The 72,089-nt window shown below is 45.5% G+C and overlaps 1 protein-coding gene across 1 annotated transcript; it reads right to left on the reverse strand.

The window, feature by feature from the left end:
* Positions 1-16,138: 16,138 nt before the first annotated feature.
* On the reverse strand, positions 16,139-31,188 carry LOC106587587 (sal-like protein 1). The gene is made up of 3 exons (XM_014176113.2): positions 30,296-31,188; positions 19,465-23,207; positions 16,139-18,119 (listed from the first exon to the last, which is right to left on the reverse strand). The coding sequence occupies exons 1-3, from the start codon at positions 30,366-30,368 to the stop codon at positions 17,679-17,681; spliced, it is 4,257 nt and encodes a 1,418-aa protein (XP_014031588.1). The 5' UTR covers positions 30,369-31,188; the 3' UTR covers positions 16,139-17,678.
* Between the last annotated feature and the right edge of the window lie 40,901 nt (positions 31,189-72,089).

Genomic DNA, 72,089 nt, shown 5'->3' on the forward strand with positions numbered 1-72,089 from the left:
GAGAGGGGAGACATACTGGAGCTGAAGAGGAGAAGAGAGGGGAGACATACTGGAGCTGAAGAGGAGAAGAGAGGGGAGACATACTGGAGCTGAAGAGGAGAAGAGAGGAGGAGACATACTGGAGCTGAAGAGGAGAAGAGAGGAGGAGACATACTGGAGCTGAAGAGGAGAAGAGAGGGGGAGACATACTGGAGCTGAAGAGGAGAAGAGAGGGGGAGACATACTGGAGCTGAAGAGGAGAAGAGAGGAGGAGACATACTGGAGCTGAAGAGGAGAAGAGAGGAGGAGACATACTGGAGCTGAAGAGGAGAAGAGAGGGGGAGACATACTGGAGCTGAAGAGGAGAAGAGAGGAGGAGACATACTGGAGCTGAAGAGGAGAAGAGAGGGGGAGACATACTGGAGCTGAAGAGGAGAAGAGAGGAGGAGACATACTGGAGCTGAAGAGGAGAAGAGAGGGGGAGACATACTGGAGCTGAAGAGGAGAAGAGAGGAGGAGACATACTGGAGCTGAAGAGGAGAAGAGAGGGGAGACATACTGGAGCTGAAGAGGAGAAGAGAGGGGGAGACATACTGGAGCTGAAGAGGAGAAGAGAGGAGGAGACATACTGGAGCTGAAGAGGAGAAGAGAGGGGGAGACATACTGGAGCTGAAGAGGAGAAGAGAGGAGGAGACATACTGGAGCTGAAGAGGAGAAGAGAGGAGGAGACATACTGGAGCTGAAGAGGAGAAGAGAGGAGGAGACATACTGGAGCTGAAGAGGAGAAGAGAGGGGGAGACATACTGGAGCTGAAGAGGAGAAGAGAGGGGGGAGACATACTGGAGCTGAAGAGGAGAAGAGAGGGGGAGACATACTGGAGCTGAAGAGGAGAAGAGAGGAGGAGACATACTGGAGCTGAAGAGGAGAAGAGAGGAGGAGACATACTGGAGCTGAAGAGGAGAAGAGAGGAGGAGACATACTGGAGCTGAAGAGGAGAAGAGAGGGGGAGACATACTGGAGCTGAAGAGGAGAAGAGAGGGGGAGACATACTGGAGCTGAAGAGGAGAAGAGAGGGGGAGACATACTGGAGCTGAAGAGGAGAAGAGAGGGGGAGACATACTGGAGCTGAAGAGGAGAAGAGAGGAGGAGACATACTGGAGCTGAAGAGGAGAAGAGAGGAGGAGACATACTGGAGCTGAAGAGGAGAAGAGAGGAGGAGACATACTGGAGCTGAAGAGGAGAAGAGAGGGGGAGACATACTGGAGCTGAAGAGGAGAAGAGAGGGGAGACATACTGGAGCTGAAGAGGAGAAGAGAGGGGGAGACATACTGGAGCTGAAGAGGAGAAGAGAGGGGGAGACATACTGGAGCTGAAGAGGAGAAGAGAGGAGGAGACATACTGGAGCTGAAGAGGAGAAGAGAGGAGGAGACATACTGGAGCTGAAGAGGAGAAGAGAGGGGAGACATACTGGAGCTGAAGAGGAGAAGAGAGGGGGAGACATACTGGAGCTGAAGAGGAGAAGAGAGGGGGAGACATACTGGAGCTGAAGAGGAGAAGAGAGGGGGAGACATACTGGAGCTGAAGAGGAGAAGAGAGGAGGAGACATACTGGAGCTGAAGAGGAGAAGAGAGGGGGGAGACATACTGGAGCTGAAGAGGAGAAGAGAGGGGGGAGACATACTGGAGCTGAAGAGGAGAAGAGAGGAGGAGACATACTGGAGCTGAAGAGGAGAAGAGAGGGGGAGACATACTGGAGCTGAAGAGGAGAAGAGAGGGGGGAGACATACTGGAGCTGAAGAGGAGAAGAGAGGGGGAGACATACTGGAGCTGAAGAGGAGAAGAGAGGAGGAGACATACTGGAGCTGAAGAGGAGAAGAGAGGAGGAGACATACTGGAGCTGAAGAGGAGAAGAGAGGAGGAGACATACTGGAGCTGAAGAGGAGAAGAGAGGAGGAGACATACTGGAGCTGAAGAGGAGAAGAGAGGAGGAGACATACTGGAGCTGAAGAGGAGAAGAGAGGAGGAGACATACTGGAGCTGAAGAGGAGAAGAGAGGGGGAGACATACTGGAGCTGAAGAGGAGAAGAGAGGGGGAGACATACTGGAGCTGAAGAGGAGAAGAGAGGGGGAGACATACTGGAGCTGAAGAGGAGAAGAGAGGAGGAGACATACTGGAGCTGAAGAGGAGAAGAGAGGAGGAGACATACTGGAGCTGAAGAGGAGAAGAGAGGGGGAGACATACTGGAGCTGAAGAGGAGAAGAGAGAAGGAGACATACTGGAGCTGAAGAGGAGAAGAGAGGAGGAGACATACTGGAGCTGAAGAGGAGAAGAGAGGAGGAGACATACTGGAGCTGAAGAGGAGAAGAGAGGGGAGACATACTGGAGCTGAAGAGGAGAAGAGAGGGGGAGACATACTGGAGCTGAAGAGGAGAAGAGAGGGGGAGACATACTGGAGCTGAAGAGGAGAAGAGAGGGGAGACATACTGGAGCTGAAGAGGAGAAGAGAGGGGAGACATACTGGAGCTGAAGAGGAGAAGAGAGGAGGAGACATACTGGAGCTGAAGAGGAGAAGAGAGGAGGAGACATACTGGAGCTGAAGAGGAGAAGAGAGGAGGAGACATACTGGAGCTGAAGAGGAGAAGAGAGGAGGAGACATACTGGAGCTGAAGAGGAGAAGAGAGGGGGAGACATACTGGAGCTGAAGAGGAGAAGAGAGGAGGAGACATACTGGAGCTGAAGAGGAGAAGAGAGGGGGAGACATACTGAGCTGAAGAGAGAAGAGAGAGGAGACATACTGGAGCTGAAGAGGAGAAGAGAGGGGGAGACATACTGGAGCTGAAGAGGAGAAGAGAGGGGGAGACATACTGGAGCTGAAGAGGAGAAGAGAGAGGAGACATACTGGAGCTGAAGAGGAGAAGAGAGGGGGAGACATACTGGAGCTGAAGAGGAGAAGAGAGGGGGAGACATACTGGAGCTGAAGAGGAGAAGAGAGGAGGAGACATACTGGAGCTGAAGAGGAGAAGAGAGGAGGAGACATACTGGAGCTGAAGAGGAGAAGAGAGGGGAGACATACTGGAGCTGAAGAGGAGAAGAGAGGGGGGAGACATACTGGAGCTGAAGAGGAGAAGAGAGGAGGAGACATACTGGAGCTGAAGAGGAGAAGAGAGGGGGAGACATACTGGAGCTGAAGAGGAGAAGAGAGGGGGAGACATACTGGAGCTGAAGAGGAGAAGAGAGGGGGAGACATACTGGAGCTGAAGAGGAGAAGAGAGGGGGAGACATACTGGAGCTGAAGAGGAGAAGAGAGGAGGAGACATACTGGAGCTGAAGAGGAGAAGAGAGGAGGAGACATACTGGAGCTGAAGAGGAGAAGAGAGGGGGAGACATACTGGAGCTGAAGAGGAGAAGAGAGGGGGAGACATACTGGAGCTGAAGAGGAGAAGAGAGGGGGAGACATACTGGAGCTGAAGAGGAGAAGAGAGGGGGAGACATACTGGAGCTGAAGAGGAGAAGAGAGGAGGAGACATACTGGAGCTGAAGAGGAGAAGAGAGGGGGAGACATACTGGAGCTGAAGAGGAGAAGAGAGGAGGAGACATACTGGAGCTGAAGAGGAGAAGAGAGGAGGAGACATACTGGAGCTGAAGAGGAGAAGAGAGGAGGAGACATACTGGAGCTGAAGAGGAGAAGAGAGGAGGAGACATACTGGAGCTGAAGAGGAGAAGAGAGGGGGAGACATACTGGAGCTGAAGAGGAGAAGAGAGGGGGAGACATACTGGAGCTGAAGAGGAGAAGAGAGGGGAGACATACTGGAGCTGAAGAGGAGTCGGGGGGAGACATACTGGAGGAGAAGAGAGAAGGAGACATACTGGAGCTGAAGAGGAGAAGAGAGGGGGAGACATACTGGAGCTGAAGAGGAGAAGAGAGGGAGAGACATACTGGAGCTGAAGAGGAGAAGAGAGGGGGAGACATACTGGAGCTGAAGAGGAGAAGAGAGGGGAGACATACTGGAGCTGAAGAGGAGAAGAGAGGGGGAGACATACTGGAGCTGAAGAGGAGAAGAGAGGGGGAGACATACTGGAGCTGAAGAGGAGAAGAGAGGGGGAGACATACTGGAGCTGAAGAGGAGAAGAGAGGGGGAGACATACTGGAGCTGAAGAGGAGAAGAGAGGGGAGACATACTGGAGCTGAAGAGGAGAAGAGAGGGGGAGACATACTGGAGCTGAAGAGGAGAAGAGAGGAGGAGACATACTGGAGCTGAAGAGGAGAAGAGAGGAGGAGACATACTGGAGCTGAAGAGGAGAAGAGAGGGGGAGACATACTGGAGCTGAAGAGGAGAAGAGAGGGGGAGACATACTGGAGCTGAAGAGGAGAAGAGAGGGGGAGACATACTGGAGCTGAAGAGGAGAAGAGAGGGGAGACATACTGGAGCTGAAGAGGAGAAGAGAGGAGGAGACATACTGGAGCTGAAGAGGAGAAGAGAGGGGGAGACATACTGGAGCTGAAGAGGAGAAGAGAGGGGGAGACATACTGGAGCTGAAGAGGAGAAGAGAGGGGGAGACATACTGGAGCTGAAGAGGAGAAGAGAGGGGAGACATACTGGAGCTGAAGAGGAGAAGAGAGGGGGAGACATACTGGAGCTGAAGAGGAGAAGAGAGGGGGAGACATACTGGAGCTGAAGAGGAGAAGAGAGGGGGAGACATACTGGAGCTGAAGAGGAGAAGAGAGGAGGAGACATACTGGAGCTGAAGAGGAGAAGAGAGGGGAGACATACTGGAGCTGAAGAGGAGAAGAGAGGGGGAGACATACTGGAGCTGAAGAGGAGAAGAGAGGGGGAGACATACTGGAGCTGAAGAGGAGAAGAGAGGGGGAGACATACTGGAGCTGAAGAGGAGAAGAGAGGAGGAGACATACTGGAGCTGAAGAGGAGAAGAGAGGAGGAGACATACTGGAGCTGAAGAGGAGAAGAGAGGAGGAGACATACTGGAGCTGAAGAGGAGAAGAGAGGAGGAGACATACTGGAGCTGAAGAGGAGAAGAGAGGGGGAGACATACTGGAGCTGAAGAGGAGAAGAGAGGGGGGAGACATACTGGAGCTGAAGAGGAGAAGAGAGGGGGAGACATACTGGAGCTGAAGAGGAGAAGAGAGGAGGAGACATACTGGAGCTGAAGAGGAGAAGAGAGGGGGAGACATACTGGAGCTGAAGAGGAGAAGAGAGGGGGAGACATACTGGAGCTGAAGAGGAGAAGAGAGGGGGAGACATACTGGAGCTGAAGAGGAGAAGAGAGGAGGAGACATACTGGAGCTGAAGAGGAGAAGAGAGGGGGGAGACATACTGGAGCTGAAGAGGAGAAGAGAGGGGAGACATACTGGAGCTGAAGAGGAGAAGAGAGGGGGAGACATACTGGAGCTGAAGAGGAGAAGAGAGAAGGAGACATACTGGAGCTGAAGAGGAGAAGAGAGGAGGAGACATACTGGAGCTGAAGAGGAGAAGAGAGGGGAGACATACTGGAGCTGAAGAGGAGAAGAGAGAAGGAGACATACTGGAGCTGAAGAGGAGAAGAGAGGAGGAGACATACTGGAGCTGAAGAGGAGAAGAGAGGGGGAGACATACTGGAGCTGAAGAGGAGAAGAGAGGGAGACATACTGGAGCTGAAGAGGAGAAGAGAGGAGGAGACATACTGGAGCTGAAGAGGAGAAGAGAGGAGGAGACATACTGGAGCTGAAGAGGAGAAGAGAGGGGGAGACATACTGGAGCTGAAGAGGAGAAGAGAGGGGAGACATACTGGAGCTGAAGAGGAGAAGAGAGGGGAGACATACTGGAGCTGAAGAGGAGAAGAGAGGGGGAGACATACTGGAGCTGAAGAGGAGAAGAGAGGGAGGAGACATACTGGAGCTGAAGAGGAGAAGAGAGGAGGAGACATACTGGAGCTGAAGAGGAGAAGAGAGGAGGAGACATACTGGAGCTGAAGAGGAGAAGAGAGGAGGAGACATACTGGAGCTGAAGAGGAGAAGAGAGGAGGGAGACATACTGGAGCTGAAGAGGAGAAGAGAGGGGGAGACATACTGGAGCTGAAGAGGAGAAGAGAGGGGGAGACATACTGGAGCTGAAGAGGAGAAGAGAGGGGGAGACATACTGGAGCTGAAGAGGAGAAGAGAGGGGGAGACATACTGGAGCTGAAGAGGAGAAGAGAGGAGGAGACATACTGGAGCTGAAGAGGAGAAGAGAGGAGGAGACATACTGGAGCTGAAGAGGAGAAGAGAGGAGGAGACATACTGGAGCTGAAGAGGAGAAGAGAGGAGGAGACATACTGGAGCTGAAGAGGAGAAGAGAGGGGGAGACATACTGGAGCTGAAGAGGAGAAGAGAGGGGGAGACATACTGGAGCTGAAGAGGAGAAGAGAGGGGGAGACATACTGGAGCTGAAGAGGAGAAGAGAGGGGAGACATACTGGAGCTGAAGAGGAGAAGAGAGGGGGAGACATACTGGAGCTGAAGAGGAGAAGAGAGGGGGAGACATACTGGAGCTGAAGAGGAGAAGAGAGGGGGAGACATACTGGAGCTGAAGAGGAGAAGAGAGGGGGAGACATACTGGAGCTGAAGAGGAGAAGAGAGGAGGAGACATACTGGAGCTGAAGAGGAGAAGAGAGGGGAGACATACTGGAGCTGAAGAGGAGAAGAGAGGGGGAGACATACTGGAGCTGAAGAGGAGAAGAGAGGAGGAGACATACTGGAGCTGAAGAGGAGAAGAGAGGGGGAGACATACTGGAGCTGAAGAGGAGAAGAGAGGGGGAGACATACTGGAGCTGAAGAGGAGAAGAGAGGGGGAGACATACTGGAGCTGAAGAGGAGAAGAGAGGGGGAGACATACTGGAGCTGAAGAGGAGAAGAGAGGAGGAGACATACTGGAGCTGAAGAGGAGAAGAGAGGAGGAGACATACTGGAGCTGAAGAGGAGAAGAGAGGGGGAGACATACTGGAGCTGAAGAGGAGAAGAGAGGGGGAGACATACTGGAGCTGAAGAGGAGAAGAGAGGAGGAGACATACTGGAGCTGAAGAGGAGAAGAGAGGGGGAGACATACTGGAGCTGAAGAGGAGAAGAGAGGGGAGACATACTGGAGCTGAAGAGGAGAAGAGAGGGGGAGACATACTGGAGCTGAAGAGGAGAAGAGAGGAGGAGACATACTGGAGCTGAAGAGGAGAAGAGAGGGGGAGACATACTGGAGCTGAAGAGGAGAAGAGAGGAGGAGACATACTGGAGCTGAAGAGGAGAAGAGAGGGGGAGACATACTGGAGCTGAAGAGGAGAAGAGAGGGGGAGACATACTGGAGCTGAAGAGGAGAAGAGAGGGGGAGACATACTGGAGCTGAAGAGGAGAAGAGAGGGGGAGACATACTGGAGCTGAAGAGGAGAAGAGAGGGGGAGACATACTGGAGCTGAAGAGGAGAAGAGAGGGGGAGACATACTGGAGCTGAAGAGGAGAAGAGAGGGGGAGACATACTGGAGCTGAAGAGGAGAAGAGAGGGGGAGACATACTGGAGCTGAAGAGGAGAAGAGAGGGGGAGACATACTGGAGCTGAAGAGGAGAAGAGAGGGGAGACATACTGGAGCTGAAGAGGAGAAGAGAGGGGGAGACATACTGGAGCTGAAGAGGAGAAGAGAGGGGGAGACATACTGGAGCTGAAGAGGAGAAGAGAGGGGGAGACATACTGGAGCTGAAGAGGAGAAGAGAGGGGGAGACATACTGGAGCTGAAGAGGAGAAGAGAGGGGAGACATACTGGAGCTGAAGAGGAGAAGAGAGGGGGAGACATACTGGAGCTGAAGAGGAGAAGAGAGGGGGAGACATACTGGAGCTGAAGAGGAGAAGAGAGGGGGAGACATACTGGAGCTGAAGAGGAGAAGAGAGGGGAGACATACTGGAGCTGAAGAGGAGAAGAGAGGAGGAGACATACTGGAGCTGAAGAGGAGAAGAGAGGGGGAGACATACTGGAGCTGAAGAGGAGAAGAGAGGGGGAGACATACTGGAGCTGAAGAGGAGAAGAGAGGGGGAGACATACTGGAGCTGAAGAGGAGAAGAGAGGGGGAGACATACTGGAGCTGAAGAGGAGAAGAGAGGGGGAGACATACTGGAGCTGAAGAGGAGAAGAGAGGGGGAGACATACTGGAGCTGAAGAGGAGAAGAGAGGGGGAGACATACTGGAGCTGAAGAGGAGAAGAGAGGAGGAGACATACTGGAGCTGAAGAGGAGAAGAGAGGGGGAGACATACTGGAGCTGAAGAGGAGAAGAGAGGGGGAGACATACTGGAGCTGAAGAGGAGAAGAGAGGGGGAGACATACTGGAGCTGAAGAGGAGAAGAGAGGGGGGAGACATACTGGAGCTGAAGAGGAGAAGAGAGGGGGAGACATACTGGAGCTGAAGAGGAGAAGAGAGGGGGAGACATACTGGAGCTGAAGAGGAGAAGAGAGGGGGAGACATACTGGAGCTGAAGAGGAGAAGAGAGGAGGAGACATACTGGAGCTGAAGAGGAGAAGAGAGGAGGAGACATACTGGAGCTGAAGAGGAGAAGAGAGGGGGAGACATACTGGAGCTGAAGAGGAGAAGAGAGGGGGAGACATACTGGAGCTGAAGAGGAGAAGAGAGGGGGAGACATACTGGAGCTGAAGAGGAGAAGAGAGGGGGGAGACATACTGGAGCTGAAGAGGAGAAGAGAGGGGGAGACATACTGGAGCTGAAGAGGAGAAGAGAGGGGGAGACATACTGGAGCTGAAGAGGAGAAGAGAGGGGGAGACATACTGGAGCTGAAGAGGAGAAGAGAGGGGGAGACATACTGGAGCTGAAGAGGAGAAGAGAGGGGGAGACATACTGGAGCTGAAGAGGAGAAGAGAGGGGGAGACATACTGGAGCTGAAGAGGAGAAGAGAGGAGGAGACATACTGGAGCTGAAGAGGAGAAGAGAGGGGGAGACATACTGGAGCTGAAGAGGAGAAGAGAGGGGAGACATACTGGAGCTGAAGAGGAGAAGAGAGGGGGAGACATACTGGAGCTGAAGAGGAGAAGAGAGGGGGAGACATACTGGAGCTGAAGAGGAGAAGAGAGGGGGAGACATACTGGAGCTGAAGAGGAGAAGAGAGGGGGAGACATACTGGAGCTGAAGAGGAGAAGAGAGGAGGAGACATACTGGAGCTGAAGAGGAGAAGAGAGGGGGAGACATACTGGAGCTGAAGAGGAGAAGAGAGGGGGAGACATACTGGAGCTGAAGAGGAGAAGAGAGGGGGAGACATACTGGAGCTGAAGAGGAGAAGAGAGGGGGAGACATACTGGAGCTGAAGAGGAGAAGAGAGGGGGAGACATACTGGAGCTGAAGAGGAGAAGAGAGGGGGAGACATACTGGAGCTGAAGAGGAGAAGAGAGGGGGAGACATACTGGAGCTGAAGAGGAGAAGAGAGGGGGAGACATACTGGAGCTGAAGAGGAGAAGAGAGGGGAGACATACTGGAGCTGAAGAGGAGAAGAGAGGGGGAGACATACTGGAGCTGAAGAGGAGAAGAGAGGGGGAGACATACTGGAGCTGAAGAGGAGAAGAGAGGGGGAGACATACTGGAGCTGAAGAGGAGAAGAGAGGAGGAGACATACTGGAGCTGAAGAGGAGAAGAGAGGGGGAGACATACTGGAGCTGAAGAGGAGAAGAGAGGGGGAGACATACTGGAGCTGAAGAGGAGAAGAGAGGGGGAGACATACTGGAGCTGAAGAGGAGAAGAGAGGGGGAGACATACTGGAGCTGAAGAGGAGAAGAGAGGGGGAGACATACTGGAGCTGAAGAGGAGAAGAGAGGGGAGACATACTGGAGCTGAAGAGGAGAAGAGAGGGGGAGACATACTGGAGCTGAAGAGGAGAAGAGAGGGGAGACATACTGGAGCTGAAGAGGAGAAGAGAGGGGGAGACATACTGGAGCTGAAGAGGAGAAGAGAGGGGGAGACATACTGGAGCTGAAGAGGAGAAGAGAGGAGGAGACATACTGGAGCTGAAGAGGAGAAGAGAGGGGGAGACATACTGGAGCTGAAGAGGAGAAGAGAGGGGGAGACATACTGGAGCTGAAGAGGAGAAGAGAGGGGGAGACATACTGGAGCTGAAGAGGAGAAGAGAGGGGGAGACATACTGGAGCTGAAGAGGAGAAGAGAGGGGGAGACATACTGGAGCTGAAGAGGAGAAGAGAGGAGGAGACATACTGGAGCTGAAGAGGAGAAGAGAGGGGGAGACATACTGGAGCTGAAGAGGAGAAGAGAGGGGGAGACATACTGGAGCTGAAGAGGAGAAGAGAGGGGAGACATACTGGAGCTGAAGAGGAGAAGAGAGGGGGAGACATACTGGAGCTGAAGAGGAGAAGAGAGGAGGAGACATACTGGAGCTGAAGAGGAGAAGAGAGGGGGAGACATACTGGAGCTGAAGAGGAGAAGAGAGGGGGAGACATACTGGAGCTGAAGAGGAGAAGAGAGGGGGAGACATACTGGAGCTGAAGAGGAGAAGAGAGGAGGAGACATACTGGAGCTGAAGAGGAGAAGAGAGGGGAGACATACTGGAGCTGAAGAGGAGAAGAGAGGGGGAGACATACTGGAGCTGAAGAGGAGAAGAGAGGGGAGACATACTGGAGCTGAAGAGGAGAAGAGAGGAGGAGACATACTGGAGCTGAAGAGGAGAAGAGAGGGGGAGACATACTGGAGCTGAAGAGGAGAAGAGAGGGGGAGACATACTGGAGCTGAAGAGGAGAAGAGAGGAGGAGACATACTGGAGCTGAAGAGGAGAAGAGAGGGGGAGACATACTGGAGCTGAAGAGGAGAAGAGAGGGGGAGACATACTGGAGCTGAAGAGGAGAAGAGAGGAGGAGACATACTGGAGCTGAAGAGGAGAAGAGAGGAGGAGACATACTGGAGCTGAAGAGGAGAAGAGAGGAGGAGACATACTGGAGCTGAAGAGGAGAAGAGAGGGGGAGACATACTGGAGCTGAAGAGGAGAAGAGAGGGGGAGACATACTGGAGCTGAAGAGGAGAAGAGAGGGGGAGACATACTGGAGCTGAAGAGGAGAAGAGAGGGGGAGACATACTGGAGCTGAAGAGGAGAAGAGAGGGGGAGACATACTGGAGCTGAAGAGGAGAAGAGAGGGGGAGACATACTGGAGCTGAAGAGGAGAAGAGAGGGGGAGACATACTGGAGCTGAAGAGGAGAAGAGAGGAGGAGACATACTGGAGCTGAAGAGGAGAAGAGAGGGGGAGACATACTGGAGCTGAAGAGGAGAAGAGAGGGGAGACATACTGGAGCTGAAGAGGAGAAGAGAGGAGGAGACATACTGGAGCTGAAGAGGAGAAGAGAGGAGGAGACATACTGGAGCTGAAGAGGAGAAGAGAGGAGGAGACATACTGGAGCTGAAGAGGAGAAGAGAGGGGGAGACATACTGGAGCTGAAGAGGAGAAGAGAGGGGGAGACATACTGGAGCTGAAGAGGAGAAGAGAGGAGGAGACATACTGGAGCTGAAGAGGAGAAGAGAGGGAGACATACTGGAGCTGAAGAGGAGAAGAGAGGGGAGACATACTGGAGCTGAAGAGGAGAAGAGAGGAGGAGACATACTGGAGCTGAAGAGGAGAAGAGAGGAGGAGACATACTGGAGCTGAAGAGGAGAAGAGAGGGGGAGACATACTGGAGCTGAAGAGGAGAAGAGAGGGGGAGACATACTGGAGCTGAAGAGGAGAAGAGAGGGGGAGACATACTGGAGCTGAAGAGGAGAAGAGAGGGGGAGACATACTGGAGCTGAAGAGGAGAAGAGAGGGGGAGACATACTGGAGCTGAAGAGGAGAAGAGAGGGGGGAGACATACTGGAGCTGAAGAGGAGAAGAGAGGGGAGACATACTGGAGCTGAAGAGGAGAAGAGAGGGGGAGACATACTGGAGCTGAAGAGGAGAAGAGAGGAGGAGACATACTGGAGCTGAAGAGGAGAAGAGAGGAGGAGACATACTGGAGCTGAAGAGGAGAAGAGAGGAGGAGACATACTGGAGCTGAAGAGGAGAAGAGAGGGGGAGACATACTGGAGCTGAAGAGGAGAAGAGAGGGGGGAGACATACTGGAGCTGAAGAGGAGAAGAGAGGGTGGGAGACATACTGGAGCTGAAGAGGAGAAGAGAGGGGGAGACATACTGGAGCTGAAGAGGAGAAGAGAGGGGGAGACATACTGGAGCTGAAGAGGAGAAGAGAGGGGGAGACATACTGGAGCTGAAGAGGAGAAGAGAGGGGGAGACATACTGGAGCTGAAGAGGAGAAGAGAGGGGGAGACATACTGGAGCTGAAGAGGAGAAGAGAGGAGGAGACATACTGGAGCTGAAGAGGAGAAGAGAGGGGGGAGACATACTGGAGCTGAAGAGGAGAAGAGAGGGGGAGACATACTGGAGCTGAAGAGGAGAAGAGAGGGGGAGACATACTGGAGCTGAAGAGGAGAAGAGAGGGGGAGACATACTGGAGCTGAAGAGGAGAAGAGAGGGGGAGACATACTGGAGCTGAAGTGGACAATAGAAGAGATGTGAAAGCATGCTCTAATGAGCTGATAGTCATAGAGAATATGACTTTTTTTTTTATTCACTAATCTGTTCACTCAATGATGAGTATGATTTACAATGAATTTTTTAAGTGTATATTACATATGATAAAAAAGACCTGAAACTTGACACTCACTTGAGAATCACTCTAGGAAGCTCCTTTTAGAGCCCCTTAGCTGCAGGCCTGTCACCTGGCTGGTATTGATTGACAGGTGTAGGCTGCGATGCAGGTGTGGCTCTGTGGTCGTGTGTCTTGGGGCCGTGGAGCGTGGCTCAGCGTGGCCACCATTGTTCTCAGCAGGTCTTAGATCACCCAGAGCCAGGCCAGAGACTCAGTGGGGAGTCCCGGGTCCCCACCATACCAGGCTCTCCACACCACCAGGCCCCAGGCTACAGTTTGTATCGACTCGGCAGGCCTGACAGCCCAGGACGGGACAGTGAAGAAGGGGGGCTTTGCAGTACACAGGTCTGTGGAGCATAATCCAGATTTCACTGGGAGGTTGGGCTAGGGACTGTATGGAAGGTACACTGCATGAGTTCAAGTCCATAAAATATATCTGATTGATTATAGAATTAAAGAAGTGTTTGCTCCCTTGCTGTTTATTCTTTCATAACTGAAATTGCAAAAACCAAAAAAATAGCAAATGACAAGTTATACATTTGCTAATTGTAGAGCACAGACTTTACTGTAGAGACACTAAAACTAAAGGGACAATAAAGTTACTTTGCTAATGTGTCCCATCCTCCCCTTCAGACATTACCACCTTAAACCAGTTAGGTCCATTAGACAACAACACTAAAACAGCATGTTATAAAGGCTGCAAAACAAACATCAATACCCGTAGTGGTGGAAACGAGACAGATCTACATCTTCCATAAGAACGTTATGGAAGATGCACATGTGCATGAGTGTGAATTAAAAAGTGTGTATTCATCTTATTCTAACACACTGGACAGTGGCATGGAGACACACTCCAAAAGCCTGTCTGTCAGAGAGCCACATGGGCAGACTAGGGGCAGCCCCACTCAGCCTGTAGAGATTGTGTTTCACCATGTTTCACCCCAGTCTTCCTGTGGTGCTGTGTTGTGAAGCAGAAAGCCACTACTGGGAGGCACAGTGGAAGAGATCAATTCTACACATTCCTGCCACCTGAGATTCAAGTGTTTCTGTAATGCTGCACAGCTCAATCAATACTTAACCAAACCTAGTAGGGCTGTTGCCTGCTGCACGCCTGGGGAAAAAGCCCCTCCTCCACCACACATCACTAGGACCACTCACTGAGGGTTTGTTACACAACTAAAAGCATGTGACTATTTCAATATTTTTCCTCATTGCATCCTTTTTCTCTCCTTTGATTACACAAGGGGAGCTGCTCCATATGCTTATCCCACCATTTTTCATTCTCCTAAATCCCTGTCCAGGCTCTCGAGTTAAGGCTGGGTTCTTTTTTATGATTATGTAATTAGCAATCATTGATGGTTTGCTCCCTAGTATCTGGGCTCTCAAGCCTCTCTGAAGATTTGATCTTTCTTTAAATAGCTGAATTAAAATGATACATACATTAAAAGGAGATATTCCTCAAATTCAAAAAAACATTTTCAACACATTTCCCTTGGTGCATTGCAGCATTTCAGAGCTTTGGACTGTCATCAAGGACATAGACTATACCCTACTGCAATCAGAGTCGTTTATCCACCTTGAGACTGAGTGAAAACAAGCACACTGTATCACATCAAACACTTCATTACCGCTACATGCACAACAGTGATATAGTGAACTATAGCCACACATTGTATATAGGCATTTAACTCGTGTTTGAAGCTCCACCAGTTCAAAGTTTGATTGAATTGAAGTAATTCCAGCTCTTAAAATAAAAACCATATTATCCATCCCTATTACATGCATTTGAAAATTGTATCTATTATTTTTAATGAAGAATTATGAATGATTTAATATGGTTGAAATAAACTAATTAAACAAAAAAAACATTTATCTTTGTTGTGGCAATTTTACCATTATTATTATTGCTATTATTATTATTAGTTCATTATAGTTTATTATAATGACTATTGTAATTTTTTTAATATGGTACTTCTGGGTGGAGATTGAACCAACTATAGTTATAGTATAAAATATATTATCAAATTCGTGTTAATAAATCTGAAGAAAAACTTTTTTCCTGCATAGTTTTACAGGCCCACTTAAGGTTACAAACTAAATATTAAATAACTTCCATTCTACATCAAAGTGTATGGAGCTAAATCGACGACTGATTAAATGGGCATATCAAGTATCATTAGTCAAACTATAATCATAAACTGCTATATCAATAACTGCCACATTTAAAAGACAAAAACATCCGATATTATCCTGCACTTAATTTTCCTTGTTTTCTTTTCACTAACCAAATCACGGAGCACCGAGATCAGAGCACATTTGTATTATTTTGAGTCAATAAACAGAGGACGGAGTCAGGTATTCCGACTCTGTAATAAAATAATCCGGAAATTGATGCACTGTACAAACAACGCTCTGTCAGGGGACCAGATGTGACTGTCAAAGGGAAAAAAGGGACGGGGGGCGGGGATCTCATCGTCGGTCCCGCACCGGGCTCTCTGCAAGGATCATTTAGCATCGAGATCATGTAAATATTGGGGAATTTAGCCAGCTATAAAATCCCGAAGAGGAGGGGGAGAGAGAGCGGCGAGGGAGAGAGGATGCGGATCTCAAATGAACAGGTCCTGTATTGCAGGATGTGCAATGGTGTGTTAAATTAAATGCAGCTGTTGAAAAGCAAAAGGGGAAAATATGCCTCCAATGTCATCCACCGTTCCATCAACTGTCCACGTGGTCTTTCTGGCGATATGTCCCCTGCTCTAGTTTTGTGAAGCGTTACACAGAAATTAACAATGCAGCCTGTTTTAGCACACTAGCTCAAAACAAAAGTTAATATTTTCTATCATCAAATATTAAAATACTATGCGTCATGACACATTGTAGGCTAAATTGGCCAATTTAGCGACACTTTTAGAATGTTGTTCACTTTGATGTCATTTATCAGGCCTATTCTGGCCATCATCAAGAATATAATGATGAATTCTTTTTCATTTCGAACGAAATGTGGTCTGCAATTTGCATAGGCATACAGCCCGGACATCCCAATTCTTCCCATTCACTTCGTATCTAATTTCACACTGGTGAAACATGGATTAAAATGTAAAATGAGTGACAGAGAGAGTAGAGTTACCCCGGCCTAGACAGTGACGATGAGTCTTCTAAATCCATCACATCAAGCCTTTGAAAGACAGGGGGTTTCGGACCGGTCGATTCTTTAATTAAAGATTCAAAGGACTGACAACAGCAGGAATGATGAACTAAGAAATGTGACTTCTGCTATCGCATAATTTTTTATGACCGATCAACACAACCCAGGTGTCCTCATTGATTACGTCTACATCCGAACTCAGATTGTTTGACACAATCATGCAAATCACTTTTAAATTACTTTAGAAAGAATAGGCTACTTCACAACAAGTGCCAGACGAAAATGAGAGGGGAGATAAATTAATTGACCATTGACCAGTGTTATAGATCCAAGATACAGTATTATTTAATAAGTGCATGTATGCCTATTTAAACTCAAATTTAAAAGTTCAATCCACAAAAAAAATCTGTTCCTTCAAATAACATGAAAAGACCACATTTCAAAAGTGAAAACCCTCCAATTATTCCAACCCCCCATTATCTCCAATCATAAAGCATACAAAATGGAGAAAAAAAACTAAAGAGAATGAAGAGACACAAACACTCATAATTTTCTTTTGGAAAACGGATGTATTTGAATAATAGAGTAAAGAATGACAGTATCTTAGTTGTTAGTAGGTATTAAAGTGTAGAGAAACTGGACCCATAAAGATCTTCCAACTTTCCAAGAAAGTGCATGTAACAGTCCAAAGGTTGTCAAACCTAATATATATTTATATTTATAAAAACACTATCATTTGTCCCCTAGCCAAGATGGACTTTGTCTTACGAGCTTTATATGTACATTTTGTTGTGATGGAATTTCTAGTTCCCACGTCTCACATTATTTACATAGACGTCAACACATATGTTGCACTTGATGCCAATGAGGATGCTGAGGACATAGCAGCAATGTGGAAATCCAGCAGATGACCTATAGGAGAATCCCACCCACATGATTGGCTCTCTTCTCAGTTCAAACCCGGAAGCGGACCTCTCTGAATTCATCATCTCCTCTAACAACACAACTGTTTTGTGTTAAACTTTACACCAAAAAGCAACAAAACAAAAAATATCAAGAAGAAAAAAATTGAACTATGGAAGAAAGAAAAAAAGTACAATACATAGAATAACATTAAGGAACAAAACAGGTCAGGCCTACTGTAACTCTAAATAAACACTTGAAATGCTCCAATGCTTTCTTTTTCCTTAAATAGAAGATCAACAGCGGTTGATAAGGAAAGGACTACAGCGTAATCATAGTCCCTTGCCTGAAGTCTCAATGATTCTTTTCATGGGGGAACGTTAATACACATCTGTTAGACCATCTAGAGTAGATCAGTGTACATTATTTACAGCCATTCTGTTTCACTTATTACAGATCTAATGCATCACATGAACATCAACAGTTGTGTTATATCTATATACTACAGACCAAAAATAACTTAATGCCAAGGTAAAGATATGCTAAAGTTTCAAAAGCTCACTTTCAGCTCATACCCATTCTGGCTGTAGAACAGAAAAAAACTAACTGTTAATGCTTCCACTTGTTTCCGAGCAAGGTTATAATCACTAATAAATAAGCTCCTTAAAACTATAGCATGTTGTACATTGTACAAAAAGGCAAGTTCTCTTCACACTCATGTTGGTAAAGTTTCAAAGGCAAGCCAAAGCCAAGTCATTCTTTGTCTTTGTCTTGTTCTCTTTCTCTTTTCTCTCACTATGTGTGTGTGTGTGTGTGTGTGTGTGTGTGTGTGTGTGTGTGTGTGTGTGTGTGTGTGTGTGTGTGTGTGTGTGTGTGTGTGTGTGTGTGTGTGTGTGTGTGTGTGTGTGTGTGTGTGTGTGTGTGTGTGTCTGTGTACATATGAGAGGGAAAAAGTCTCTAGTTGGTGGCAATCTCTTTGTTGTCCTCCATGAAGCGTGTGAATCGGAAGTGGGTCCCGTTCTCGGCGTTGGCCATTTTCTCCAGGCCAGCCAGAGCGGCATTGGATTCTGTACTGTGCAGCTTCTCCAGGTTGCCTGTGAGGCCGCCCACGGGCGAGCTGCACCCGTTCCCCATGCTCCCCGACAGAGACGGCAGGCCTCCGTTCTGGATGACAGAGATCTCGTTGGTCTTCATGGCCAGGCCGTTGGAGAAGGCTGCAGCGTACTGGTTCCAGAAGCTAGCCGGGTCTCCGTTGCCCACCCTAGACGCCATGTCCTTCTGGAAGATCTCTGGGAACTTGACAGGGTTGGTGCCCAGGAAGGCCATAGAGCCGTCTACAGAGAGCCGGCGGCCGCGTCTGGCAGGGGCGCTGTTCCACATGTGTGTGCCCATATGAACCTGGAGAGAGAAACAGAGATACAGAGAGAGGAGAGAGAGAGAGAGAGACACAAATTTGAAATATTTAAAACTTGGCCACGACAAAGGCACATAGTAACAGATGATGCAGTGGAAAAAACTAAAATAATAAAACAGCAAGTTAGCATTAAAATAGTTCAGCACCCTGGGTGCAGCAGGAGGATTGGTGCAGTGAGCTGTGAATGGCGTGGGGACGTGGGCATGGTGTAACCATTTTATTATGGCTAGGATGAAATACTGCATTTAATCTGAAACCTTCATTCAAACATCTCATGAGGGAGACCCTTGTGCTTTGGTTAAAATTGCAGTGCCCACTCTCATTGCCCTGGCCAGTATTACATCTGACGTTTACCCCTGCTATGCCCTTTCCCAACGAGGACAATGTATTTTTCCTCCTCTTTTGATTCTGGAAGGATGAGTGTTACAGATAATTATGTTTTTTTTTTAATCAATGTAGAAACATGGAGGTGTCAGATACACAACTGATTGTGTTGTCTAGAGTGTGTTTTTATTCAAATAATGTATAATTTATAGCAAGTGATATTTTAAAATACATTGTTAGATGTGTGCTCTAGATAACACATTTTAAAATATCACTTGCTAGAAAGTATACATTATATTAATAAAAACACACTACAAAATCATAGCATCAGAAAAATGTGAAATCTTGCTACAAATAATAACAGTATTGTTTTTTTATATCAACAATGGTGTAAACTATAACTAGTGCTGATTACCCGGTAATTGAAATCTGGTTATACATTTGACAGTGCTTCCTAAATATTACGCCTCTCTACGTTTCGCCCCCTTGATTTCTCACAGTTGAGTGGTGTGATCACATTTGGCCCTTCATTTCCTGTTTATCTTTTAGGGGCCTTTTCCTACTGATCAAAGGGAAACTCTGGGATTTTCAAGGGGTAAACTCTGGAAAACTGAGGATGGTTTCCTCTGGTTGCCTCTGGTAACTGTAGTTAATGCTGTTAACTGAACCATTCCCAGCTGTGCTCTGCTGATCACATTCTCAGGTTTCTACCCAATAATCATATTAATGGGGTGATTCAACCTTTCCGCTGAGCTGGTTCTTTCATCAATTATAGAACATTACTGCCTCCGAATGGCACTGACATAACACACTTCAATTTGTTGCTCAAAGTTATGGACCAAAATTCTGGTGATTTTTATACTCCTCCTAAAGATATTCATGAATAAATATGTGGACATTTTCCAATTCCATTCATGTTTTTAAATATACATATATTGCCCTGAGATTTTGAATATGTGTGTATTTTAACCATTGCAATCATAATGTTTATAATCTTACAATTACCTTGAGATTTCCTTTGGTGGTGAAAGCCCGACCACAGATGTGGCAGGCGAAGGGCTTCTCCCCAGTGTGGGTCCTCTCGTGTATCTGCAGAGCGCTGGAGGAGGAGAAGGTCTTCCCACAAGTGTTGCAGTAGTGCTGCTTGGGTGTCCGGCGTGGAGGGGCAGAGGCCGAGAGCACTGGGGATGTAGAGGCCGAGGTGGTCACCAGGCCGTGGGGTACGTTGCTGGACATGTCCTTATGGTGATCTCGGTCCTGGTGGTCCCTGTGGTGGTCCCTGTGGTGGTCCCTGTGGTGGTCCCTGTGGTGGTCCCTGTGGTGGTCCTGATGGTGGTGGAGGCCGTGGAGGAAGCCGTTGACCTCTGATTTGATCATGGAGGACAGGGAGTTCACAGAGAGGAGGGAGGGGGTCGGACTGGAGGAGAGGCTGGTGTTAGAGGGTTCGAAGAGCTGCGAGGGCAAGTCCCTCATCTGGTGGGTGAGCATGTGCTGCTTCAGGTTGCCCTTGGTCGAGAAGCCCCGGTTACAGGCTGTGCAAATGAACGGTCTCTCTTTGGTATGGCTTCGGTAGTGGATGTCCAAGGCACTCTGACATGCAAACGTTTTCCCACAGATGTCACAGGCCGTGTTCTTGAACGTGCCGCGCTCACGGAATGGGAAGAGCATACCCAGTGGGTCTTTAGATGGGTTGCAGGATGTCAGGTCCAGGGCCCCAATGCTAGAAGGGTGATGCTGCATGAGGCTGGCACTGATGTGATCCAGGGACATAGCCCTCTGGTGCCTCTCCTGTCTCTCCTGCCTCTCCTCCAAGCTGGGGGATTTACGTTGATGTTGGGGGTGCCCATTGGTGGGGGATGGGGGCTGCATGGAAGAGGTAGATTCTGATACCGCTGGACTCCCGGGACTCGGGCTCTCGATGTCCCCACCCAGGGATGAGGAGTCATTAGTGAGGCAGTCCCCTTCCATTGAACCTCCGTTCCCCATGGCCTTCATTCTGCTGGCCTGCAGCTCCTCTACCAGCCTCTGGTGGGGGTTATGTTGGCTGTGATGCTGATTGTCATGGTGGCTGTGATGCTGATTGTCATGGTGGTTTCTATAGTCAATATCATGGTGGGTATTGTGGTAGGCATTGTGATGGGCATGATGAATTTTCTCCTGCCCGTCCTGGACGACCATCTCAGGTTGAGAGGGGGAATTGCACAGGCTGTCTTGGGAGGCGTCAGCTGACTTAGGGGTGTCTGGGACGCTGCTGTCAGGGCCGTCTTCCATCCCTTCCACTCCCTCCATCCCCTCCATATCATCATCAGAGAAGTTGTCCAGGTCATCGAAGTTCTCATCGAAGTTCCTCTCATCGAAGGAGCCTGTGTCGGAGCCCATGGACTCAGGGTAGCTGTCTGGCAGTGGGGTGTTTGAGATCTGCCCTCCCATGTGCATGCGGATGTGCTGCTGCAGGACCACCGCATTGGTGAACTTCTTCTGGCAGATGGGGCAGGAGTGATGGACCCTGAGTGGAGGCATGGCCCGGTGGACGGTGTAGTGGGTCTTCAGGTTCCCTTTGGTGGTGAAGGCTCTGCCACACACTTTACACTTGAAGGGCCTCTCTCCAGTGTGAGTACGGTAGTGCATTTTCAGAGCGCTTTGACAGCTGAGCACACGGTGGCAGATGACACACTCATTGGGGTCCGTCAACTTCCTGTCGATGTTCTCCACCAGCTGCTGCAGCTTGGAGGTCTCCGACCCCTGGAGCGGGTCCAAGAGGCCCCCGAACGGGAACTTAGCCTTGAACTGCTCAGACATGAGGGGCATGAGAGGGTTGGTCATCATAGGTGGGCTGTTGGAGGTTGTGTATTCTGTGTTGCGCTCAGACTCAGAGCTCACACTCGCCATGAAGCTCGACGAGTGACTGCCCTCTTCAGTTTTCCCATTTGACGTAGGCAGGGCCGCAGCTTCTTCAGACAACCCGTCGTTGCTTTTCATTGATGGCTCAGCAGCGTCACGACCGGAGTCAGTCTTTGTAGAAATGGAGGGGCTGGTTATGGCTACCGAATTATCCTCTTTTTTAATGAATGGTGGCAGGCTGGGCATGGTTGGTGGGAGCAGCATGCCCACTGACGAGGTCAGAGTGGAGAGAACAGGCTTGCTGTCCAGCCAGCTGGTCACAGGCTTCTCTGGAGGCATTGACATACCATATGGAATGCCGGTGCTCGTTGGAATATTGTCTAAATGCTCGGGGACAGGGTATGGGTTCATCTGAACATGTGGATACTTCTCTTTATGACGCTGGAAGTGGACCTTCAAATTACCGCGGGTGGAGAAGCGATTGCCACAGATGTTACACTTGTATGGCCTCTCACCTGTGTGAGATCGCAGGTGGATCTGCAAGGCACTGTCACTCCCGAACACCTTGGCACAAAATCTGCACTTATGCTTGAAGAACGCCTCCTCTGAGCTGCTCTTGGGTTCAAATGAAGTTACGTTCGGTGGCTTGCCTTTCCTCTGGGCCAGCGCAGCCAGAGAGTTGAGGTCCTCCACTGTGGTGCCAATACTGGGCAGGGAGCTAGAAAATAGGTGGTTTCCAGATGGGGGCTGAGGTAGATGTGGATTAGTTACAGGGTTCAGCAGGCTACCTATCCCAAAGGCTGGCATGGATGACTTAGTGTGTGATGGGTTACTGAGCTGAGAGTGGAGGTTGCTGCTGATCGCATGTATTGGCCTCTTGTCAGAGGACGACTGGGCGTTGTTGACTGTGGACGACCCCAGTGAGCTGATGCTCTGAGATGATTCACCGCTGCTGGGGTTGTTGCTCTGAGGTAGCTGCACCCTTTCAGCCAGCTGCTTCAGGCTGCTGATGCTGGCAGACTGGCTGGCCAGGCTCTGTGCTAAGCCCGCAGCTGCAGCCAGCTGCTGTGAGAGATGTGAGCTGAGCGTGGTCAGTGGGTTGGCTGACGGCCCCAACGAGCCTCCTGGTGTGGAGATGCTGGGGGGCACCTGCATTTCAGGGGACTGGGAGGCCAGTAGCAGGATCTGGTGACGGATCTGTTCAATGAGTTGCAGCTGGTGGATCTGTTGCTGCTGCAGGCCCAGGAGTTGCTCCATCAGGGCCGGCACTGCCACCCTGGGGCCCCCGGACCCGGACCCAGAGGAGCGCTGCGTCTCCTGGGTGAACTGGGCCACAGCCACTTTGGTGCTCTGCAGGTTTTCAATGATGACGTTGCTGTTGATCATAGAGATGCTCCCCAGGTCAGTCAGGTTGCCAAGCGGAGGTAGCTGAGGGGCAGAGACGGTCGAGGTGCCCGGTGCTGGTCCGGAGCTGTTCCTGCTGGAGCTGTGGCCATTTCCCTCGCCTGTGTTCGTGTTGATGTTACTGCCTCCCTCCATGTGGCTGCTGCCTCCATCATTGTCGTGACCAGGATGAACGTTGATTCCAGAAACGTCGACGTCCATGGATTCTTCTTTGTCGAGAGCGTTATGCTCCAAAAGGTCACTGCACTCCGCTTGATCAGTGTTATTAACCGTGTCATTCATCTGCTCATCAGGATTATGTGGAGGGGAGCCAGGCGAGAAGGTTCCGGAAGGGGAGGCAGGATTCTCATTCACTATCAGAACTAATTGATTCTTAGTGCAATTCTTCTGGTGTTGTTCAAGATCTGATAGTTCAAAGAACTCAGCACAACATCTGCTACAGACATGGGCGTCTGACCCCTTGCAGGGGGGGTCTTCCTCCGAGCAGGGCTCTTCTGTGTCCCCTGAAAAACACAGGAGGGGGAAACAGAGGATTAGTGATTAGAAATGTTTTGCAGCTGAAGAAGCATCTTTATCTATTCAAATTATTTTGTTGTTCATCATCTTAAATGAATCAGTTTTACACTTATCCGCTTGATACGTTCACAAAAAACAAACATCAAAAAAGCAACAATAAACAAAAAAAAGAGTGAAAAAGACCCCTTTTAATGTGGTGGCTCTGAGAAACAGGATAAGAAAAGAATGGAAATCAATAATAAGTGATCTTTGAAGATGTACATCTGGTTTCATCAATCCAACCATCTTTTAAGTAATCATTTCTATTGATAATCCATCAACATATAAAATACTATGAAGTGAGGACATTGGGGCTTAATGACATTTCATAGAAAAGCATTGATTTCCAATATTTCATACTCCTCAATGTCTACATGTCCACTGAGCGCAAATCAACCATTTGAAGGACTTATTAGACTTTCAATTTGCTGTCAACTTTGCTCATTTTCAACTCGACTACAGGCATCTTGGACAGGTTATCCCTGTCACTAAGCTAATTTGTATCCAGTCAGGCTGCAATCGGAATCTGACAGCCACAAAAAACAGAGCCTTTGGATTCCAGATTGTTCTCTCTAGCCACTTGGACACTCAACAAAGACAGTGCAAAATGATATATGCCATTATTGTACTGATATCACTAAGAATAATACATTTTGTTATTACTAAAATATCTGTAATGTTTACATAACACATCTTTTTATAAATATGTTATGTATATTTAATAAATTACATAACATAAAATAAATAAAACACATTATAGTACCTAATATAAAATGAAGAGTAAAACATAACGTATAAAACTTTGTATAAAAAACTGTTAATTTGTAGTGATGTAAATGTGTAAGTATCACAGCGCTATATATATATATACTTTTTATGGAAAAATAAAATAAAAACATAACAACAAATGGCTCAAGAAAATGAGTCAAGAACTATGAGTGGAGTTGCTGTCATTAGAATGAACGGCTTGCTGCCCAAAACCAAGCAACTGGCCACACCAGTTTAAGCAACAGGCAATTCAATACCAGCCAATAAGAATACGCAAAATGAATAATTGTCTTTTAAATGTGCATAGAAACTGGTCTTGGTTATGCAATTTCCATTCAACAAACACAGGGGTCAGTGTGAAAAGAACAAAAGGCGAGACAACACCCCTGTGCCACTGCTGTGCTCCAGACTTTCCTCGTTCTATCTTCTTTTTGTCAAACCCAAATCTCACTGTTTAACATACAAGTTGATTTACAAATTGCAATTCTCTATGAATCCCTTTCATTGTGGGCCCCGGCGATCTACATTTTCATCACGGGTGGAAAGGGAGGAGGGTTAATTTGAAAATGAAACCCAGAGAGAGAGCAAGAAAGAGAGAGAGAGAGAGAGAGAGAGAGAGAGAGAGAGAGAGAGATGAGTGCGGCCCTGCCCCACTGAGACAGGATGGCTTCCCATTGTTCACACAGCATGGGAGCGGCGGGCTCGTCGGCACGGCCTGGCCTGGCCTGGCCTGCTCATCTTGGCCAACTCAAAGCAGATCCTGTTTAATTCAGGGATTATCTCCCTCAATGTTTCTCTGCTCTGGGACATCAGATAACGCAAAGTTGCCATGACAGTAAAACCCAGACTCACACCACTCTAACCATGCAAACAGAGAAGACTCGCTCCAACATTAATGGTAACTTTTTAATATCAACCATGCAGCCTCCCCTGAAAGCGTCAGTAATGAAAAATGTGTTTGATTTACCTCGTGGGAAGGAAGAGTAGCTTTGTTTGGTATTGGTTGACCATGTGAACAAATGAAAGTGGATTTTATGTAAGAGGAAATACATCAACTTACACAATGTCCTGAATACACTGCTGTAGAAAACACTAATGTAGCTAAACAAAAATGTGAGAAAACTATCCAAAGCCCTTCAAGAACTTAAAAAAGTTACCTAGAGGTTACAGGAACAAACTTTTACAAACGTACAAAAGTGCACTATCAAAGCAAAAATGTAAACAAGTTCATAGTGGTAATTCTTATTCTCTTACTAGATTAAAGTGCACTGGAGTGTAGTGATGACACACATGTTGAAGCCGCAAGCTACTATTTCCACATATCATTAATAAAAAATGTAAAAAGGATCTAAGATTCCATACATCCAAAGGTTTGTTTAAACTGTCCAATGTAATCTGTAGGAAAACACTAAGAACAAGTGACTAGCTCAAGTTTCTTCAGAGACCTGTGGATAACTTATTTAGTTAGGCAGTCAGTAATAACTATCTTTCAATGTAACAATCTCTCATTCCTTGAGTGAATGGAAACTGGACATTGTGGATTGTATCACATTGTGGATTCTATCTAAACATTATCATGTTAGCGACCAAAATAACTATATCCAAAACCACAGAGAAAAATAAAACAAAGAGCATCTGCCCAAATGTAACTCTGTTATCAACTTCTCATAACATTCACTGAAACCACAAAATATATATATGTCCCTAATAATAACGTACTTGTAACAGGCTAGGATTTGACCAACCAAGGGGTAAATTCACTTTCTAAATCTCAAAGTGTGTTACTCTCAACACCCAGCACACCTCACCCCACCCCACCCCACCCCATTCCTTCGTAAATACTCAGTGATTGTAAAGCAAATAGTGGTCCAATTAAAACAATCAAATTATTCCATCTCAAATGTGCTCTTTCACAAGAAGCTATTTACATACCACCACCTTGACTATTAAAAAGGTAAAACATCTCAGAAGCATGGAGTATTTGAAAGTAAATCTATAATCATGTACTGACATGTAATCATGTCTGTTTACATAAGTAGACGTGCACTTAAAAAGAGATGGTATTGAATATTTTGTTAATCTGATGTCTTTATGAATAAAAAAAAACAAATACTATGAAAATAACGCCAACAAATGCGCAGCCTAAATGAGAACAGCCACAATACACACAACACCCAAATGTCTTCAGCAACAGTGCATAAATTAGTCAATGTTTAAAAAATAGCTTGACGATTATCTCTGAATAGAAATAATGCGTTACTCTGTATAAAAACGTTGTCCTAAAACAGCTAAATCTCAACATCATCACCATGCTACAAGGAGTCACCAGAGCACAGGCCTTCAGGGAGGCAGAAGAGACACATGCCAAAACAGAGAGCCTCTGATACAAAGGACAGAAGAGAGTAAATAATAAGTGATATAGAAATGTGGATTAGTAGAAAATATGACAGAGTAGCTTTTTGAGAGTTCCTACGTTACTTTGTAGGGACGCTGGCTTCAAACCTCTTGACACTTGTGAATTCAGTAGGATGTCTGATGCCTGATGTCTGATGCCTGCCTGAGCTAACCCACCTCTTCTCCAGCCCTCACACTGCTGGCCTCACTGGAAACATCCCAGTGAACACTAGATGGGGTTCCACTATAGCTGCCGTTTCCCGGATGGACAAGCCCCAGCCTTAGCAGCTCTGCCCTGGTGACATGATTAAAGCTTAAAGGGGAGGAGAAGGGAGAAAAGCAAGCAAGTCCTTCAGCCGGGATACATCTCAGCCTTCCACTATATAAACATTGGCAAAATGACAAGTAACTGAATCCCTGTTGTTTGCGGGGTACAACAGTGCGAAGGGCCAGGGACCGCCCTGCCGATCTCCCTCTGGGGGGGCTACTCTTGCAGGAGTGGAAGTGGATGGCGGTCACATTGATAAGACCCCCCCATCACAAATAGAGGACAGAGTCCCTGCTAGGCCCCTGTGGCTCTGATCAGCGGGGTCAATGACGAGGTACAGAGAACACACTGCGACCTGAACTCTCATCAACTTCACACAGGGAGACACAGGGGGATGCTGGCAAAGGTTAAAACAGCTGAACATCCCACCCGAGAACTCTCTCTCTTGGAGAGACGAGATGAGAGACAGACAGACAGACAGCCTTGACTCTCAGCCTCATACACTAACTATCCAGCTGCAAAATGCCCTCAGCGTCTCCTTAAAATTGGGAATGTTAGCCTCCCTCTTTTTATTTTGCATACAGAGACTCATGAGGACTTTCCAGTTCCACACAAACAGGAGATCTCTCAGTCATGAGCACTCATTCTAGAATTATCAACCCATTACCAGAAATGCAAGTATTCCATGTCCCTAACCCATAATTACAGGTATTGCATTTTCAGCTTGTTTAATGCATGATGCATTTGGGTTATGTATTGTGAAACTCAGTAGGCAGCAGTCTGCTGACAGAGAATGACTAAAGTTACTATTCACTACTTTATTACATTTTAGGGAAAATGCAGCAGCCAAGGAAAAACAAGTATGATTCTAGGTATAGACTATGTTTTGCATTGATCCTTAGTTCCAACCAAATCATGCAACCTTAGGTAGCAGCAAATGCTTCTTATGCAAGGTTTTAGTTGGGTGAAACAGAGATTTATTTCCAGGAAGCATTTTGTAAAGGATACTGCAAACAACATAGCTGTACACACACAGAAAGAGCTTAAAGCATGATTAGTTATATAGGAAAAATAAGTCAAACTAAATTGACTGTCTCGAGAAAAATATATTTCCATACTACTCCTCAGAAGGAAAATGCATAGACAATATGTATGGTAAAAACAGCCATATAGGGTCAATTAAAGAGCCTCTAGAGTTTCCTTTCTGTAGGCTATGTCATGGCAAACACTTCTAATAAACAGATATTAATACTAATAATAGTAATACTAGTGTAATATGGGTTACGATAGAGCAGTAACTACAAACAAGTCCCGTGTGGCTCAGTTGGTAGAGCATGGTGTTTGCAACGCCAGGGTTGTGGGTTCGATTCCCACGGGGGACCAGTACAGAGAAAATATGTATGAAATGTATGCATTCACTACTGTAAGTCGCTCTGGATAAGAGAGTCTGCTAAATGACTAAAACGTAAATGTGAAATGTAATCTGTATCAGAGACAGGAGTTTATAGTTTCCTTTGAAAATACCAGTGCAATGACAATATAGTCTGCAAAAAGACAGAGCCTAATCTAACTTTCAGTTAAACTAATGAATAGAGAAAACGCAACATTAAACATGTGAGACTTTTAAAATACATCCACAATTCTAAAATGTTAGATCGAAACTACCGTCGTTTCACTATGACCGTTCAACCATTTTGAAAATAATTATTTCAGTAAATTGTACGTTTGAGGCAATATAGAATATACAAACTTTAATAATCTTGAAATTGCTTGATATTTTTAAGATAGTGAAACTTAAACTTTGCCGCATCAAACTACCTTACAAACACTATAGGGTGAAAGTTATGGCTATGGGTGTTGTAGGCCTATAAAAAATACTTCCATAACCTGGTTTTCACAGCAGGTCTAAAGCACATCTTTAGCAATAGAAAATTAAAGCCCAGCTTGTTGTAAGTCTCTTTGGAAAACATAATTTTATCAAATTTATCATCATAAGAGGAAACGTAACTGTTGGGTGGACTTAAAAGAGATGGTCAGTTGGTCACTCCGTGGAAACTCGCAAGGGTGACAAAGCGTTCCAAAAGCAACCAAGGTAGTTGCATAATAAAATGAATTCAACCACTGTCGCCATCTTTCTGATGGTCTCAACCACAACTTGACATATTTCTTTATACTAGCTAATTTTCATGATATGAGGTAATTTGGTGCTGAGCTTTTGTTAAAGTAAATTAACATAAATCCTTTACATATTTTAGAAAATTTTAGGGATACGTTAACTTGTTTATCTCGTAAAAGAACAGGCCTCTGTCCCTCACTATTTATTTCTCTCTCTTTCTCTCTCTGTGTGTGTGTGTGTTTGTGTGTTTGTGAGAGAGCGAGAGAGAGAAGGGGGAGGGGGTGCGAAAGAGAGAGAATCGGAAGCAGTATGTCATCTATACTAACATTTCACCTTTGAAATATCTTGAAAATTATGGTTAAGGAATAAGGAATATACACAAGGGAAATGTGGGAAGTAAACAAAAAGTGTGCATGCGGCTAAGCCTAAAACTATTATAATGTATTAACATTAAATAATGATATACATAATAACTATAAGGCCATTATAGCTTCAGTGTTCTGTTGCATCGTGCACCACATTGAGATAGTGGTTTAAAAGTCATATCATTTGTAAACGAATGATTACCATCCGCCATTAAGACCACAACATGTCCACAAACGGAAAATCGATAAGCTATTCATTGTAAAGCAAATAATGTTTATATTTTCTTATCATTTGATTTGAATCCAGCCAAGGCTTGGCAGAGAAATACCGACTTTGTAGACTAGCCTATGTACGGGACAGTGAGAAACAGTAGAAACTTTAGGCGAGTACGCAAATTATTATTTATATTCTATATAGGCCTAAACCCAAAATAGAGGGAAAACATTTAAGAAAATGCTGGTTATTTTGAAGCACAAGTACTTGTCCGTGCATAGAGTACAGTTAGGCAACGATTGGAGTGAAACTAAGTCGACTACAAAAGCAGAAACTTAAACGAGCCTTTCGCTGCAGCAACTTTGGTTGCAGCAGCAATATAGGAAAGTTGCTTCAAAGTGTGTAAGACAAAAATGTTGATTAAAAATCAATCTTTGTAGCCTACCACACAAAGTGTTCTAAAAAGTGAATTCTAAAAGTGTATGCTACATAGAAGCCTATGTCGAGATAAAAGTAGGCTAAGCAGCCTAATAACAAGACTATAACGCATGCACTTTTAAACGTTATATACGTTATATATTGTAACAAAGTTTAATGAACAACAAAACGCAATAATATGATATTTTCAAGAATAAAAGTATTTGACTGTGTCTTAGAGCGATATATAGAAAAGGCACGGGCCATAGTTTGATCATAAAGTAGACAGCCTATACACATAGCAAATGTGTCTAGTTATGATAAAATGATTTTGAGACAGTAAATTGCATGGATTCATAAAAAAATTGTCTAACTTAGAAAAGGGGGAAGAGTTCCTATCCAAAAAGAAACAATCCTAAAAAGACAAAAACATCTGAAAAGCGGATACTAAAAGATAGTAGCGTGGATAAGAGCGATCCATTGCCAGAACTTACCATTGTGTTCGGATAAAGCCAGCTGAGGGTCCGATTGGAAATGTTGCGGCTTTGCTTGTTTCCTCCGCGACATGCTGGCTCACACATCAGCCAAGAAAGAATAAAAAATTACTAAAAAATCTGCTCAAAATTACGAAAATCGAGTCCATCCACCGCGCATGTGTACTGTTATGATTATCAATAATGCTTTGCGATTAATCATTCGGGGGTTCCTTGAAAGGCTATTGGCACCTCGCCAGCCCCCTATTCAAATTAAGTCTCTTTAATCAATTAGGTCCTGATTTGCTGGGGACTCTTGTCTCTCTCTCAGCTCCCACCCAATGAGTTGATCCGTGTGGAAGAAAAGGCTGGGTTTTCCAACTCCCTTTAGATACAGTTTAACCCTTCTTAGCAACCAGCTGGTAGCTACGTAAAGCTTATCTTGGCTACTAGTGGAATGTCAGTTTTCAGTCCATGCGCGGAACGGTATCTTTCCTATTGACCAAGCAGCGATCAAACCCAGCAGAGTTAGGTCGATTTGAACTGACGAGACGCTCACGGCGAAACCTCCGTGATCTCACATACAAATACTTTCCACAACTCTGGTCGCTGTTGCTGTGCATATCCTCCTTTCAGATTTGCATTGAGGTCGCTGTAATTCAGATCTTGTATGTTGAAACACCGATACCTAATCGTTGGTTAGTGGTGCCTCAAGGCATCAAGAAAAATGTAGATCGACTATAGGAGTCTCGTGCGTAATGGCACTGTAGGTGTCTTGGAAGTCAAAGATATGTATCGAATATCCCAATCAGATTCATTTGATTATCGCCGAACGGGGTTAGTAACACGTTTTCATCACACACCGCATTCCGCGAACAAACAAACTTTAAGGGCCCATGTAGGACTGAGAAATGTGGAGCCCAGCCCATCTATGATGTGATTGGTCACTGGGCTACTCTATCATAAGCCGTTGGAGGTGCAATCTCTCTCTCCTCTCTCTCGCTCTCTCTCATACGCATGGTTCGCGAGCGAGTGTGTGTGTGTGTGTGAGAGCGTGAGCGAGTGACTGACCAGTAGAGGGAACAGTAAATAGTGTATGATTCTGTTTCGAAGGCATGAACATGTTTGTGTTGTTTATAGATGTTTACTATACATAGGCTACTTCAGCACATCATGCATACATTTCACAAACTTGCGCGTCATTGAAGCATTGAGTTGTTTTCATTTCATACGTTGATTGGATTGTTTAGCGAAACTCGCTACAATCAGCGTCGTGTCCAAATTGTAGCCTACAGTAGCCCAGCATGTCACCGGTAGCCTATGTATGTTTCTTTTACTGTACGTCAAGTTTATATTTTCATCAGTTCTGTAACAAAAATGAGAGCCTTATTGTGCAGTTGTAATGCAAGACAAAAGCAGTTGCTATTCAATAAGTGGATTTAAAGAGAATAATAATAGTAGAATAGTAGAAATGTAAAACTATAGAGGAATTACACTGAATAGACGTTGATCTTTGCTCCAAACACAACGATAATTGTATACTTTTTCAACATAGAGAACTAATAAGTGTTGATTAATATAATTTAATTGTAACACATTGTTTTGAATATGTGAAGCCAAAAGTTAACTCCATTGTATAACCTACTGTATGTACGTTAGTAATTGTATTATAATAATAATACAAATAATAATATAAAAATTCTAAGAATCATAGTTCTAAAATGATACACTATTCGTGATGACTCCTGGAGTCATCCCTGGGAATGTTTGAAGAGAGCAGGAGTTCCCATAGGAGCGGCTCTGTGTCTAGTAGATTTATTGTGTGGAAAAGATAAAACGAAGCTATCAGTCGGGCTGATTTTGAGAAATGAAGATAATAATGTTACTATAGGTGATGTCTTGGATGCCATTATTTTTCACTGAATATTTAAAGAGCTGCTGCAGGCTAGATGGATCTAGTCCTCTCTTGTTTCAGCTATCTTTTAGGACGAGTCCTATTTACTTATTAATGGCCGAGGAAGGGACAGGGAAAAAATATTGGTGATAGCTACTTTTGTTTGGCGGACAATACAGAATATCAATACAGGATATCAATAAGTAATATATATTTTTCACATTTTTATAAAATTGAAATATTGTTTTATATATTTTCATATTGGAAGTGCCATTTACAGTATAGTCTATAGAATAAAGTTTTATGTTTACAATCCCTCAATATCTCAAAAGGTAGAAATAAGACAACAAGGAATAAAATAATGCAACAAAAATAAAGCCTATTCATACAGAGATGATAAGGAAACTGGAATACAATTACATACCTATATGTCATACAGGGTAATAATAGACCTACTCGTATTGATACCAATGGGCAAGAAACTTTGCTGAAAATTATATCGGCGATAAAACTAAGAGGCGCAAGAAAATAGGTCTGCAATATTGTAATGTCCCGGGCTGAAAAATCAATGGGCAGTTAATTGATGTGAGTGTTGGTGTGAGATTGTAAACAGGGTGATTTGCAGCCCAGCCGAGCGAGAGACATTTTAAATGAGATTCACCCCAGACGGTCGGACTATACTGTGTTAACAATCACGGGGTGAATGACACAATCAACAAGAATTTTGGGGTCTGAATTGAAATAAGTGGAAGAATGAAAGCGAGGGATGGGGGTATGGGTTAAATAAAAGCAGTCCGAAACTCACTCCCACCCACATTGAGAGGGGCAATTAATTGGCAGCACCGGAAACAAATGTTTAGGTGGACATCTCTCGCTTATAATGAAAATATGACAAAGTTATTAACAATTATATCATATTCATAAAGCGGGTACTACTAGAGTAAGACATAACCTATACATTAAGATTGAGACAATTAAAAATAAAATGTTAGTTGTTTGACTCAAGAAAAAAGTATGTATTCTCTTGAGTTTGGGAGAATATTTTTGCAATGCAGGAAAAGTGACTGACGCTGTATTTTGCGCACACATACTCAGTGCGCGCTCACTCTCTCTGTCACGCGCAATCGATACGCAGCATATAAGAGTGGGGGGTGCGTGGGACCATCATTCACTATTATCACTGACATCCGATAATTGATCATTGCTCAGAAAACACAGAGCGTTTGACCGCATAATTGAATATCATAAGCAAAATGGGCATTTCCACCGCACCCCGAGACCTGTGTTGCTGGTGGATCCCATAGATCAGTCTCTTGCGAATATCCCCCCCCCCCGCGCGCGCTCTCTGTAATAGAGGGCTTTTGTGTAACACCGCATTCAGCGCATTCAACATGTAGTATTCACACACAGTTCTGTCGGTTTCTAAACACGATGCCCAAAGAATTACAACTAGTTGGATCACACTTTGAACTAGGTCAGATGCATTAGTGGGCTGGAGGCTAAGACAGAATAATAGAAGCTCTAAACAGCTCGAAATTATTTAATTAATGTAAAGAAACTAGACAAGTTGTTTCACGGATACATTTATGAGGGTTTTCAATCTGTAAAAAACGGATAACGCTCTGTCGTCTTCCGGGTATAGGCTACCGCCCATTACACTCCTCAAGGCATTTACTTACCCAGTAGGCCTACGTTGTATCGGCCTAATTTACATGCGAACAGTTGAAGAACACCGGACCATTTTAAGATCCGGTATTTATTCGGAGGTACTTGTGCGCCTCATGAGGATAAAGAGGCTTTCAATAGGAGATAAACGATCAAATAACACATCATCAACTGACATGGGACAAGACAATACTCAGCTGAAAGCATGAATATTGCTTTACTATAATGTTTACATTTCAGTTGAGTTTCTGTGCTTTACATGACATGCACGCCATGGTAGGCCTACTTCTAAACACGATATAATCAATTAGTCAGTGTTTTAATTTCAAACGCAAGCATTTCACAATAATCATGATCAAGATGAATACTGGACAAGTAGAGCATGGCCTCATTCATGACACTGCCGTCCTTAATGCGGATTAAAGTCTTGATTAAAGGGATTTCATGCAGAGACCAGCCTGCTACACAAAGCCATAGTCATTTATTTTCCATGTGCTAACTTGCTAGAATTAAAAGTAGGCCTATGTTACTTCTAAAGGTTTAGAGTATTATACAACTATAACTATTCGATACAAAAACCCCAAGATAACATAACTGTGGATATTACATATTATATTATGTCCTTAGCTGTTAAAATTATTTTGACAAAATAATAATCTGACAACATTTATTCATAAGTAAGTTAACATCCTGTCAATCATCTTGCTTTTTGTGATGTATCAAGTTTCCATCAGCAATAACAGCAAGAGAACTGACAACCCACTTAAAAATAAAAATACAATCATATTTTCTGTCGAATTCTCCCGTGTTTAAAACTCTAAATAACACAACACAATGTGCCATTTTGCAAGGAAACCTTTGAAAAATTGTCTGCATTAAAATTCAGTACCTGCCTCATGCTGCAGAGAATGATGTCCATTAATTAAGAGATCAGACCTCTTCTATTGTCCTCTAGCAGCCCTGCTACACTTGTCCCACAGATTGTGTCTCCCCATTGTTGCCCTCCACAACTTCCTGGGGCATTACTCCATATCAATAGGAACTTGTTTGTATTTACATGATCTTAGTTGGAGTTACAGCCTCTCCTTTCAGGTCTGGCTTGTTTTAGAAAAACAAGCAAACATTCACAAGTATCACAGTGGTGCCAGAGGTCATCACTCTCCAGCACTCTGTTTCTCCATTTTGTGTGTGTGTGTTGTCAGGTTAGCTGTTGTCCAGGTACTAGTGCTGAGAGCTGTGGGTAGATTAATAAGTATCTGACCTAAAGGCTTACTACCAATCAGAAGGAGTGAGGTGTGAGAGCAGAGAGCCAACAGGTGATCTTGTATTTACGGCCATAAGACACTTAGCTAGAGTATACATACAGGCTTCAGGATGTTAGTGGGGGAGTGAGAGCTCCTTTCAGCACCAACAAACAGGACACTGTGGGTTGGGGTTTGTAAAATTGTTCATACATGCTCAAATCCCAGGTCAGGTTTAATAACACATATGTATAAGGCTATTTGAATGGAATTATTTACCTCTTTTGATTGAAGTAAGATTTAGAGTATTATTGCACACACAGGGTGTTGTGTGTTATTTTGCAGGAAGTGGTATTTGTGTGCTCAACACTTGATAAGTGGGTTTTGCTCTATTTAACAATCTTATGTGATAAATACATTTAGGATAGTAGATATTTGATTTTTAAAAGTATTTGTGTAAAATCCATACACTGGACCTCAATGTCTGTTTCTCATTAGTTCAACCAAACCCCAAGAGACCCAGAGTGTTTTCTCAATAGATAAACAGTCATTCCCAGAGATGCAATCATCAAATACTCTCCATAGTTATGATACAAATTCACTTGATTGTATTTGATGAAACCCACTCGCTTGAGTTGGAATAATGATAAACACCTTGGCACTCTGAATACCACCAAGATTCTAATTCTGGAATCCTTCATATTCTTTTAAAACAGATTCTGCTTTCATATGACTTTGACAAATTATATTTGGAAACAGAGATGCTTAGTTTGTTAAATGTTTCACTGGAGTCAGAATTACACTGACACACATCCCTTCAGACATGGGAGTTAGAGGAGCACAAAACACTTTAAACATCTTGAAGAAATCACAGACATCACCAAAAAAGCTGAGTGTTTATGTATTTTTAAGACCCTGGAAGAAAAAATCTAAATTACACTTGAAATGATCCCTACAACACCACATACACTCGCAAACATTAAACATGACGTTTCTTCGGGTGAACCAACCAAACAGGCAGTGTAATTTACTACCCCACAAAAGGCCATGCATGCAGGTAACAAAATGGAGGGAGAGCAAGCAAGTCAGTGAACACCACAAAAACCATACGTCCTCGCAATAAATAACCCTGAAAAGTTCAAACATATCAAGTGGTTTATTTGTAGCAGTCCTGGTCACAAGATGTTTATCAGCCACCGTCAGACAGCCATGCTGGTTGGCCAGCGCTTTAACTCTGTCTCAGACAGACCCTTATTGCTATTGATAGTTAGCATCAGTGTCCCGGCTGAGAAATGGAGTTGCTGCGGGCAAACAGGGGCTATTGATCTCACGCTTGTCCCTGACTTGCCTGGAGCCAAAGGAGAGGGATGGGAGGGGAGGTCGGGTGTACCAGACCCCCCCCTCCCCGCCTGGCACTCCTGGGGAAGTAGAGCTGGTGTAGTGGTATACCCGGGGACTACCGTATATCTGTGACAGATAGCTGCCTTCAGTATATTTACTCTAGACACCTTGAGGAGTTATGAGGTTTGAGGGTCCTATGAGGTATGAGGCTTTAACATTACCGTAAGTACATCACAAAACAATAGCAACAAAGAGATCTGCAAATCTCTCGTCACATAATTTTGCCCTGTCTTCAATTGTGTTCTTATTCTAGTTCAAATGGTGTCATCTTATAGCTGCACTGTAATTTGTTGGCCATTGTAATAACGTTTAACAGTATTAAAGTATTACAGTATTTCAGGTTCAGAGTGTTCTTCCTCGTGGTTGGCATAATGATTCCAATTTACTTGGGTGGACAACAGTTGCCATGCTATCTCCATGCTGGGCCAAAGTGGCATGAGATATATCAGATGAGTATTTCAAGATGTTCTCTACATCATTCATGTTTCTCCCTCTGCCCCATAAAGAAAATAATGCCTTATTTTGAACGCCTTTCCATTTTAATTGTTCTTTAAAACAAGCACAAACACACATTATACTGAACTGAGGTTATGGTGGTTGAAATGTGTCACTGTCTGGAAAAGTAAAGTGAGGAGTAGTAGAGGTCCTTCTTTGTAAAGCTGTCTGTTATTTTATTTCATAGGGACCACACCGTAAAGCACTGAGTGTAGACTACACTAAGGAAATGTCTGCAGAGCAATAACAACTAGCAGACAAGGTTGGGGTCAATTCCATTTCAATTCAGTCAATTCATTAAATAAACAAAAAATTACAACTGAAATGGAACTGACCCCAACCTTGCTGGCAGATCATCTCTGACAAGCGCATTCAGGAAAATGTGTTATGATTAGAATTGAGCATTTCATTCCTCATCGTGTCTACAGTATTACTGTATTTGGCACTGTGAGAGAAGGAGACGATGGCCAGGGGTTAATGTGTCCTACTCATTTAGCCCACTAGCTGAAGCACAGTCGGATGTGGGACTTCAGAGAGCTCCCTCTCTTTCCCAATGACTACCACACTCACTACCTAGAGGGATGTGTGAGTTTATTCAGTGACGCTACAGCAGTGCCATCTCTCTCACCCACTCTCTCTCTCTCCATCTCTCTTCCTCACTCTCTCCCAGTGTCTCTCTCTCTCCCCCAACTTTTTCTGCCTCTCTCGTTCTCTCTCTCTCTCTCTCCTCAGCCCTACTCAGGCAGTGTGTCAGACAGAGCAGAGCTGCAGTCTGCAGACTCTCTCTCTCTGCCCTCTAATCTGAGTCACCTCCCAGCTTTTTGGCCTGGCTGTCTTGTCTGTCTGTGTTGCTTTCGATTCCCCTCAGTGTCTGGCAAAGAGCATAGCGTGGATCTCCTTACCTTTTCATGACCAGGGTGATTCACCCTCCCCTTTTATGATGTCATAGCTAGCTCCGTTAATTCTGTCTCACTCTAATGTCTGAAAACCGAAAACGTTCTCTTACAACAACAACGACATACGCACATGCACACAAGTACACTCACACAGGTCTCTTTTCAAAGAAGTTTGCTTTTTTTTATGACTTCCTCTCCCATTCAGTGTCTCTCCCCTCTCTCCCAGAGTGCCCTGGGTTCTGCTGTGAAAGAGTCTGGGCTATTATCCCACTAAAACTCAAAACCCAGCTTTGTTTTGTCCAGATAGTTCTGCTTTTCTCTACTCTACTCTCTCGTTAATATTCACAGAAAGAGCCCTGGCTTTCACAAGACGGCTGCTCTCACAGTTTAGCTTCCCCCCAGCCAGCCCAGTAACAGCCCTGTGAGTGTAAACATGCTGGAGGGAGGGACATCTCCTGACAAACATCTCCCAGGACGTGCCAGCCTGGCATCCCCTCGGATCCCCCTGGCCCCCCTCGGATCCCCCTGGCCCCGTCATTCACAGCATCCAGCCTGGCACTGGAGCTAAACCGGGAACGTGAGAGTACCTACTAGACATCACTGCCAGAGGGTAGAGGGCACATGCGCGGACACACACACACACGCACGCACGCACGCACACAGGCCTCCATCTCCTGACTAGTCACACTCTCAAGTTTGCTTTCTGCAGTCGAAAATTGGGGGTGGATGCGTACATTTATGCTAATTATCATAAGCAAATTCATATTTCATAGAATAATTTAAGAATGTTAAATAATAAATAGTACCATTTCAAATGATCATTTAACTAAGCATAGCTAACATGGAAAGCAACATAACACTACAATTGTATTTAATTCGATTTTATAATGTAGCCTTTAATTCAACCAGGTGGCTCAGCTGAGAACCGACTGACTATCAAGGTACTATCTTAACCTTGCAGCCTTACACTCCCTCCATCCCACCACGGTAAAAAACACACACCATGTATTAAGTACAGGCCCTATATTTAAGAGTCAAGCGCATCACTCCACTCCAAACATTGATAATGCAGCAGACCGTGTGGCAGTCAGACCCCTGGTGATGTTAACAGCACACTGCTATTATCGCAGGTGTGATGGCTAGCTCCACACTGTCTCCCTCACCAGCCACCATCCAGCCCACAGTCACATTTACATCTTAATTACCTGCACAATCAATGGGGCTGCACTTTGGCTTCATTTGTGACATTCATGAAACCTCATTTAAGGTGTAAGAATAGCCTCCATAAGTATTGGTGGCGAAATAAAAATACTATTCTTCAACATTGTGTAAAAGGTAGTAAAGGGACAAAACAGTGAATTCTTATAGGTGTAGATAACACATGGCACTGAACAACAGTCATAGTGAGGTTAGGTATTTATGATGATAGCTGGGACTAGCAGCCTCCTCCCCAAAATTACAAAGCAAATTGTTGGAACATGTGCAATGTATGACAGAAAACAGATGGCTCATTGGGGGTGATGCGGGTGATTTAAATGGCAAGTGATTGAACAACAAACTCGCATTAAGACTGTATTGATCAGTTCACTGTTTCATTTGTGATCAATAAGACAATAGGTAGGGGCAGAATCCAATACAGGCAGGGCCAGGGAACAGACTGGACTGGAAGTGTATCGAACCCTCTTTACTGAGGTATAGAGGAGAGAATAGCCCGGGACTAGATAACAGGGGAAGTAGTAGAGGACCGTTTCTATATGGCAGACGGTCTGAAATAAATATCTTGAAAGCTTATCCAACTTTATCCAAAACCTTCACCTATTTGTAGGAGAGGAGGGAAAAGAGATGATGCCAGAATCCATGAAAGTGTACTGAGATCCACCCGTTGAATCAGAGGGTTTTATACAGAGCTTTACACTCCTGAGTCTGACATTCAGCCCAGTGCTAATAAAGGCCACAGTGCAGACTGAGCCACTGGCACCAAACAGCTCTACTTCTGCTGTAAACCAAGTGAACATGACTATCCCCTGTGTCATCACTATCCCCCTACAGGGTGATTGATGTGAAATACGCACATTTAATTTTCATCCACAGTGAGACACGCTGCTCTTCTGACAGAGATGAACGGAGGACTGCATGATGAATTATAGCACTTTGATGTATCACGACAGGCCGATCTGAATAATACAAATGAACAATTAGCAAATGTCGTCTTAATTAGCTGTTTCCAGACATTACAAAGAGCTTGTACAATAATGTACATGAACATGTCTCATGTCTAATCTTTAGGTAGTTACATGAATATTACTGTGACTTAATTAGGGTTAATTGTATAATTTCCTTCCAGTTATCACTGATCATGGACGTCAAATACGAAAGGAAAAGCTACACGTATCTTAATTAATTCTTAATGAATTAATCACCAAGCGTACCAAATAGATGCTGCATCACTTGGTGAAAACAAAATCTGGCCTCAATTGGTTGATCTATTCAAAATAGACTGAAATAGAAGGAGATACAGAAGGAGTACAGGAAACAGTTTGGGACCAGGGTTTGTTAGGGTGTACTAGGTTGGGACCAGGGTTTGTTAGGGTGTACTAGGTTGGGACCAGGGTTTGTTAGGGTGTACTAGGTTGGGACCAGGGTTTGTTATGGTGTACTAGGTTGGGACCAGGGTTTGTTAGGGTGTACTAGGTTGGGACCAGGGTTTGTTAGGGTGTACTAGGTTGGGACCAGGGTTTGTTATGGTGTACTAGGTTGGGACCAGGGTTTGTTAGGGTGTACTAGGTTGGGACCAGGGTTTGTTAGGGTGTACTAGGTTGGGACCAGGGTTTGTTAGGGTGTACTAGGTTGGGACCAGGGTTTGTTAGGGTGTACTAGGTTGGGACCAGGGTTTGTTAGGGTGTACTAGGTTGGGACCAGGGTTTGTTAGGGTGTACTAGGTTGGGACCAGGGTTTGTTAGGGTGTACTAGGTTGGGACCAGGGTTTGTTATGGTGTACTAGGTTGGGACCAGGGTTTGTTAGGGTGTACTAGGTTGGGACCAGGGTTTGTTAGGGTGTACTAGGTTGGGACCAGGGTTTGTTAGGGTGTACTAGGTTGGGACCAGGGTTTGTTAGGGTGTACTAGGTTGGGACCGTTGGGACCAGGGTTTGTTAGGGTGTACTAGGTTGGAGACTAGGAGCTTGTTACACTTCATACTCCCACACCTCAACACTGGTGTTACTCACACCCTTCAATTGCCATCAGGAAAATTCAATTTGTCCAACCCTCCACCCCAAATAATAAGTTGATTAGAGTAGACTCTCTAAAAATATCAATGGTAGGCCTAAACTTATGTAAACAATGCATTTTTCTGTTTAGGACAAGGTACAAATCAACCGAATAACAATGAATTAGCAAATTAAGGAAGGCATCCTAATGCCTTACATAATGCAGGTACAGAAATAGCATTTGGATTATACCAACATAACAGACAGGATAATTGGATTGACAGTGAATGGTTTCTAACTTCACATGAAGTAAACCCATTTTTTTATTTGAAAACCTCTCATGGTGAAATGTGCCTACATACAGTAATGTGCTTAACCGTTATCGTGGGAGCATTCTGTTTATTTGTCAAATTGTGTTGAGAAGATTCATTCTTTAATTGAATGATGAAAGGCGTAAACACAAACACAATATGTGAACATACAGTGGTGAATGAGGTACGTTTCCCCCTACTACTGTAAAGCTCTTTGAGTACCTCAGTTGATAGAATAGTGCTATATAAATCCAATCAATTATTCTGAAATGACATACATGTAGTATAGTAGTACATACTTAACAAGATCAGAGGATCACCTCAGATTTGTCAATTTGGGAAAAATAAAGAAGGATCAAAAGTTGACACGTGTAAACGTCGGGGAAGCACAGTTCTGTATCAAATGAAATCTGTGTAAAGAGAAATCAGGCCCTCAGCTAGAGAGCTGGCAGTAAATATCAGCCGTATAAATGATCATGTGAATACATGGGGCTCATAAGCTCATAAATCAGACTCCTCCTCTGCAAAATAATGTAGTTCACAGCTGACATGGGGAAGGCACAAATCATAAATACTGTGTGGCATATTAATATTACATCAAAAGTCAAGAGGATTGTGTTATAACATACTCACGCTGAAACTATGGTCCCTGGAGCCAGATCCCGGACTTCCAGCTCTCTGGGGAGAGAAAGCGTTAAATGGTTTGGCTGCTACATTGTATTGTATCATGGTTAACACTTGTCAATCATTGCTCAGTAGATAATGCTATCAGAAGGGCTAGTGTGCGGACATACACTATATAATAAAAAGTATGTGGATGCACCTTCAAATTAGTTGATTTGGTTATTTCAGCCACACCCGCTGCTGACAGGTGTATAATCCAGCACACAGCCATGCAATCTCCATAGACAAACATTGGCAGTAAAATGGCCTTACTGAAGAACTCAGTGTCATTCAATGTGGCATGGTCATAGGATGCCAACTTTACAAGAAGTCAGTTCGTCAAATTTCTGCCCTGCTAGAGCTGCCCCGATCAACTGTAAGTGCTGATATGGGGAAGTGGAAGCATCTAGGAGCAACAACGGCTCAGCCGCGAAGTGGTAGGAGATTGACAAAAGGTTGACAAAAAAGATGGAGCGAAAGTGAGAGAAAGAGGGAGAGAAAGGGAAATAAAGAGAAAGAGCAAAAGACAGTCAGGGGAGAGAGAGAAAGAGCTATACAGAGAGAGACCAGAGAATGTGTTAGGGAGCCAGAGACTGTGAATGTGGAGGCTAATGGTAGTGGGGGGTGGTGGAGGCGGAGGGGGGTAACTGAGGTTGCAAGGCAATTTCTCTTTGTTATCAAGTGAAATGACTCTGCAAATATGACAATAAATCACGTCGGAAATCAATCTGAGAGGAGCCGACTGCGAGCCACTGATAATGCATCAATCAATATTTAATGTTTGGGCCTTAATTAATCCACAGACGCCAAGCATTCTTTAAGTGACAAAGAGGAGAGAGGAAAAACGAGCAGAGAGTGCTTTAGCATAGAACAGCTCTTATATTAAACAGGGGACATTGAACTGAGAGGCCTCATCAGTCGATTCCCTTTTTTGTGGTTTATTAGTCTTCCCTACATAATTTACAGAACCAAGATGAGCATAAGACACGCTGTGTGGCATGGGATCTATCAAAATCATGCATTGTGAGACTGGTGATGAAAAAGATACTGAACTGAATGTGCTAATTTACAAAAATTAAAAAAGACTAAAATTAAGTAAAACCTTCCTCTATACATCCTACACTAACATAGTCAAATTATTTACAAGTGGCATCACAGTAATTTCATTAAAAAAGTTTTAAAACTATCAGCTAATTCTCTATTCTGTACCAAGGCGTGTGAATGTACATTTAGAGCAGTCTCTATTTCCAGGTTGTGAGAACACTGAGACCCTCCCTAATGCATCACCTGCCCCTGCCTCCATACCTGTGCACCGATGACACCTCCATGTTTGATCCATGCGAGGTGAATGCAAGGCCTCTCTCACAGTCGCACAGAAGATCCAAGCCTGAACGCTGCAACTGCAGAGCCGTAATGGAGGCCATGCTTACCCTGAGCCCTCTGATCACACAGACAACGTCCCACAGGTACTAATTACTGCATCCACAATGCAGATACAGTAGCACAAAGAAATAACACAGGGGATGGCTGACATTTGGATACCTGCAGTGAGATTCAGCCGGATAATTGGGCCACAATCTCCCACAGAGAGGGAGTGTTTAAAGGAGCTGATGGATAAAATGGTCTCTGGATGAATATAGAAACAGTTGAACTAGGCCAGGTCACCAGAAACATCCCCTCAGTAGAGTCACAGACCAAGTTAGAGAAGCTGTAGAGAAACACAGCAGTAGTACTTCAAGTTACTAAAGACTCCTTAATAAAGAATCACTTAAAGATCTTCTTGAGATGTGGATAATGTGGTTATCTATAAGGGCTTGGGTATTGTTGACTGAACATATTGATAGTGATAGCAGCATTTTATCTGTTGTGTTATTGTCCTCAGATTTACAGCTCTTCTTTCATCTTCAAAGAGACAAAAATATGCATCTGGAGCAAGCTTGAATTATGCTCACATCAAATAAAATGCAACACTTCATGCATGAAATTTTAAACATTCTTGAAAAGTCTTTGTCTAAACGTAGAGCTAAACCCCTGCTTCATTTTCACATTTCACCACAAACCTTAATACAGGTCAAACACAACTGTCTCAAACAAAGGAAAACATTTCTTTACTCAGTGACATTTTTGTCACCTCAAAAATACAGTAGCTTTCTATTCCTGATGCCTATCTCAGATACTGAAAATGCTCTTCGGCACTAACAGAAATAGCTTGGCAAGTTCACTATTAAGCCAGAGGGTAGCCCCAACACATTTCACATCAATATTACATGTTCATCCTCAACATTTCAAAAACCAGAGAGAATAACAAACATAATATTCCACTGAAATGAATGACAGTTCTTATGCCATTTCCTGCTGGTGGTGTGTCTGATTGCAATAACCTTCATGGGTGATGTAACGAGACTGTATAGGATACTTCCTCCCTGGTGAACTGTAACATAAAACGTATTCTACATTCACTTGGCTGTGTAAGCACACATACACACTGACACCTTATGCACATATAATCACATACACAGTAAAGAACATAGAGTACACATGACATAGGGCTAGATATAACGCCACATGCTGATAGGGAGCCACATGAACCATATTTACAGAACGTCACACGTACTAAAAACTAGAAATCCGGAGACAGCCCATGCAGCCATCCCTTTCCTGGTCCCCTGCTACTCTAATGCACAATGGCTCGCTGTACTGGAGGAGCTATGCAGTTTCCAATAGCACATATCCAATTGGTCATGCTCATTAAAAGCGAGAGGGCTAAAACAAGCAGGACTGAAAGTGAGTTGTTGGGCAGACAGAGGAGCCATTTGGTGATTTATTGGGATGTGCTGCTGCGAAACGCAAAGTGAGAAATGAAATAAGCCAAAGTGTGAAGCAGCAACACTGAGCTGCAGACAGACAGAGTTAAGTCGTAAATACCATGAGGTTAAATAAGACATCGGCCCAAATGGCAGTAAAGTGTCTTAATTCCCCCAGACATATGTGAACATGTGTAACTAAATCATCAAATCCCCAAATGCCATGGGCGGACATGTTCCCCGCCATGCAGGCTGTGTCTGGGTGATGTAAGAGTAGCCTCCTGTCAGGACCTATCAGAACAGAATACATGAACATGTCTGGGGAGAAGACAGGCTCATATGAACTGACTGGCTGGAGAGATACTGTACTTCCTACTGAAGTGTACTATAGGATGGACAATGGTGGTGTCTAAAATATGAAAAAAGCTAAAAGAGTTATTATATAAATATGTAATCTTAATTATTCATAACACATTTTGAAACATACTTTGATGAAACAAATAAATATGATTTTAGGAAACTAAGATATACATATACTTTGTGGAAAATAAGAAATACTATTTTAGGGAAGTTAGAAATACACTTTGAGGAAACTGAGAAATATGATTTGTGGCATCTAACAGCAAATAAAAAACAACGGTTTTACCATGAATAAATAAACACCAAACAAAGAAGTATCACTCCACTGATGCCCTTCTAAATGGACTTCTCAAAGTCTCTCGTGACTCTCCCTCCCTCCAACCTCCGCCTTGGCCCTAGAGTAGACCACTCTCCCCGACTGCCCCCACACTCCTCCCAGTCCCATCTTTAGTGTTTATTACAGGTGACCTGCATCTTCAGTCAGAGGCTAAGTGGTGGCAGGCTGGAGGCTGGAAACGGGCCAGACGCACAGAATTTAATGAATCTCCTGACGTGACCAACCTCATCCACAAGATGTCTTTAATGCAGCTGTCTGCCACTAGAGCTGGATTCAAATTCTATTTGAAATGTAGAATACATTATCTGAGCAATGAGACCAATGGAATAGCCACAAAGATGCAAACCCTGACTACTTGGCACTCCAGACAGAATGAATCAAACATTTTAAGTATTTGAAACAAAACAAATACTATTTGAACCCAGGCATGGTGTCGGAAGCCTCTAATGTAAGCTCTCAAAACATCTCTTTCCCCTGATGAGGACCACTGCCACAAGATGCCAAGAGACAAAGGGGTCCAGAGGGGCACCTGCCATTCCATTCCTGCCTCGTAAAAAAACTAACAACGGTACGAAAAAACCCAGGCAAGGAGGGGATCCATCTCCTATGTCCCCGACCGACGAACGAAGGAAGGCTTTCCAGCTGGATCAAGGCTACGTCTGATGATGTCACCCCTTTTATCATCCCTTTGATTAATTCCTCTGTCAATTTGAGACCCAAATTTGTTGCTGTGGTTTTTAGAATGCATCCAAGCAATATACAAGCTGATTGCATATAAAGTCATAGGCTCGGGTAATGGAAATGGGGGTGGCGGGGGTGGGAAGGTGAAGGGAGGAGGCGTCTGGGTCAAGGAACTTTAGGAATGTAGTGTTGTTCTGTCCTTTTGTGTAACCATGCTCCTGTGCCAGGGTGGGGGCTTTCTTTCTGATCCACGCTGATTTGGTAAACACTCGTGCTAATACCGCGGCCAGGGCCCTAATTCTGTTGTTTTCTCCCTACTAAAGAAAATGTGTATTTCTTGGGTGATGTCTTGAAGCAGATGGATGGATGGAAAATGTGGGGATAGATTTAATCTCACTAAGGCTCATGCTCAGATTGGACCCACAGATTAGGATTGCAGCCAAGTATTTTCAATAATTATTCTCTGGTTGAATTAAACATATCCTCTTAACACGAAAACATACGCTTGCCATGCATGTCTGACTGATGGAACATCTGTAAGGATCACTGCTGTTATTGAGTGGAGAAAATGTATCCACACAATATGCCATTGGCTTTAGTTTTCTCCATTTGCAGTAGAAATGTACAGATTTGATATAGAATTTTGATTAATTCTAAATGTAAATATAATGTACAAATATGTACATGAAGTTATTATATTGTATAAACAGCAGAAATCAGACTTTTTATTAAACAATCACATACACTGAGCATGTTGGCAAGGAACATCCATTTGAACACTGACTATCTCCTATGACACAGGGGACAGCATAATCGCACAACAGCATCATTTGAAACAGCATCAATTGATTGAATTCACCCAGAGTCCGACCTGTCCCTTCCTCCCTCTTGTCGCCTGAACAATGACCTGGAAACTTATCTCTCTGCTCACCTGCTCCTCTGATTGTCCCGTATCAAATGCATTTTATTTTTCTTCCCTCAGAGACAATCAAACAATTGGGCTTGTTTGCTAATTGATGGCAAAGTGGCAGGAGCATTCATCTTAGAGATCCATCTATTTGTTGGTATGGAGCCATGGATAAAGACAGCTCATTGAATTAGACACCTATTCCCTGCCTGGCCCAGGGACCATTGTTCTTTTATCACTCCCCATTTTCATAAATCTCAGGTGGTAACCGGCCAGCCCAGTGTGGCCCACCCCAGATGACACCATGTAAAACAGTTACCTGCCGGCCTCTCCTGCTGATGTTATCTGGGGGATGTTGACAATGAAAGCAGCTGCTCTGTAGACTACCTTGGGTCAGGCCCCCTCTCTTCCCTCTTCTGCTACCTCCTTCCACCTCTCCTCTCATTCCCGGGGGGGTCACTCGGTCTCCTTTCCCAGATCTAATCAGGCCAGTGGAGGACCTGCTCCCCTCTAATCACTGGCCTCTGTGGAAATGACACAGTGTAATACAGTCATTCAGGCTGTTCCATGTGTGTGTGCATGTGTGTATGGTTTAATAAAGGGAAAAAGCCCAGAGCTGCACCAGCAGAAGCAGGCAAAAAAAAAAGATTTAAAAAGCATATGCTTTAGAAGTCATTAAGACGGACTCAGCAAAGAGCCTGCTGTGGACTTGATTTAACATGCCAGGCCAGTAAGTCAGGGTGGGTGTAAATAATGTATTAATTTTTAAAGAGATTTTTTTTCTCTTTACAAAGATAAAAAACAACATCTCCATCTGGTCAAGTGTGAACTGGGACAGAGCTAGATTAAAGAATGTTCTGTTATCTTATGTGTGGCTCCACTGGCTTAATGTCCTCAGAATCAATGCCCTTCCAACAAGTGGTTCATTAAAACAGAATGGCAATGTTTAATTCTGTGTATTACAAAAATGTACTGGCACTCATTCCAGACCTGCCAGTGGTGCTATAGACTAGAGGAATTAAAAACAAGACAGAAATCAAAGCACAAGCAGGGAGATTCCTCCAATTACTATATTGTAACGAAACAAATATGATCAATCTAAAAAAGTGTTGGCAATATATCATATACACTGAGCGTAGGAAACATTAAGAATACCTGCTATTTCCATGACAAAGACTGACCAGATGAATCCAGGTGAAAGCTATGATCCCTTATTGATGTCACCTGTTAAATCAATGAAAGGGAGGAGAAAGGTTAAAGAAGGATTTTTAAGCCTTGAGACAATTGAGACATGGATTGTGTTTGTGCAATTCAGAGGTTGAATAGGCAAGACAAAATATTGAATTGCCTTTCTATGGGGTATGGTAGTAGGTGCCAGGTGCACAGGTTTGTGTCAAGAACTGCAACAGCAGTTCACAACAGACACAACAGCTTCAACAGCTTCCAGTGTGTATCAAGAATGGTTCACCACCCAAAGGACATCTAGCCAACTTGACCCAGCTGTGGGTACATAAACATGAGCATCATTAATGTACATAAACATGAGCATGAAAGTGGAGCAGGAGAGGACAGCAGCGTGTCAGCTAGCTAGCCTTTCTCTCCCTTGTCTCTTGTCTCTGTCTGTATGGCCAGGCCCAGGCCCAATCACTCAGAGAGTCATATATATAATTCATGAACCCCCACTCCGGCTCCTCTCCCACGCCCTGTCCAGCCTCGGAACAGCCACGGCCAGCCCTATAAAGGACTGTGTTGTGGGGGTATAAACTTGTTTGGTGCCAATACCTCGTCATGCTCAGAATCACAATGGCTTGATCCTTCCTCCATCCATCACGGCAGAGCAGACAGGGCCTACCATGATACTAGCCAAATATTATTAAAACTTTGAACCCCTTGCCCATAAATTAGGAGTTAAATCGCCCCGGTGCTGTTACGTGTGGAGAATGTATGGGCATCCGTCGCCTTCAAAGTAATTACACACTAAACGGGAAGCGTGGCTGGGCATTCTGCAACCAGGGAAGTGGCGGAGAAGAGGAGGAGTGGGGGTGAGAAGGGAGGGAAGGTGAAAGAGGAAAAGAGTGAAGGATTTGTGATCGGCGTTATGAGCTTGTTACAGTTTCAGTTTTTTGTGCAGTACATTATTCATTCATCAGGTCAGGCCAACCTGAGTATGGAGCCATTACCCAGCCTAGAGAGACCTAACATCTGCTGTTAAGTGCAAGCAGGCGATACTGTGACATGTTTGCAATCTTGTCTTCTTCAGATGTTTGGCCTACAGTGATACACTTCAAACACTTGGCCAGCGCTACTTTCTTTCACCCGCTCCAACACTCTCTCTCTCTTTCCCTTCTCTCTCTCGTTCTCTCTCTCTCAGCTGAGCTGTGGTACTGATACCCTCTTCCCCTTGACTTCTTCATTATTTTCTCTGGTATCTGCTGCCTGTCTTATCTCTCTTTATCTCCCCCTCTCTCCCCCTCTCTCTCCCTCTCTCTTTCTCAGTTTCTCATACATATTAGTATCCATCGCTGTGCGTGCTAACCAACGATGAGATTTGACCTCCTTGCATTGGATCATGCAAGGTAGATCTCTAAGCAGGTTAGGCTCTCACCCTTTCACAGTTGGAAAGGACACCATGTTTACTCTCTCCCTCTTTGACCTGGACACCGTAGAAGGCATCTGATGTCATTAACAGGTAAGGACTGGTAATGTACTCTGTGTTGAGTTGTAGGGTCATTGTCAGTACTTAGATACAGGATAGGTGGGAGATAAGAAGCAGGTGTATTTTGGTGGCTGATGCCTCCTTCAGGCAATGTGCATCAGTTACCCCCACCCACCTGACAGGCTAGGCCTACATGGGTACTGGGACTGGTGGGGGCTGGGGATGAGGGGTGGAGGATGGGGCTGGGGGAGAGGAGCAAGCTAGTGATAATGGATTGAACATCTGCTGAGCTGCAGGTGTCTCCTCATTCCTCCTTCTCTTGTCACTGTGTTAACTGATGATCTCACCCTGCTACATCGCTGTACTGATCATAGCCCCCCTTCGTTCGTAGCCGCCCTCCCTCTCCACTAAACAAGTGACTGTGACACACACGTCCCTGGAGCATAACAAATGACACATAGTGTACGTGTACCTGTAGGCCCAAACTGACTGGAGGGCACAGCCATAGCTCATCTCACTACTTGACAGCGTGATGTCCTATGCAGCCATGACTTCATGACACAGCATTAGAATGATCCTCGCTCACCTCAGCTTTATTTGTCTTAGGAAGATGAAGACATTTTTTTTGCAAATACAGCTGGCAGGCAACTTAAAAGGGCCATTAGACTAGGTCTTGTAATTGTTGAAAGATAAGAGAGCAGAGGACAGGGAAAACTGCACACAAGACAGAGGCGGGGGAAGCGGGGACTGGGCCCACTCTTCAAAGAGATATCAATTTTGCCATTAGTTCAATTTGAATTGATCTCCCCCCTCTCAAACACTAAGAAACAGATGCCAAGATGCTTTTGTTACAGTGCCCCAAACACAAATCAGCGGAAAAAAAACAAAAAGAGAGAGAGAGCGTGGAATTCAGCATCTCTGAGCCCTTTGATTGCTATCTTGGGGCTATACAGAGCAATTACTGGCTGGAACCATTAAAGAGGCTGATTACAGGCAGGCCAGTCTGTGGAGGGAGCAGCAGACAGAGACAGGACAGGCAGATTCCAGGTACCACAGCTAGCACTTCTGTCTGCTGGGCGTGTCACTCCCCTAACTCGGCCCTCAGCGCAACACCTGACCAGCGGACGCTCACACTATGGGACCCTAATGAGGCCACAGACAACCCATCACACCTACAGGCCGAAAGGCACAACTCCTATTACACCTGTACCAGTGGGGCTCAGCTCTGTGGTCAATGGGGCTCTATCTTGTCTGTTCAGTACTAGACACTACAGCAGAGGATACGAGGAGTCAGAGGACAAAGTCTTTTCAATACGACTGACTGTGTTTCCTAAGACCAGCTCATATATCCAGGCTACCGTCCGGTCCCATCTGTCCACAGTCATACATATCACGTTGGTTTTATTTCCTCTTAATAAACATGCTATCATTTCATACAAATCTGCCCAATCTGCTATCGTTCCATGTCCTGAGTGACCTAGTTATGTGATATAGGATGTATCCCAAATGGCTCCCCATTACCTACACAGTGCACTACTTTTGAACAGAGCTCTATGTAGTGCACTAAATAGGCAATAGGGTGCCATTTGGAATGCGACAATGGAGTGTGTATATATAGTGTTGGCCAGGGTCACTGTACTCCGGTGTCTCTGGCTGCTGGTCTCATATAACGCTTTGAGGTGTTCAGTTGGACAACAGCCACCCCCCTCACTTTCCCCCCATCGCTCTGTCCTCTAGTTCCTGCATGTCGCTGGAAGATGAGGGGGTAGGCTGAAGGATAGATGGATGGATGGAGGGAGCAATAGCATGGAGGAAGGGAGGGAGGAGAGGAGGGGTAGATCATTTGTTTCCAGTTTTCTCACAGCTCCAGGCCTGGCGTCTCCCACTTCTGTTGATTTACAGCCTTTCTCGACACAACCACATCTAAGAGAGGAATAATTAGAAGCCTCTAAAACTGGGCAGTTTAAGGCTGTTGTAATGAAATTTGTTGGCCTGCAGTCGGATGTGTTAAGGGTGGGGATGGGGGTGAGAGGGGTGGAAGGAGGGAGGGAGGAGTGGCTGGGCAGGGGAGGTAGTGCTAGGGGTGTGGATGGAGGGAGGCAGGAAGGAGGGGTGGGGGTGGCTGGGCAAGGGGAGCAGGGGAGGTAGGTGGACTGCACATACACAACTCCACCCTACTCCACCCCAGCCCATAAGCTGTGATCCAGCTCATTCAGAGAGCTTCACAGAGAACGAGCCTTTACAAGGACATTTATTCCTACCAACTCCTTGTTATGGTGATTAAATATATCCCAAGTCCAAGGCATCAATTACTGGGCAGTGGAGCACCACAATGGGGCCTGGCTGAGGGGGCTGGCGGGCTGCTGTCCTGGCTGCGATGTGAGGAAGAGTTCCAGGCCCAGAACCTGTCCCCAGCTCCAGGAGGGGTGTGGAGCAGTGCCGTGGGGCCTGGCTGAGGGGAGGCCTGGCTGTGTTAGCCCTGGCTGGGGAGCCCTGGCTGGGAGAGCAGGCAGCTGGGGCTGCCTCCCTGGCTCCAGTGAAGGGAGGAGCTCCAGAGGGAAGGCTGCTGACTGATTCAGTCTTTCAGCTCTGAGATCAGCAGCTCTGATGCAAGGCGTTCTAAACAACACAACACATGCAGGCTTCCTACAAACAACAGCTACAGCTCTACAGCCCCTTCCTGTTCTGTCGCTGGCGAGGGAACAACAAAATTAAAGCAGTAACTATAAGGAGCGATTTGGAAACTGCAGGATGGTTTTTTGTTTTCAAACTATGTGGTTTTATTGTAGGGATTTTTAAACCTATCCTCACCACTGAATTGACTTTCACACTTCTCCATGAAAGATAAGCAAGTAGAAAAACACAAAAAAAGAACGGTTATTACCACTTCCATCCATAAACAACTATAATCTTATCCTATGCCATCGCCCATAGCCCAAAAACCTGTTTCCATTTATCTTTGGTTGCTAGTTTTCCTATACAAGAACAATGTCACTACTCTTCTGATCATTAAAGTGAACTCATACATCACACCAGTGAGTTTCTCTGGTTTCCACAGGCAGCGCGGTCAACTTCATCTACACATCCTGTCCCTCTGTGTATGGTGAGCCACGGTGGGCTCAGCCAGGTGACCTCATCCCCACCATCAGCACCGGCAGCGGCAGGAACCCAGCAGGAATGGCAGCTATTCAGGCTGCCCTGCTTTGATGGCACCCTGCCTCTTATTTACCGCGCTGGGACCACGCATCATTTACTCTGAATCGACCAGGCTTTGTCCACCTGTTACCTGACCCCTTCCGCCACTGTGGGGGGATCATGTGGAGGAATGGGAGGAAGCACCCCCATTAGGCTGCTTCACAGCTTGGTCTCACGGTGGTGGATTGGACAAGAACATCTAGAGTAAAGGCAATGAAGGAGTGAGTGAGTAGGAGAGACAGAGAGAAAGAGAGATAAAGAGAGGAGGGGCAATAAAAAGAGAGAAAGAGGGGGGAGACAGAGAGAGGGGGATGGAAAGAGAGAGAGAGAGAGCGAGAGAGAGAGAGAGAGAGAGAGAGAGAGAGAGAGAGAGAGAGAGAGAGGGGGATAAAGAGTCCTGAGGTGTGTGCTGTGCTGTGGGTGTTTATTAAGATATAGAGGACATGGAAAAACATCAGTGGGGTGATGACCTTGCCTCTCACAGGCTTGGTGGGAGTTCTGGACGAGTCAAGGCAAGTTCCTAAAATACAGTTTACACCAGGCAGACATACAGCTATCTTCCCTATTGGATGTTTAAAGCTTATAACTGTCAATTTAGGAACTATGATACACTTCCTTCATCATAAAAGGTAAATATACAGGAACTCCACAGAGGCAAAAATAACAAGATTCTCATTCTAAAGCTATAGTGAAAATATATATATACTGTAGTAACTGAATCCTCAGTACACAATAGACCTTCTGTAGAGCCTGGACCCTCTGTCGATCTACTCCATCCAACTGTGAACACTCCATTGGTTCTTGTGTGGACCCTCTCTCTTTATACACTGAGTCCTTGCCTGCTCACTTTCTGAACAGGGGAGGGGAGGGTTAAGGGGCGGCCTGTGGAGGGGACTGAAGAATCTTACTAGGATGTAATCCCGTCCAAGTGCCTCTGGCTCTTTCTTCTCTCTTGTTAGTAGCTCCCTTTGTGAGGAAAGCCTGAGCTGTTGGCTGGAAGGGAGTGGATGTGTAGTGTGCAGTAGCTGGCTCGCTGGCTGTGGCAGTGGGGCCTGGGGGTGCAGAGAGGGGTCCAGGCCTGTACATTAGCTGGCTGTGACAGTAGGGCCTGGGGGTGCAGTCCGGGATATAGGCAGGGGTGGAGGGCCTGGGTGACTTGGAGGTGCATGCAGGTGTGTAGCAGGGGTATAGAAGGGGGTGCAAGCAGGGGTACAGGGATGGGTGCAGGCATGTGCGCAGGCATTGGTAGGCTGGCTGTGTCAGTAGGGCCTGGGGGTGCAGGCAGGGGTGCAGGGCCTGAGACTGTCTGACTGACCGGAGGGTATATGGAAACTCCACGCCCCTCCATTCAATATCAGTGACATTAACTAACACAACGCTGCTGCCACGTCATCTGGATCTCATCTGGAACCCCGATGATCTATGACAAATGGTTATGTATCCTGTTCAAATAAACACACTGAATCCAAAATCCATATACATGCACTTTTTTACCCAGCACATCTGTTGAGTCCTCACATGAAACACTGTGTGTTATGTGTGTATCTGTCTATGAATATCTATGTCTATGTTATGTATCCATACCTGTACAGGAACATGTCGCTTTTATTGTACCTTGATGGCATGAGACTAGTGTCACTGTGCCTACTGTGCACCCCTCTACCCCCACCCTTCCATCTCTCCCTCTCCAAAGTGAGCCTTGCTAGTTAGGCAGGCAGGGGAGGGAAGGTGGGGGGCACACTGCAGGAATGTGAGCCTGTGTATTGTTTGTAAAAATAAACCATCTGGACAAAGATATTCACAGAGAATTTATATTAAACAGCTGCGAAAGCAAGCTTCTGAATGTGGACGGGGTGACTGGTGATGCAACGGGACCACACCACTAGTATTACTCTGGCAGTCCTCAAGGAGAGGAGAGGAGGAGTTTGGCTAGTTCTAACATTATTTAATGAGAGCAGCCAATCTGAGCACAGCATATTGAAAAACACTCCACGTATGTTGACTTCATCCTGTTATTTCTATTCTATCATGCATGTCATCATACAATCATTCTACATTTATATGACACATAGGCTTAATGCAAAAACAAAACTTTGCTTAGACTTTGTAAGTATCTCTATTATATCGACTATAGCCAAGCTCATCCCAGGGGAAATGCAATGTCCCTGGGCCCCTGGGGTAATGTGTCTCGACTCTCTCCAGGGTCGCGCTCACTGCTCAGCCAGTCAGTCAATCCACTGATCAGTCAGTGTTGGAGGGCTCATCCCAACCCATCACGCTGTTTGACTACCTCAGAGCACTGGAAAAACCTCACACACACAAACGCAAAGAGATGGACGGACACTCGCTGGCTGACTGTCAAATCACAAGCAGCAGATGTGGAGAGGGCTATGAAGCCTGCCTGGCCCTGCGTGCTCTCTCTGGCCATCTGGCCAAGCCAAATATTGCCTCAGCGCAAGACACCCCCGTCTATTTGTCTTTGGCACTGCTGCAGCATTGTCTGTGGTCACACATAGGTACTCTCCAGTCACTCAAGTCACTGTCCCCTGACCAAGAGACTGACAGCAGACAATTAGCTGAGGTTTATAGAGGTGTCATCAGGGTGATTAGTTCTATTGGTAAACAATGTCCTCTTTCTGCTCATCCTGCTCTGATTGGAGGGTATATGTTAGAGGAGTAGTATTCAGACCTGGGTTTAAATAATATTTGAAACCTTTCAAATACTATAGCTGTGCTTGATTGAGTGTGTCTGGAGCAATGAAACCAATGGAATAGTGACAAAAGTACAACCCCTGGTCATCAGTCACTCCAGGCAGCCTGTAGCAAACGCTCAAAGTATTTGAAAGATTTAAAATAGTATTTGAACCCAGGTCTGGTTGGAGTCTCCCTCTCTGGTCATAGGGAAGCTTGAACACAGATCAGTGCTTGCTGTACTCAATAAATAGTCTCTCTTTCTCTCTCTTTCTTTCTAAAGTCACGTCAAACAAACACAGTAAACAAAGAGGCTGCTAAACAAGAGGCGACCCAATCATGGTCTGGTGACTGCAGAAAGCCATGATGATCTCCAAGATGTCTTCTGTCAAGAAGAATATTTAGTAGTGTTGGATAGTAATTGTAAGCAAGAAAGTGTTCTTTGAAAAGGAATATTGACACTTGTTGCAAATCATCAAGGAGACATACAGCACCCTGAGAGTCGCCAGAGGATTGATTGTTAGTATATTAGCATGTCAGTATGCAGTATGGCAGTATGCAGTATGACTCTTTAAACATTGGGAGCTGTTGTTGTCATCCTTCCTCTTCCTCTTGTCTTCTCTGGGTGCCCCGGGTCACAGCATCCACTGTGGGATCCACACTTATCTAATAATATAAAATAATGCATCCTTCCTTCATTAGCCTTACCTTGGTCTGGTTGCATCACAGCACAGGAATTCACCTCTTCCTTTAATCATCCCAGACCCAATATCCTGCAATTAGTTCAGTTTCCACACACACACACACGCGCACATGCATGCACACCTACGCACACACACAAAGACAGATGCAAGTACACACCTAAGCGCACACACACACAGACACACATACTGCCTTGGGGTTCTGCTCTGTTCTGTTCGGCCTGCCTGGGAAATGGGATCCAGTCTCCCTCTAAGCCTGCTACTCGCCTGGTGCCAGAGAGCAGGACTGTACCTTCACATACAGAGAGATACTGCAGGCCAGGACACACAGTTGTTGTTATTGACTTGTTTGCATGGAGAGAATGTGTAACATGCAACATGGACATGTACTTGGAATAGGACAAGCAGGGAGTAGTGATGTTTTGCTGTTGTGTCTGAGTGAGTTGGGATGAGTTGGCCCTGAAATGATCTGACCACAACACAGAGCCTCACTGTCCTATGGTTGACCGTTAGAGAAACGGGGTCCGGCACACTGTGCTTACTAACAGTAAGGGTATGATAGGAAGTGTTCCCATCGACTGGGGCCCCTGCTTATCCAATCAGAGCAAGTTAATAATAGCAGAGAATAACACTCTTTAGAATGTTCTTTTAATTGGTTTATAAATTCTGCAATTACGCACCGGAATTCCCCCTCTAAGTCACCTTCACTAATCTGCTTGAAGAGTCAGAGGAATCAAATGGAGCGGTGACACCGAGTCAAACACTGACGTTAGAAACACAGAGGCCAGAAGACTGACAGCACGAGTGTGTGTGTGGTGTGTGTGTGTTCCTGTGTGTGTATGTGAGTTGCTGTGTGTGTGTTCCTGTGTGTGTTTGTCTCTGTGTATGTGTGTTACTGTGTGTGTGTTTGTGTGTGTGTGCCCGTTTGCGTGTGTATACGCCTACTGTAGGTGAGGGTGTCCATCCTTCAGCGCTGCAGATCATGTGAATACGGCAGCCCAATTGGATTATCAGATTAGCACCAGATTTGCCCCCAGACCTCTGAAGCAGGCAGTCAGACACTGGAAGTCTTTGCCTGGCTGACAGTGACGTTGTTTATGGCATGTCGTCCTGTCGGCTGGCCTCCCCCCTCTCCAGAGTAGTCACACCCTTTACCTGTAGGAAGGGCACTGTAGTCAGACAAACAACTAAATGTCGGATTAGAATTATGTAGAGGATTAGCCTAGCTCACCCACTGCAACAATAATCTGGACAGAACAGATTACGGCCTATGTTTAATCCCTCTCCTCTTCATTGTAATGCAATGAAAATGGATGAGTCTATTTCTTCAAACCACTATAATGTCATGGTAATGCTTATTAATACGAGTGACCATATTGGGACCGAGAGACTGAAAAACTTCTTCTATCTCAAGACCATCAGACTGTTAAACAGCCTTCACTAGCACATTAGAGGCTGCTGCCTATATACATAGACTTGAAATCAATGGCCACTTTAATAAATGGAACACTAGTCACTTTAATAATGTTTACATATATTTTGCATTACTCATCTCATATGTATATACTGTATTCTATTCTATTGCATCTTAGTCTATGTCGCTCTGACATTGCTTGTCCATATATTTATGTATTCTTAATTCCATTCCTTTACTTAGATTTGTGTGTATTGGGTATATGTTGTGATATTGTTAGATATTACTTGTTAGATATTACTGCACTGTCGGAGCTAGAAACACAAGCATTTCACTACACCCGCAATAACATCTGCTAAACACGTGTTTGTGACCAATAAAATTTGATTTGATTTGAAGAACAATTATGAAAAAACATTAATAAAAGTTAATAATATTTCTCATAAAGGTTTCCTTTAGACTTTGTTTCTTTTGATAATAGGGTGTTGTTCTGGTTGTGTTCCGACCCCCAGGAAGTGGATGATTTATCCTGGTGTGAAGCAGCAGCAGAGCAACCTTTGAGAAAAACGCTGGATTGTTTTTAATGGCCTGCAGTAATGTGTGGACACATTTCCTCCAGGTCAGCGAACGACAGCCGTCTAACTAACCTGCTGACGGCCACCAGAACCCACACTCACTTTATGATTCATTTCATCTCCTGTCTGTGTGTGTGTGTGTGTCCATATCAGCCACTGTGTGTATGTGTTCTTGTGTGTGTGTGTGTGTGTGTGTGTGTGTGTGTGTGTGTGTGTGTGTGTGTGTGTGTGTGTGTGTGTGTGTGTGTGTGTGTGTGTGTGTGTTTTCTGGCCGTGTGCCAAACGCAGGTTATTAACAGGTGGCTGCTGCTGTTGTTGTTACTAATCCATTAGAACAACTCACAGGACCAGGTTCACCAGTAGATGTTACTTAAACAAGCATAAAGACAGAGCACACTACTGTTGCCAAAAGTCTCTGAACAAAATGACTTCCTCTCCTCAAGCACACCACAGGTTTAATTATGTGTTGCAGAACATATAACAGGACAGACAATTTGAAGTGGGAAATCATATTTCCATTGGAAGGGGATTAGGACCTAACCAGTGATTTATAAAGAGGAATGTCATAATTGTATTTTTCACAGATCTTCGAGGATTGTGTTTCAGCTAATGGGTGTCGGGCTGAAAGCACTAATTAGTTTTGTAGTCGACTGTCACCGGCAGAGAAAGAAAAGGTGCCACAATAAATATGTTCCCACCGTGGGCTCTAAAGCCTGTAATTTGAATCAATGCTTCTGTATTAGGTTGTGGGAATTCTAAACGTCTCAACAACACGCAGAGATGTAATTGCGTGGTTGTCTCACCCACACCTTGGCTTGAGTAGAGGGACTCTGACAACAACGATTACTAGGATACCCCCCTCTTTTACAAATCACATTGCAGGCTTTATGAAATTATAAACACCCATGACCTGAGGATTCTATTGTTAATGTTGGAAAAAATGGCCATGAACCAGGTGCAAAAGTAACTACACCAATGTCATCATTTTTAAATCTGTATTTGTATTGTGACAGAAGCCACATTATAACTGAACTACATATAATATGCTAAAGCAGCATATTAAATCTTTGGTTTAGGCACATACTCCCATCCAGTCAATAATACAGATATTTTCAAAGAGATTAAAAATGCTTAAGAAGCAAGATCTAACATACTTGTCCAAACACAAAATAAATCCCTGACACACACACACACACACACATTTGTTTTACTATCCTTGTGGGGACCAAACAATTGATTCCCATTCAAAATCCTATTTTCCCTAACCCCCTCACCATAAGCTTTACCCTAACCTTAACACTAACCTTAACCCCAAACCCTAAACAAAATCTTAACCTAAACCTAACCCCTAAGCCTAAAATTGCATTTTTCCTTGTGAGGATAGTAAAACTATCTTTGTGAGGATAGTAAAACTATCTTTGTGAGGATAGTAAAACCAAACACACACAACCAAGTGTTGTTTTTCCTTTTTGCTCTTGCCCTACATAAAAAAAAGAGAAAAAAATATATTGTATTTGTTTACATACAATTATGTAAACATATGCTGTTACCTTTTTCAGTTTTGCTATGAGCAGACAAAGGGGTCTGGTGGCCTGAGCTGAAAGACCTTCCAGGTCTGGAATTTTCCATCTCCCATTTGAAGGGGCTTAAAACATGACAATTAGGGAGGGTCACATGGTCTCTTTATTCATAGCTTTTTCAGCGGTGGGTGAAAACATAAAGATACAGAGGCTCTACCTTCTCTGAGAGAGGTGAGGTAGCTAGGCAGGCGGAGTGGAGCGGGGCAGCGCCAGGTGCTCTTCTCTTCTAGTCTACACCCCGCTCTGTAGCCTGTCGTCATGTGAGTCACACTCCATAGTCATTAGGAATGAAGGAGGCTCATCCTGGCCCCCGGCCCTTAGCAACAGACACTCTGCCAAATGACACCTTCCTGTCAACAAACAACAGACAGCAGCAGAAGCCTCTCCCCTCCTTGACACTGATAGCCCCTCCTCCTCTACTCTCCTCTCCCTGTCTCTCACCCCACTGGACCACCTTGACTTCTGCTGCCTGGAACACCCCTACTAACCCCCCACTGGACTACACTGACTCCTGCTGCCTGAAACCCCCCGACTAACCCCCCACTGGACCACACTGACTCCTGCTGCCTGGAACACCCCGACTAACCCCCCACTGGACCACACTGACTTCTGCTGCCTGGAACACCCCCACGAACCTCCCCACTGGACCACAGTGACTTCTGCTGCCTGGAACACCCCCACGAACCTCCCCACTGGACCACACTGACTCCTGCTGCCTGGAACACCCCCACGAACCTCCCCACTGGACCACACTGACTCCTGCTGCCTGGAACACCCCCACTAACCTCCCACTGGACCACACTGACTCCTGCTGCCTGGAACACCCCCACTAACCTCCCACTGGACCACACTGACTCCTGCTGCCTGGAACATACCCACTAACCCCCCACTGGACCACACTGACTCCTGCAGCCTGGAACATCCCCACTAACCCCCCACTGGACAACACTGACTCCTGCTGCCTGGAACACCCCCACTAACCTCCCACTGGACCACAGTGACTTCTGCTGCCTGGAACACCCCCACTAACCCCCCACTGGACCACACTGACTCCTGCTGCCTGGAACACCCCCACTAACCTCCCACTGGACCACACTGACTCCTGCTGCCTGGAACATACCCACTAACCCCCCACTGGACCACACTGACTCCTGCTGCCTGGCACATCCCCACTAACCCCCACTGGACCACACTGACTCCTGCTGCCTGGAACATACCCACTAACCCCCCACTGGACCACACTGACTCCTGCTGCCTGGAACATCCCCACTAACCTCCCACTGGACCACACTGACTCCTGCTGCCTGGAACATCCCCACTAACCTCCCACTGGACCACACTGACTCCTGCTGCCTGGAACATCCCCACTAACCCCCCACTGGACCACTCTCTGACCACTGAGACCACCATAGATCATCTCTGTGATAGACAGAAAAAAATGTGTTTGATGGCTGACTTACTAATATGATTACTAATATGAATAAACCCGTATTGGAGAAGCTACTGTGAATATAGAAATTACAATAAAAAATTGGAAATTAATAAATTATAAAGAAATATTATTTACCTGCCTCACCATCTAAATCATTGGAATTTCATTACCGGTGTGTAAACAGGTTTTGATATTTACAAAAATGTTACTTCACAAGCAATTGAATGTTCTGAATGAAAACACAGCATTATGTGTAAACAAATACAACTCACAGACAACGACGCATACCATAATAAAACTGACTAGAGGATGACCAATTATACAGTCACCATATTACCCTGCAAGGCATTACCACACTCTACTCTCCATTCAGTTATACACACACGCACACGCACCCACGCACCCACGCACGCACGCACGCACGCACGCACGCACGCACGCACGCACACACACACACACACACACACACACACACACACACACACACACACACACACACACACACACACACACACACACACAGTCAGTCAGTCACACACACAGACACAGGCACACCCACAGGGGCCTGCCTCCGTCTGTTCAGAGAGCAGTGGAGGCCCGGCCCCTATCACGCATTAGTTTACAAAAGCCGTCTGTGGCAGACATGAGGTCACTGCGGCTGTGCAGTGTGGCTTTGAAGGCAGGAAACACAGACAGCGTATTAGAAGGTAAAGCACAACTGACTGGGACCAAGACAGAATACTTATTAACCCAATGGGAGAGTGCTGCTACAGTGTCTGTCTCCACACCCCTCTGGTTAGGAGTTAGGACTAGACACAGATCAACACACTGGGTGTGTATGTAGCTAATGTTCAGGTCAGACAGTCTCTCACATACTGTTCCACTATGCCATCTCATCTCTCATCTGATTCTAGGGTCAGGGCAGAGTATTTATTCATTCATTCTGGTATTGGGCTAATATGACCAGTGTTCTCAACCATTCTAGGAAACCATTTCAGCAATAACTAGAACGAACATTACATGTATTACATAATGTTCAAGCATGCACTGTTGGAGCTAGAAAACACAAGCATTTCGCTACACCCGTAATACACCAATAAAATTGCATTCGATTTGATTTGACACACTTTTGTGCTGAGTTAGTGTGTGAGGTTATTGGTGTATGAAACGAAGGGAGATGTTTTAATTTCCTCCTCTCCCCTGGCTGGCCGGGTCGGGGGGGGTTGGGGGACGGGGGTTGGGGGGGCTGCCCACCAGAATGTACCTCCCCTGGCTCTCTGGCCTCGTTCAGAGTGTCACAGGCAGTGACTCACAGCCAAGAGAGCAAACAGGAAGGATGTTAACCACTACCACCACCAGCACAGCATTTCACCACCCTCTCCTCCGACCCCCACCTCCACTTCACACAAAAGACCCTAACTTAATGAAGCCTGGATGAGTGCACGGCACGGCGATGACATCAGAGTTAGAGGGAAAACACACACACAGCAGGAACAATGAGCAGCTCCAGAGGAGAGGATCAAAGTGGGCTGTTGAGGACTCTGAGCTACTGTAGTGTCCAGACAGGAACACAGGACCTAGCCTGGATAAAGATCTGTTAGTGCCAACTAGGGTACACAGCACAAACAGACCTGGGTCCAGGCTACACAGAATGCATACCTTCTGTCAAAGTCTGGGAAAAAGGAGGAAGAGATGGCGGGGGTAGTGGTTAAAGAGGGTGGGTGAGAGGGAGATAGAGAGAGAATGAGATAAAGAGAGAATGACAGAAAAAGAGACAGAGATAAAGAGAGAATTTGGTGTGTTGGTCAGTTGCCATCACTCACCTATGTCCTCACCAGAGAGTTTCTCTGTCACCCCGTGCCAGCACCTTATCACCCTGCATCCCCGCCACCCTGTCACTCTGTCACCCTAGCTTGTGTCTCTGTCACCCTGTTGTCGTGGTATCAGGCTCACCCCTGACCTTGTGTGTCCCAGGTATAGAAAAATAAAGAAGGTAGAGAAAGAGAGAGAGGGAGGGGGTTGTGCCTGGACATGTCTGTCTCCTTAGATCACAGGCCCCGGACATGAAGTGCTAATGCTATGTGTCCATAGATTTATGAGGGTGTGTTAGGGGTTAGGGTGTGTGTGCCGGTGTGTTTGTATGTGTGTGTGAGGTTGTGTGTGCATGTGTGTGTTGGAGGGGGGGGTATGGGCAGAGGAGCACACACTGGGGCTACCACTGAGTCACACACATACTACCCTGGGGGTAGCGCCTCTGTTCTGGTCACACACATGATCTCACTGTCGTAGACTTTATGGATGACGGACACTACAATTATGACTACATACATTTATCCTAATTTATCCTGGCTACAGTTATCCTCAACCTGGGTGTCCGTCAACATCTGTATCTGTATGCTCATCACAAAAACAAAGAGAGTCAAACTCATTCTGAGAAGATCCTATTTTTTCTAATTCCAGGAAGGGCTGTTGAGCTACAGAAACAGGCTTCAAGACATTTCACACTCTCTGGGAGTGAATCATAAAATATGTGCTTCTAAAGTTCATCTTTTTGAGAAAGGAGCCGGGCTGACACATTCTTATGCCGTGAGGGCCAGGAGCCAAGGAATACGTCCCGAAAAGCACACGTCGACCAATCAGACGCCTGGGATTCCATGGAACACCACCCATAATCTTCTGAACAAATACATGTATCTAATACCATAACAACCCTCCACCGACACGCCAGAGACGCCAGAGTCAGGCCAAGAGGAGTGTGACGCATCCGTAGCAACACACCATAATTAACACAAGTGCCAGGATAGACTCTAAGTTTAGAAGACCCAGCAAGCAACCCCCATCCTCCCCTCCCCTTCAACCCTCCTCCTCTCCTTCTTCACATGCCCCCACACTGATATTTAACAAAACATTCATCTTCTTGCCAGCTCTTCTAAGAATCCTGTGATGTAGCTGTGAGCTCCAGACGAGACTGGCTAATAGTAATTCCATTGTTCTGGTCGTTATTTATGCCTTGGCTGTACCAGGCATGATGAGGTAAGTTTTCTTTATGTTATTATTCACAACTGGTGATACATAAAGCCAGATTACACAAATGTCTCTCTGTTTCATAGCTCCGCTACCTCACACCCTCCTCCTCCATCCCTCCCTCCATCCCTCCACTGCCTTTCAATAGCACATTTCCCCTTTTCTCCCCTCTTTCTAAATCACCCACAGCATTTGCATGTGAATCGCTTGTATATCTTCTTTTATATGATGCACTCCCCCCCCCCCCCCAAAAGGGTGGTGGGGGGGCTGCCCCAACTCAACCCAACACCCCCTTCACAAAAAAATGTAATGTTACTCTCCCATTCCCAGCCTGGCATGGCAGACTTTTTAATAAAAGACAGGGTTTCTGAAATCAAGACGATATGTTTTTTTTTCTGCCCCGAAAGATAAGCCATAGTCTGCTTATGTTACTAGGGTGATAATCCTCGTGGAATTTCTCCAGAGCACTTTTATTGACATTTTAAATTATCACTCTGCCAGGTCTTAGTGATCAACAGTGGAGCGGTAGTTGGGAGGCATATCATTACAATAGTGAACCATACTTGTGAATCAGACACAGGGGCCTGTTGGACTCTGCTCTGTTTGCCTGTGGCTCAGAGAGAGGACCGTGTGGGGTCAGAGACACACTGCTGGGCTGTTAGTCTGGGGAGAAATGATCCCAGCGTGTGTGTATTTGTGTATGTGTGTGTTTGAGCCGGGTTCACAAGGAGACCAGTATGCCCCCGTAACACACACATAGACACAGACACTCACACAGGTCTCTCCTCTCTGGGCCATGGTTATTTACAACACCAGTGTAGTCCAGCCCCTTTTCAGAGAAAGCACATGGTAAGGACAAAGAAAGCCAAACAGACAGGATGACCTCTTACATGCACAGTGCACAGGGTCATACTTGTTTTCCCTGCACTCTGATTAGATCCATTTACACAGACTCAAAACCCCTGGCTAAGGTTACATACTTACATCCCTGTAATAATTCAGACATGTATTGCAAAGGGGCCTTTTTTTCTCTCACTCTTTCTTTCTCTTTTGGTGAGTTCTGCTGTTCTGCTTTGTTTCAAAAGCAGATCAACTTCAAAGCATTGAAACAGAAAGATTAATAGTTGAACAGAAATGCCATTTCATAAGCTATTGAATTTCGGTGCTATCACTCAAGGCTTTTTGTCTGACTGTGTGAGGAGGTGTGTGTGTGTGTGAAAGAGAGAGTGCATTCCTGTGCATATGTATGTATGTGTATGCCTGTGTGTGTGTGTGTGTGTGTGTGTGTGTGTGTGTGTGTGTGTGTGTGTGTGTGTGTGTGTGTGTGTGTGTGTGTGTGTGTGTGTGTGTGTGTGTGTGTGTGTGTGTGTGTGTGTGTGGAGGTGTAGTCAGGGCACAAAGGAAACCGGTTCAACCATAACAGCTGTTTACCCATGGCATGTATGAGTGCCCTCTTCCTCCCTCGCTCACCCTGTTGACATCATCCACTACATCTCTCCTTCCTGTCTCTCTCCCTCTTTTCTTTTGGATGGATTCTGTTATGACAAGTTTAATTGAGGGTTGTCAACCTATAGCAGTTTTGTAAATATTAGACTTGCCAAGAGCGTCGATTAGAGGAAATGGCCATGCAGTATGGTGTTCTTCGCTGAAGCACAATGTCTGTCTTTGTGAAGTGGATAGTTAGGAGACATTTCGATACTTTTGTCTCAATGACCCTTCATGCTATAAGGGCACAAGGCGAGACCCAAATGCATACACAGGAGGCAGATGGATGAGCTCCGATATTTATTATACCAAAAGGGGTAGGCAAAAAGCAGGTCAAGGACAGGCGAGAGTTCAGAACAAGCAGAGTGGTCAGATGGATTCGGCGGATTCGGCGTCAGGACAGGCAAGGGTAAAAACCAGGAGGGCTAGGAAAAAACAGAGACTGGAAAAAATAGGAGCTAGGAGAAACACTGATTGACTTGGCAAAACAAGATGAACTGGCACAGAGAGACAGGAAACACAGGGATAAATACACCGGGGACTAATGGGGAAAACAGGAGACATCTTTAAATAGGCAACAATCTCATCCAACTACAAGGAGAACTTTCTTTGCTCTTTGTTTATTAATCATTGACCTGAGAGAACATTGAGTAACCATGGACATCAAGCCTACTCTTTTGAATATGAGCTGCTTATTATAGCCACCATTTTCTACCTTTTAAGAAATGACTCACAGCTTTATGTCTATGGAAGTACCCTTCTCATTAGTGTGGGTATTGAGGGGGACAGAGCTGATCCAGAGCTGACACATCTCCTATGATCTCTGATCTGTCCATGCAGCAGCTTCCTCATTGATCAGTCTCAAAACAATGCTTTAGTTCTTCTGTTGACTTTTAATGTGTGAGTTTAACTGTGTCTTTCACACTGTGCCACACAGGTCAGGTCCTGCGTTATCCATTGGATGTTATTTTTAGCTAAAGGTGGATGAGTGGGTGGTGTTTCAATTTTAGTCCACTGTTTGATTCATTAGTCAGAGCACTGTGTGTGTACTCGTGTGTGTGTGTGGTCTCCATTTTGTTGTGGTGGTGTGTGTGTAGTCTCCATTGTTTTGTGGTGGTGTGTGTGTAGTCTCCATTGTGTTGTGGTGGTGTGTGTGTAGTCTCCATTTTGTTGTGGTGGTGTGTGTGTAGTCTCCATTTTGTTGTGGTGGTGTGTGTGTAGTCTCCATTGTGTCGTGGTGGTGTGTGTGTAGTCTCCATTGTATCATGGTGGTGTGTGTGTAGTCTCCATTGTGTTGCGGTGGTGTGTGTGTAGTCTCCATTGTGTTGTGGTGGTGTGTGTGTAGTCTCCATTGTGTTGTGGTGGTGTGTGTGTAGTCTCCATTTTGTTGTGGTGGTGTGTGTGTAGTCTCCATTTTGTTGTGGTGGTGTGTGTGTAGTCTCCATTGTGTCGTGGTGGTGTGTGTGTAGTCTCCATTGTATCATGGTGGTGTGTGTGTAGTCTCCATTGTGTTGCGGTGGTGTGTGTGTAGTCTCCATTGTGTTGTGGTGGTGTGTGTGTAGTCTCCATTGTGTTGTGGTGGTGTGTGTGTAGTCTCCATTGTGTTGTGGTGGTGTGTGTGTAGTCTCCATTGTGTTGTGGTGGTGTGTGTGTAGTCTCCATTGTGTTGTGGTGGTGTGTGTGTAGTCTCCATTGTGTTGTGGTGGTGTGTGTGTAGTCTCCATTGTGTTGTGGTGGTGTGTGTGTAGTCTCCATTGTGTTGTGGTGGTGTGTGTGTAGTCTCCATTGTGTTGTGGTGGTGTGTGTGTAGTCTCCATTGTGTTGTGGTGGTGTGTGTGTAGTCTCCATTGTGTTGTGGTGGTGTGTGTGTAGTCTCCATTGTGTTGTGGTGGTGTGTGTGTAGTCTCCATTGTGTTGTGGTGGTGTGTGTGTAGTCTCCATTGTGTTGTGGTGGTGTGTGTGTAGTCTCCATTTTGTTGTGGTGGTGTGTGTGTAGTCTCCATTGTGTTGTGGTGGTGTGTGTGTAGTCTCCATTGTGTTGTGGTGGTGTGTGTGTAGTCTCCATTGTGTTGTGGTGGTGTGTGTGTAGTCTCCATTGTGTTGTGGTGGTGTGTGTTCCAGTAAGTGACGCTGCTGTGCATTACTCACCTGGGGGTGGGGCTGGGTCCAGTGAGTCAGTGCTGTATCATCAGCCATCGCCAGGCAGCCTGGGCCAGAGCTTTCTCTCAGTAGCACACTGGGCAACTCTCCTCTCAGACCCCTCCTCTCCCCCCCAGTGAAAACAAGCAGCAGTAATGTGCCCATATCCGCTCCATAATTGCGTTTCATCTCCCACCATGACACCCTGAGAGACAGAGAGAGTGAGAGAGAGAGCGAGCGAGAGAAAGAGAGACCAACAGACAGACAGAGGGAGTGGGAGAGAGGGGGAGGGGTAAGGGGAAACGAGAGACAAGATTAAAAAAAATGATAATAATTATTAAACCCTAAAACTCAACTATTACACTATTACAAAACTAAAGAGAGCCTTACATCTAGGCTTGGCATAGAACAACTAAATAAACAGATGATACTGTATATCTTGAGTGATGACATGAACTGAATTCCTGGTCTCTCTTTCTCTTTGTACCTTTCTCCCCCTCTCTCTCGCGCAGGGAGGTCTTAACAAGAGTCTCCCAGAGACATAACTCAGCACTCTCCACTCCAATAACCGCTGAAAAATGAAAATTGACAGCGGTGTCACGGCGACTATGCCACATGTTTATGAGAGGCTGTCTTTACTGGCCTCAGCCTCAGTGATATAAGTCATACACAGTAACAGTCTGCTCATCATAGAGCTGGATTTATAGGCCCAGTGTATAGCCACATGACCTGCCATCCGCCAGCTCAGCCCATAGACCAGGAATCATTATCTAGAGCCACTAACTATAACCTTCATAGACTGTTCCTCTATTGAAATAGGCTCAGTCTGGATCAGCCTGTAAAGTCAACATATGCTGACAGACACATGTCTAGTCTAGGACGGTGTAGAAGCAGAGGAGTTTGCGTCACAGTAGATTGTGGAGAAAGTATTCTTTCCCTCGATTTTAGTGATGTGTTGTTTTTTTATTTAACCCTTATTTTGACTGAGAACACATTCTCATGTACAGTACAGCAACGACCTGGGGAATAGTTACAGTGGAGAGGACACAAATGAGCCAATCAGAAGCTGGGAATGATTAGGTGGCCAGGACACCAGGGTTAACACCACTACTCTTACGATAAGTGCCATGGGGTCTTTAGTGACCACAGCGAGTCAGGAGACCCGTTTAATGTCCCAACCCGAAAGTCGTCACCCTACACAGGGCAATGTCTCCAAACACTGCAATGGGGCATTTTTTTTTTTCGACCAGAGGAAATAGTGCCTCCTACTAGCCCTCCAACACTACTTCCAGCAGCATCTGGTCTCCCATCCAGGGACTGACCAGGACCAACCCTACTGAGCTTCAGAGGCAAGCCAGCAGTGGGATGCAGGGTGCTATGCTGCTGGTTGCTGTTGTTCTACAGAGGTCACGATGTGAGTTACTTTATTGATTTGTATCTGTGTGGATGGTTATGGTTAGGTAAACAACGCTGGTACACAGCCTTCTCTCTCTCTCTGCATCTCCGGGCGTAGAGGCCTGGGTCTGAGTTTCTCACTGGAGCACACAGAGTTCTGTTCTCTGGATGTTTGCATACTTGCTCTGGGAATGTGGCGTCAGAGAAGCTGGGCAAGGGAAGCACTTATAGCACACTGCCAGGGAGACAAGGGCTGTTATCACAGGGAGTTCCAATGTTTTCTACTGGTCGCCCTGGCCTGCCTTGAGTCTGGCTGGTAGGGCACCGTAACCTGGGGGAGAGATTCTCACAGCCTGGTTGGTTCATTCACCTGCTGCTTAGAGAGAGAGGGAGAGAGAGAGAGAGAGAGAGAGAGAGAGAGAGAGAGAGAGAGAACCCTGGTGAATCTAGAGGGGCAGGATAGGATGTTTTTAGTTGAGGCTTACACAAGGAGACATCAAAATATGTTATTAAATAATGGTTGCTCAAGGTCTAAAGAAGGTAGACTGACTCCTGAGAAGTATGTCAAAGGTCTGGTTATGCAACAGCCTTCTAAAAAAGCTGAGCCTGGTGCTGGTCTGGGACACAGGCAGGATGCTGCTAATGAATAGAGCTTTGACTACAAGCACAGTTAGAGCCTGTACTGCTGTCAATCACTGAGATTGACACCCATGCAAATCATAGCAGAGATGACAGGCTGTGCGACACCAGCACCCCACCATTCAGCCACCCAGCCGCCCCGCCCTTCCTGCCAACCCCATGCCTGTGCACACAGAGCGGAGACAAATTGGCGGGTCTCTCCCCTCTCTCCTCCGCAGCTCTGCGCTCCAGTGGCCTCTGCTCAGGGGGCTAATTCCAAGTTCAGATCACCATTTGTACTTATTATGCTGACATAATTAATCCCCTGTTGTGATCAGCGGGGGTGGGAGGGCCTCAACGCTCCACTGCCCTGCCTGGCTGGACCTGTCGCTCTGCATTGAACCGCTCCTCTCCTCTCTTCTCCTCTTCCACTCCTCTACTCTTCCCTGCCCACAGCCCTGTCTGTCTGTCATTCTGTCTGCTGGTCAGTCATTCTGTCACCCGATCTGTGTGTGGCTGACTGTCGTAACATATATCTTATGATATATCTTCCTTCTCTTTTCTAACCCAGCAGTGGATACACACTCTGACAAGACTGACAAACACAGTCACACTAGTTCATGTTTGTGTTCTACCACCAAAGTGGGGCAAAAGGCTGCATAAGGAACCCAATGTAAAGCAGTAAGTTTAGAGAGTTGCCAATGCCATCCCCTGCATTACACAGAGGCCTCTACACATCTAGGCCTATAGAACAGCAGCATATCTGGTGCCTCACTCTGCTCTCAGGTCAGCTGAGAGTCATGAATGATAAATCCCTCTGCTTATTGCAATCATAGACAAAGACACTAGCTTTGGGGAGGGAGTCGGAGGAGTAGGAGGAGGGAGGACTAGGAGGTGGGAGAACGACATCTCATCTCATCAGAAAACACTGGCTGGATTAATAAAGCTGAACGGTGACTGTGTCAACATCTTAAACAGTTCAAGAGATTAAAATAAAAACCTGAAACATATGTCAGCAAGGCTGTACAAACAAGGCCAGAATAATGACAGTCAGAGATGAACACCGCTGTCACCAAACACACTGACACTATACCCTGTCATACTAATCTGAGTAGGGACAGTCAGAATCAATCGTTCCCAGAAATAAAACATCCCATATTGGACCTTGATTCTTCTGAGCATAGCGTGGGCGTACTGTAATTGTATAAGCAGGTGCAAAGTTCCCAAAAAATAACATTTGGGAATTGGAACTTTGATTTGAATATCTGTGTCTGAGTTTATTTGGGTCAATTTTCTGACATCAAAGTAAGATGATTAAATATTTGCCATTCACTGAGGTTGTAAATAATTCAATGTCCCCATTACCTAAACTTTAACTGTCTGGAGTGATGTGGAATCAGGAGGACTATAATGACCTGTGTCACTGGTTACAGCAGAAGTAAATGTAGGACAAGATATATTTATCCATACCCAGGCATAATACATGGAATCTTCCTATACAAGGGTATATTTATTCTGAATTTATTGCAAGGACACAATCTTCTTCAGATCTATGGAAAATCCCATAGGCTCCACATACTGTAAACACGCCATAGATGGAGACTTAGGAAGCGTTCATGCAGAAGACGTCAACTGTCAAAGCCAATCAGTGATCAACAAGCTAATCACTTAATATCATTATTGTGATTGCTTTACTCCAGATTTAAACCTGATTAAAACTAGGGACAAACCTTCAGCTCAGACATGCTCTCAAATGTCATTTGAACATAACATGTGATGAAATAGGACACCAGAAATACTTCAATTCAAACTCCTTTGTTTAGAAAGTACAGAGCCAACCGACACCTCCAGATGTACCTGGAACACTGGAACACCTGTGTGTTCTGAGAACCCCAACCTTCTGTTCTGTTATCCTGCACAGAGAAGACACTGTACAGTAAACAGTCTAGTTCTGCATGCAGTAAGTGATTATGCGGCAGAAGATTTCATCACAAATAACAAAAATGTTCATCTCATGAAAGTGAAACATGAGAACAGATTAGCTGGC

This window comes from Salmo salar, chromosome ssa26, assembly GCF_905237065.1.
Source record: "Salmo salar chromosome ssa26, Ssal_v3.1, whole genome shotgun sequence".
Lineage (NCBI taxonomy): Eukaryota > Metazoa > Chordata > Actinopteri > Salmoniformes > Salmonidae > Salmo > Salmo salar.

Excerpts from the sequence above, each read along its gene's own strand:
- LOC106587587 (XM_014176113.2), bottom strand. The coding sequence starts at position 30,368 with ATGTCGCGGAGGAAACAAGCAAAGCCGCAACATTTCCAATCGGACCCT. Across the intron at positions 23,208-30,295 it reads GGCTTTATCCGAACACAATG|GGGACACAGAAGAGCCCTGC; the intron begins GTAAGTTCTGGC and ends TGTGTTTTTCAG. Across the intron at positions 18,120-19,464 it reads CCACCAAAGGAAATCTCAAG|GTTCATATGGGCACACACAT; the intron begins GTAATTGTAAGA and ends TTCTCTCTCCAG.